This window comes from Lolium perenne, chromosome 6, assembly GCF_019359855.2.
Source record: "Lolium perenne isolate Kyuss_39 chromosome 6, Kyuss_2.0, whole genome shotgun sequence".
NCBI classification, from domain to species: Eukaryota; Viridiplantae; Streptophyta; class Magnoliopsida; order Poales; family Poaceae; genus Lolium; species Lolium perenne.
In genome coordinates this window covers 229,860,737-229,932,825 of record NC_067249.2, presented here as the reverse complement: position 1 = coordinate 229,932,825, position 72,089 = coordinate 229,860,737, and the positions used below count along the sequence as shown (strand labels likewise).

The 72,089-nt window shown below is 44.0% G+C and overlaps 2 long non-coding RNA genes across 2 annotated transcripts; both read left to right on the top strand.

Annotated features, from left to right (window-relative positions):
• The first annotated feature begins 58,114 nt into the window (after positions 1–58,114).
• On the top strand, positions 58,115–61,641 carry LOC139832153 (uncharacterized). The gene is made up of 4 exons (XR_011746821.1): positions 58,115–58,250; positions 58,337–58,607; positions 60,221–60,281; positions 61,377–61,641. It is a non-coding gene; the product is annotated as an uncharacterized lncRNA (long non-coding RNA).
• Positions 61,642–63,952: 2,311 nt separating this feature from the next.
• On the top strand, positions 63,953–67,638 carry LOC127305939 (uncharacterized). The gene is made up of 4 exons (XR_007854241.2): positions 63,953–64,304; positions 64,391–64,661; positions 66,274–66,334; positions 67,430–67,638. It is a non-coding gene; the product is annotated as an uncharacterized lncRNA (long non-coding RNA).
• Positions 67,639–72,089: the final 4,451 nt, after the last annotated feature.

Here is a 72,089-nt window from a genome sequence, read left to right as displayed (position 1 = left end):
GAATAATGAATGCTATGTTATGTTGATTATCAATCTATCATCTATGTGTTGTTTATGATCTTGCATGCTCTCCGTTGCTAGTAGAGGCTCTGGCCAAGTTTTTACTTGTAACTCCATTAAATCTGGGACAGTGACAGAAAGTTCTAAGGTTGTGGATGTGCTGTTGCCACTAGGGATAAAACATCAATGCTATGGCTAAGGATGTATTTGTTGATTACATTACGCACCATACTTAATGCAATTGTCTGTTGTTTGCAACTTAATACTGGAAGGGGTGCGGATGCTAACCTGAAGGTGGACTTTTTAGGCATAGATGCATGCTGGATAGCGGTCTATGTACTTTGTCGTAATGCCCAATTGAATTTCACACTACTCATCATGATATGTATGTGCATTGTTATGCCCTCTTTATTTGTTAATTGCCCAACTGTAATTTTTTCACCCAACATGCTATTTCTTATTGGAGAGACACCACTAGTGAACTGTGGACCCCGGTCCATTCTTTTACATCTGAATACAATCTACTGCAAACATTGTTCTTTACTGTTCTTCGCATACAAATATAATTTTCCACACCATACATTTAATCCTTTGTTACAGCAAGCCGGTGAGATTGACAACCTCACTGTTAAGTTGGGGCAAAGTATTTGGATTGTGTTGTGCAGGTTCCACGTTGGCGCCGGAATCCCTGGTGTTACGCCGCACGACACTCCGTCACCAACAACCTTCACGTGCTCCTTGACTCCTACTGGTTCGATAAACCTTGGTTTCTTACTGAGGGAAACTTGCTGCTGTACGCATCACACCTTTCACTTGGGGTTCCCAACGGGCGTGTGCTTTACGCGTCAACAGCATGCTTCCGATTTTTTTAGGGTTTGTTTCCCCCCTTCCCGATGCTTTGTTATTTAATGTCGGAGGTGGCGAATAAGAACAATTTACGAATACTCCTTAAGAGTGAACATATCAACTTGGAATGATTCTAAGTTTTGTTTAAGTCCGAAATAATTTATGGACTTATTTAATCATTAAAAATATGGTCTTATTTTTTAATGATCTTTTATTAATTCCTTTTTCTTTGAATTAAATAATGATTCATATTTTATTGTCTCAAAAATTCTATCTCATATTTTATTATGATAGAGAATAAAATTTTAAGTGATTTGCATATTTTTCTTTATTGTTTAGAGCTATATTCAATTTTTAGTATTAATGCAAAGTTTCTGGTTTTTAAATATTTTGGAAATACCCAAAATACCCCTCGGGCCCCACCTGTCAGCAGCCCGAGCTGGTTAGGTTGGACCAGCCCGTTGGACTCGGTCCAACCGACCCAGACGCGCTCGTCTCCTTCCTCGCGACCTAACCCTAACCTATGCTCTCTCTCGCGTGATGTCGAGGTCGTCTCCGCCGTCGCCGATTAAATCCGGCCATCTCCGACCATCCCTGGCGACCAGATCGGTCGCATCTGACTCGTCTCTCGACGGCGAACACGATGGTTCGCGTCGATCTGGCAGATGCGTCCACGCCCGCTCATCCGCGACCCTCCCGTGTGCTTAGGTTTCAGCTTCCGCCCCTGTTGCACGTCGAAGATGCCGTGGACCCCCTCCTGGTGCTCATCTGGGCGCGAGGTGCTACGCTGGGGTGCCGTGGTGGTCGTCGTGGCTTGGTTTGGCCTAGCCTGGCGCCGCCGTGAACCTGGTGTGCGCCGCCATGGCCGCCATGGTCGTGTGGACCATCTGCCTCCCCGGTATGTGCTCCTCCCCTCTCTCTATTGTCTGTTCTACCTCCTCTCCTTCCCCGGGGTACCCTGGCATCCATAGCCCTATGCTGCTGTTGCCGCTTGTGTGATGGATGCTGCTGCTGCGTTCCCTAGCTTGACATGTTGTTGCTTCCATGTCCATGCATGTGCTGCTGCTCTGCTTGTGATGTTGTTCCTTTGCTCATGCTCATGCTATTACTTCTACTGTGACACTCATATACTTGCTCATGAGCATGCTGTGATGCTCATGGCTTGCCATGTTGCTCTAGCTGCTGTTACTGGATAATCATGTGTAGCCATGATTCTTGCCTCAGGCTTGATTACTGTGAGTAATCCTTGCTCTTAGCAAGGGCCAGTGCTATTTGTGTGGTGATTATTGGGTTCTGGCTCAGGGTAGGCTCTGCTTGGCTTAACTGTTGTCTATATGCATCAATTCCTTGATGATATGCTTTTGGATACAATTATAAAATTGTTTATACAATTTCTGTGATGCAATTGTTAATTATTTGTGGCTATTTCATTAAATGGTCCATGTTCTGCTGCTAGGCTAGACTCTAGCATGCCCTAGCATGCTCTAGCAAGCTCTGATGATCATGTGATCATCAGCTGCTTTTTGGTTGCTTGCCAACCTATTGTCTATGCTGGACTGTTGCTTATCTCTGTGCCTGTGTGGCTTATATCTGGTGCTGGTGCATGCTTTTGCTTGATAAAGCATCTACTGATGCTTGCAGTGATCCTCTGGATCATTTGCAAGTGTCTATGTCACTGGTTTCTTGTGTAATTCATTTATCTGTACAGTTTGGCTTGATTGAATGGATAGATGAGATGAACTATTATACAATAATGATTCTTTTAATTGCTTTTCTTGAGCTAGAGGGATGCCAATCAATTGTTGGGGACCCTAGCTCACTTTGAATCCTTCTAGATAATGATATAATTGCTTGGCTAGATTGTCTTGTGGTTGAGGTGACTTGGACAGTAGCTATTTGCTATCCAAGGTAGCTCCCCTCTCTGTGGCTTACTGGTTGATCCTCTTTTCGATTTTCAGTAGCTTTTGGTGTTGAAAAATTAAATAGACAATTTACTGTCTATATTTCTGATGGTTTTAGTGAACCTCTAGCTGCTAGGTGAGTTGGCTAGGCTAGTGGTGTATCTAATCCTTGTTGGATCCTTTGGTTGGCTATAGTGTGATACACTTGGTTCTAACCAATTTTATCTGGGATTGAACTCTACTGGCTTTTCTCCTATTTTGCCAGAAATTGGTGGTTCATCACCAAATGATGATATAACCTGGGCAATTACAACCCCTGGATTGTGTGTGTGTGATGCACATGCTTATTTATGAGCAAAACAAATGCTTGCTCATGGATTTCTTGGTTATACCTCACTCCAGCTCCTAGAAATGGTGTTGGTGTAGGGGTTTTGCTTCTGGATGGTTGCTTATGCTTGCCCTGCTCCTCCTGGTTTGCTGGTGATGGTTTACTCCATAAATACTTGCTCAACAACCACTAGTTCTTGGTGGAACTATGACTGGGTGGTCTTCGTGGTTTTGTGTTCTATCTGTTCTTCCTGTTCTTGGTGGTCTTACCCTTGTGAAGATATTGTCGATGATAAACTAGGGTTTGGCTGCTGAAAAGGTTTTATATGATCCTTCCCCTTTCCTCCTTTGTCGACAGCAGGGCCTGGTGCATTTGGTGACTCTTCCATGTGCCTATGTGCTGGTGGGCATGCACTCTGCCTTGTGAGCCGTCTGTGTGTTCCATGTTGGAACTTGGTCCTGGTGGATCAGCTCGGCTGTTTGGTGATATCAACTCCAAATTCTGTTTTCTTGACTAACTTGCCAAGTGGCTTTGCCGCTTGGCCTAATGTTGATCAAAAATGGCTCATTCTCATTTGATCAAGAAGTTCTTGAAGATAAATTAGTGTAGTTTAGCTAGTCTCTATTATTTGTAATTTTTTCCTTTCCTTTTTCATTTATCCAATTTCTGAAATGTGTGTTGTACTCCCTTCGTACCAGAGCTTAAGGCGTAAAAAAATTGGCGCAAGAATTAAGATGGTCGTGCAGGCAGATTTGCTTCCATGTTTGCCCCTCATAAATCGCTACTACTAACTCCTCCTTTTAATTTCTCTCTCTTTCCTAATATACGCATGAGACTCCTCGTTATCTTCCACCACCCCACACACGAGGGCCGCCGCGGCGGGCGGCGACCGCGAGAGCGAGGCTGCGGCCAGGGACTTGAACGCGAGCCACGCATCGTCCGAGCGGTCCTCGACGACGACCGCGAATAGGCTTTCCTCAAGTGCGATGGTGATACGTCTCCGACGTATCGATAATTTCTTATGTTCCATGCTTGTTTTATGACAATACCTACATGTTTTGTTCACACTTTATATCGTTTTTATGCGTTTTTCGGAACTAACCTATTGACGAGATGCCGAAGTGCCAGTTCCTGTTTTCTGCTGTTTTTGGTTTCAGAAATCCTAGTAAGGAAATATTCTCGGAATTGGACGAAATCAACGCCCAGCATCTTAGAATTGCATGAAGCTTCCAGAACACCCGAGAGCCACCAGAGGAGGGCCCTGTGGTCCCCAGATGCCAGGGTGGTGTGGCCTAGGCCTTGGCCGCGCCCCCCTAGTGTGTCACCGCCTCGTCGACCCTCCGACTCCGCCTCTTCGCCTATTTAAAGGTCCCTGACCTAAAACTTCGATACGGAAAAGCCACGGTACGAGAAACCTTCCAGAGCCACCGCCATCGCGAAGCCAAGATCTGGGGGACAGGAGTCTCTATTCCCAAGCACGCAGCTAGCAGGGACGGGGAAGTGCCCCCGGAAGGCTTCTCCATCAACACCGCTGCCATCTCCACCGCCATCTTCATCACCGCTGTTGTCTCCCATGAGGAGGGAGTAGTTCTCCATCGAGGCTAAGGGCTGTACCTGTAGCTATGTGGTTAATCTCTCTCCCTATGTACTTCAATACAATAATCTCATGAGCTGCCTTACATGATTGAGATTCATATGATGATGCTTGTAATCTAGATGTCATTATGCTAGTCAAGTGGATTTTACTTATGTGATCTCCGGAGACTCCTTGTCCCACGTGTGTAAAGGTGACAGTGTGTGCACCGTGTGGGTCTCTTAGGCTATATTTCACAGAATACTTATTCACTGTTATGAATGGCATAGTGAAGTGCTTATTTATATCTCTTTATGATTGCAATGTGTTTTGTATCACAATTCATCTATGTGCTACTCTAGTGATGTTAATAAAGTACTCTATTCCTCCTGCACGGTGTAATGGTGACAGTGTGTGCATCGTGTAGTACTTGGCGTAGGTTATGATTGTAATCTCTTGTAGATTATGAAGTTAATTATTGCTATGATAGTATTGATGTGATCTATGCCTCCTTCATAGTGTGATGGTGACAGTGTGCATGCTATGTTAGTACTTGGTGTAATTGCAATGATCTATCATGCACTCTAAGGTTATTTAAACATGAATATCGAATATTGTGGAGCTTGTTAACTCCGGCATTGAGGGTTCGTGTAATCCTACACAACTAGTGGTGTTCATCATCCAACAAGAGAGAGTAGAGTATAGCATTTATTTATTCTGTTATGTGATCAATGTTGAGAGTGTCCACTAGTGAAAGTATAATCCCTAGGCCTTGTTTCCAAATACTGCTATCGCTGCTTGTTTACTGTTTTACTGCATCCGTACTGCCTGCAATATTACCACCATCAATCACACGCCAGTTGTAGCATCAAGCTGTTTTATGGTGCCGTTACTACTGCTCATATACATTCATACCACCTGTATTTCACTATCTCTTCGCCGAACTAGTGCACCTATACATCTGACAAGTGTATTAGGTGTGTTGGGGACACAAGAGACTTCTTTCTTTGTGGTTGCAGGGTTGCATGAGAGGGATATATTTGACCTCTTCCTCCCTGAGTTCGATAAACCTTGGGTGATCCACTTAAGGGAAACTTTTTGCTGTTCTACAAACCTCTGCTCTTGGAGGCCCAACACTGTCTACAAGAATAGAAGCACCCGTAGACATCAAGCACTTTTCTGGCGCCGTTGCCGGGGAGGAAAGGTAAAAGGTACTCACACTCCAGATCTCGGCTACTAAGCTATTTTCCGCCGTTGTAAGTGCTCGAAGCTATTTCCTTTAGATCCTGCAATTGCATCTTTTTGTTTCTTGTTTTACACTAGTAAGGCATAATGGAAGGCAACATGGAGCTTTTTATTCCTTTTCCTGAGTTAAGACATGGATGGTTTGATGCGAAAATTAAAAAACCCATGGAACATATTAGTATGAACACTTTGAACACCATTGTTGCTAATGATATGGAAAATTCTAAGCTTGGGGAAGCTGGTTTTGATGAGCATGATCTTTTTAGTCCCCCAAGCACTGAGGAGAAAATTTACTTTGATGATACTTTACCTCCTATTTATGATGATTATAATGATAGTAGCCTTTTGGTGCCACCTACTATGGAGAGTAAATTTGATTATGATTACAATATGCCTCCTATATTTGATGATGAGAATAATAATGATAGCTACTTTGTTGAATTTGCTCCCACTATTACTAATAAAATTGATTATGCTTATGTGGAGAGTAATAATTTTATGCATGAGATGTAATGTCCCAGGTTTAGAGGCGATCGAGGGGTAGATTTTAGAAAGGGATGTGCATTGCATTGTAAATTCCGGGGAAATTTCGCGCTTTTAAAAAAAAACTGCATCGAAGGGGGACAGGTTTCTCTCTCGACATCCTACAGGGTTAGGGTTTCGAGAGTGCGATGAACTTGTTCTTACTTAACTAGATTAGGGTTTTGAGAAGAAGGGAGAGATATTGCATCACAATGCTAAGTTACATGATTGAATTACAAGTTAAGTTGTATGATTGAATTCAAACCAAATTTGAATTTGAATTTCAAATTCAAACATCAAAGGGTTATCACATAATTCAAACTTGAGATAATTTAATAAACAATTATCATTAATCAAGATTATAAGTAATACAACAATTACATAAAGCTCATTAAGGAAAACTTGAGCTTTATTGATAATCACACACATAATACAATGTCATTACAACATCCAGAATAGATATATGAATTTACAACACATTACAAGAATTGAAGAAATAGAAAAAGAAAAAGGAAAATTACAAGTCAATTAAATGTCTTAAACTACATTATTGATCATCATGTAATTCTTGCTCAAGAAGATCTTGATCTTCATCTTGATCATTTTCTTGATCCCTGCACACACACAAAACAATCAGAGCATTATGCCAAGTGGCATTGCCACTTGGTAGGTTAGCAAATAAAATGTGATGGAGAGGATATGATCATGGATCTGCCGAGCTGATCCACTCTCAGCCAAGACACCAGCCAGATACCAAGTATGTGCACACACACACAGCTAGGCTGCTCACACAGCAGTGTGCATGCAGCACACCACACACACAGCTGGTGAGTCACCAACAGGCTGCCAGGCCTTGTTGTCGACCAGAGAAGGAGAAGGAGATCATATAAAGCCTCCACAGTAAACCCTAGCCATTCCATCGACAGAATTGCACTGGTAAGTCACTAGGAACCAAGAACAGTCAAGAACATGAAGAACAGCCAGAGCTGTTCAACCTGTCCAAAAATCACCACAGAATCAAACCAAGATCACAAGCTCACAAGGAGGAGCAGGGCAAGCACCAATTCATTACTGAAGCAATCCTCTACACCAACCCTATTTCTAGGAGCTGGAGTGAGGTATACACAAGAATCATGAGCAAGCATCTGTCTTACTCATACTTAAGCATTCACATGCATCACAGAAGCAAAAAGGGGAGTGAGTACCCTATTGTATCATCATCTGGCTACTAAGCCTTTTGGTGCAAGCAAATTAAAGAACAACAAGAGGGAAATTACCAAGGGAACATTGGCATGTCAACGAGATGACATACCAGAGAAATCCAACCTGGATTAATCCCTAACTAGCCACTCCAAATCATCTAGCACCTAAAGCCTAGCAAGCCATCAGACATTAGACAGATTATGTCTATTTTTGTCAACATCAAAGATCACTGGAAATCCAACAAGGGATTAACCAGTAATGCATTCACCAACCACAGCAAGCCACAGAGAAGGGGAGCTACCCTTGGACAGCATCAAAAGACTGTCAGGGCTACCTCAAACCCAAAAGACCACACACCAGGCCACTGCATCATTACCCAGATGGGTTCAGAGTGAGCTAGGGTACCCAACAATTTTTGGCATCCCTCTAGCTTCACTTAATCAATCTATATGATCATTACTGCTCAGCAGTTCACATCAATTATCCACTCAATCAACAAAGGCAACACAGATAAATGATATCAATAAGTAAATCATGAACCCGACACTTGCAAATGATCCAGTGGATCACTGCAAGCAACAACAGACACTTGATCAGGCAAAGCCTGCACCAGCACAAGGCATGGTGATACACAGACACCAGGATAAGCACCAGACAGGCACAGGCAGTAAGGAAAGCAAGCAATAAACAAGCAGCTGATGATCACTTGATCACGAGAGCTTGCTAAAGCATGCTAGAACCAACTCTAGCATCAATTCCATGACCATATTAATTAAACAGTCACATTTCTTAATGAATATCATCACAGATAAGTTAATAAGATGAATACAATTGTATCCAGAAGCACACCATCACTGGATGGTGTTGTTTAGCCAACAACAATGCCCAATGGGCAGTTCCAGGATTTATAGCACAGAGAACAGCACAACTGAAGCTCTGGCAATTGCAAATTTGCAAGGAATACACACAGTAATCCAGCCAGAGCAAATCAACTGAATACACTTGATGATTTAACAGCAGTAGCATCAAGGACATGGTCACAGGGATTGAATTAAGCAAGAAGTGCAAGCATAAGCAAGCACATAGTCTAGCAATTCTTGCACAGGATCAGTAATAGCATGGCAAGGCAGTACAGCACTAATAACCATGGCATTAGCAAGGCAGGGCTGCACCGCACTGGCATGGCCATGGAAGCAATGGCCAAGGCCAGTGGAGCACAGGAGCACAAACAGCAGCACAGCAGCAAGAGCAGAACAGCAGCAGCATCACGGCATGGCCGTACCTCCAAGAGGCACGGCAAGCCAGTGACCAAACTAGACGAAGAAGAGGAGGAGAAGAAGTAGAGCAAGTAGAAGAAGAGTAGGCGGCGCACATACCTGGAGCAGCAGCACCAAGGCGTGCCATGGCGGCACGGTGGCACAGGCCACCCACGGCAGCGCCAAGCCGCACCTGGCCTGGCGTCGCCGAGCGTGAGCGCCCCACGGCAGCACCCACGGCAGCACCCACGACGGCGCCACGGCACCAGGAGCACCGGCGGGCGACGAATCGCCGCGGAACTCCACGGCCTTGCGAGCAGACGAATTGGGGGCGAGAAGCGGTGGCGGCAAGGACCAGATCGACGCGGTAGATCTGGTGCGCCGTCACGAGGCAGTTCAGATGCGCCCCATCCCACCGCCGGCGATGGCCGGAGGCGGCCGGAACATTTCGGCGAAGACGGCGGCGACCACGACGTCGCCAGAGCTCGAAAGGGTTAGGGTTCGCGGGCGCGTGGGGGAAGAAAGGGGTCGGTGCGACCGTCCGAGCCCAAGTGGCTCGGGTTAGGGTTAACCCGTTGGGCCACCTGACAGGTGGGGCCCAAGGGGTATTTTAGACATTTCACAAATTCATAAAATGCTGAAACTTTGAAAATCAATAGTAAATGTTTAATAGCTCTAAAAAAATAATTAAAAATATGAAAACTAATCAGCATAAAATTCTCTATTTAAATAAAATATCAAATAGAATTTGTGAAGACAATTAAGAATAAGTCTTAATTTGATGATTTAAATAATAACTTAAATCACACATATTATTTTCAATAATGAAAATAAGTCCATTAATGCAATTGGACTTTAAAAACATCTTGACAATATTTCAAGATTGTATTTTACCCTAAATAAAGTATCTCCAAATCTATCTTAGTATTAACCTCTTGCATGAAATAATAACGTCATCGGAAGGGGGGAACAAACCCTAAAACTGGAATCATGCATAATTGCTTCTTTAACCATTGCCCTTATCGGACAATGATGCTATTTTTCAGAGACAGAGGACAAGGGTCAGTCCACACCATCCAACTGCAAAACTTTGCAGTGTTCAGGCAAGTTCATCACTTGCTCATGTCATTTGTGTATTTCTATCAAATTACTTGCAAAGTACTATGGTTATCACTATCGCATAAAAACCAAAACCACTATTTTCATAACTATGAATATGACTATGTGGTTGGCAATGGAACCATGGATTGTGTTGATATGGTGGAGGTTCCATTGCAAGGGTTATATCCATCTAGGATTAAACAACAAATGTCGCCAGTGATTCTTGTGCCGTAATACCCGTGTTAACCATAAGATCCGGAGTGGGACGGAGTAGTCAAAAGTGTTTCCACCTCTCGTTCATCAACGGACGCGCTTTACCGTAGTACACTTGTAATCCAAGGGGGCAAGCTGGTGAGGCTGGGGAGTCCTAAGTCCCCACGGCATTGTCCATAGTACACTTGTCGCCCGAAGGAGCAAGATGGTGAGGCTGGGGAGTCCTAAGTCCCCACGGAATTGCGGTCTATGATGGGTTACAGCTACCGGCGAAGGAGTTTGGTTCGATCCCAGACTGTCGTCGTGGTCGGGGTCCACCCTGAAATATATGGGAATAATGGGACCGGCGAGGACCCATGGTCGGGGCATGCAACAAAGGGTGGGTGTTCGAGGTAGCGGAGGAACATGATTGGCTAGACCTTATACCGGGCCTCACACCGAAGGAAGTGTGGACGGGAAAGCTGCCCGGTTGGCACCAAGGTTAAGATCTCTTATGGGTAAAGCAACACACCTCTGCAGAGTGTAAAGAACCGTGACCTGTCACTCCCTGTTCCGGGATATGGAACTGCGAACGCGGCCGGAAAGGAGCTCCATGAAGTTCTAGTAAACTGGTGAAGGCTGACGGACATAGCTCTTTGGAATAAAAGCAATCTCTTGAAGAAATGTTTATAAAAACCTGCATTGGTATTAGACTTTCTGGTCTAATATCGTAGCTAGTGCATTAAACACCTCTTATCTATAATGAACTTGTTGAGTACGCTCGTACTCATCCCACTCTTAAATCCCTTGCTTAGATTGTCTGAATCGTCTGGAGGAGGACTACGACAACCCTGAAGAAGCCGAGATCATCGGCTATGAAGAACTAGACCTCTCTGGAGGTATTGAAGGCGTAGACTACCTCATAGTCTACGGAACCGGGGAGGCTTCCGGAGGAGATCAAGCCTAGAAACATCAAGTAGTAGTAGTAGCCGAGCAGCCCGAACTCTTAGTATTTAGCTGCTCGAGAGAATAAATGTACAACTTAATGAGACATCAATATTGTAAGCTAAGTTGGGTTCGCCTTGAACCCAGGAGTATTCCTCTTAGGACCCAAGAGGAGCTCCGAGACGATATGTGTATGATGTTTGTAATATTAAATAAATGAGTTATGGACCTGCTATGTTCTGTAGTACTACTCTGAGGGATGTAATATTTGCGGAATGGTACTTCGTGAATGTTATATCAACGACTGGCATACTACAACATGCAGTGGTATGCAGGGTCAGCACAGTTGGTATCAGAACAAAAGCTTTGACCTTAGGTTGGAACCTAGTAAATGGGACCGAACGTTAGGAGTCAAATAGGACTAGTAAAGAATTCTCTAAAAATATGGTGAATATTCAATTGAGAATACATCAATCATATCTTTTAGTGCGATAATTCTTTATTATCTCTATTATGATGCATTATTACTAATCTTATATTCTTTCTATTTCTACAGCCAACAATGGCAAGTTCACGTCCGGGACGAAACGTGAAAGTGATGGATTCCACACTGAGTGAATATGAAGGAGGACTTGCAGATATTCTACGTGCCATGTTACTTAAATTTGGGTGTGATCCCCAGATCCAAGTAAAGAAATACATGTACTACGATGGTACTGTATTGGCAAAGTGTAGGGTAGGACTGCGACTTCCCGAATCTTTGGGAATGAGCGTAGTAATGCCAGCAGGTGAAGCCAGAACTATCAACACAGCCTACCATATAGCCGTTATGAGAGCCATCACCGATATTCGGGAGCATAAGACGAAAGAGCTTATGGGTTCCGAATTCACCCACATTCCTCATATGGAGGAGGAAGAGGATCCCATGCTTAACCACTTCAAATATGCAAAACGCAAACCAGTAGAAGCTGCAAAATACATGGACAATAGCCGCAACTTACTATCATTGCTCTTTCAGTTGAACCATCATTTGACAGGGGCAATTGATACAATGTTAGAGGAGTTTACTGAACCCAAGGAGGAGACTAGGGGGAAAGAACCCATGGAGAATGTGGTGCACACACCAGTTTACTCAGCTGGTGACTACATTAGTATTGATCCCCTTGAGCGAGAAACTACACCTGTTACACCTGGGAACTATTTTAATAGTTCCTATAGAGGCTATGAGGGTGGAGAGGAATCCGGAAACAATCAGCGTTCCGAGACTCCTATAGAAAACTCCACGGGTTGGCGTTGGGGGTCTGATACTGGAACTCATAGTACTTCAGTGTATTATGACGGGGAGATGAATGAAGACGCCACGACCCAGAACCAGAGTTATCCTAGTAATGGAGGAGTTGATGGAGGGTATCCGACACAGGTTGAGTCGGATACAGATGTTGGAAACACCTATGGTGGAGCTACAGGGGAGTACACCCGATGGGTGGACTATGATGCACTTAACGACCAGTTTGTGAACACTGATTTCTCCCTAGGATCATCATCTGATTCTGACTACCAGCCGACGGGGAGGCCTTATGTTCCAGGGTCTATCAGGAGGACGACACGTTCGACCGGATGGAAGCCTGGGATGTACCGGGAGTGAAGCACAACTAGAGACCATCAAGGGAGGTGAGGCTATAATACACAAGTACCACGTGTATTATAGTATGTAATATTTGTAGAAATTTGTACATATACTTCAATAAGTGAGTTTGCATACTCACAACGTCACTGAGTATTGTAATAAGACCACTTAAGTACGTATATACATGGTATATGTTTTGTATGATTTGGATTTGCTTCTTGATTTCCATTGTGTGACTAGTTCTGTGCACAAAGTTGAGCTCAGAAAACTTGCGCATGGAGTAATTATGAGTATCATCTTGTGTTGCAGAACTAGGGGGTTATGTCGGGAGCGATAGGAGAGGAGACGGAAGCACAGCGCATGGAGCGCGAGGCGAAACAGAAGGAAGAGGCTGAGGAAGCAGCCAGGAATCAGTTTCCACCACCACCACCACCCATGACGCAGCAGAATTTCGTCCAGTATATGCAAATGATGGAAGAGAGACAACGGGTAACTGTCGTCGTGGTGAACGAGCAGATGCCATAGGATGGCTTAGATTGGGGCCGAATGGACGCTAGAGGATTCGGGGGAGGGTTTGTGATCAGGTGGGATGAACTTCCGGATGGTTTCCTCAAGAACTTGGCCAAGGCCAGAGGTTGAAGAAGAAAGACACAAGGAAGAACTCGCTCTAGATCACCATGTTCATTGATTCTCACAAGTTACAGGTCTTTGATTCTCTCTCTGTTGCTCGCCCGTAAGGAGGGCTGCCCCCTCTCCTTATATAGGGGAGAGGGTGGCTTACAGTGCAAGAAACCCTAATGGCATCTTTGACTAGACAAACTACTTTACAAAGCTACTTTACAAAGCTACTTTAATCATAGATGACACCGGGGTCTTCTTTAATCAGGGAGGCTGACGTCCTCCGGCTTCTTTCTTCGTCATCTTCTTCTTTATCGTCAGCCCTTCGTTTAAAGCTACTTTGCTTAGCTCATCTTTGTCTTCTAGCTCTGGAGAGGATCTTGACCAGCCTTGCCGACAAGCTCTTCCTTCCGGTGGCCCGGTACCTTTTCTATCCGGTTCCGGTATCCCTCCTCTGAGGATACCGGCTTAGCCTGTTCAGCCAAACGCCTATCTTAGACTCCGGCATGAACATCTAACCGGTATCCTGATGGCTCAAACCATCCGGTTTGGCATGCCTTTGGCATACCGGGGGTCATCCCCCCAACATTAGTCCCCGAAGCTGGTATAGTCTGGCGGATTCTATCCAACAGACCATGCCAGGTTCTCATGTCTTTGGATACCGGTTTAATCCATCCGGCCTTGGGCTTGGATCCGGCATCTTTGCCCGGATTTTCATTATCTTTCTTTTCAAGTCATTCTCCGGTGTCTTTTCTTCCGGTATCTTAGTCATTTAATGCATCCTCGGCGAAGTCGAGAATATCTCGGGCCCCGCGCGTGACAGAGACATGCGCACTGTGACTGACGCGCCAGTGTCAGTTGTCACTTCGCTTCGACTCCCGCGCGCCCATTTAATGCACCACTGCGGATCCCACTAGCCGTTTTGGATCCCGTGTGTGCCTCCGTGTGGCCTCCTATTTTCTCGCGTGTACCTCTCCGCCACGTGGCGGCCCATGGTGCGAACCGCCGCGGCCCGCGAGGCGAACCGCCGCGGCCCAGCGGTTTTCAGCCCACCTCCTTTCTTCTTTATAAGCGCAACCGCCGCTCCTTCTTCCTCTTCTCGCATTCTCCACTTCCTCGCGCATAGTGCTCATCGCCTCTGCGCCTTCGCCGTTCTCCGTCCGCCGTTGCCTGCTTGAGCTCCATCGTCCGGCGAACTCACGCCGCACTTCCGCCGGACTTCGTCGCGCGGGAACCTTCTCCAGCGCCCTCACCGCATCCGCTGCATTCGCGCTTCCTCAAGTTCTTCCTCACCTCGCCGTCGGCGGACTTCCTCGCCGGCCGCAGGCTCACCGTATCTCCGGCGAACCTCTTCTTTTGAGACTCCGCCGCCTCAGGTTAGGCCCGATGCACCTCTATCTCTTCTCTTCTTGCATTTTAGATCTTGGGGCGGTAGAGTATTTATCCCTTCTTTATTTTGCTTTTCCTCTTACTCGTAGATCTTCGTGCGAGGGTCTCTTTGGGGAAAACTGTTTTTGGTAGATCCCGGCGTCGCCTAGATCCATATGTCTAGCGAAGGGTATCTCCCTGCCACCACCTCTAGTAATCAAGGCAGTAGCACTTCTGACGGGTTAACCGAAGATCTCGCCCGGATGGATCTGGCATCTAGCCGAGACCAAGAGGCCAGCACATCTAGCCGGGCCTCCGGAAAGGATAAGACACGCGGAGCCTGGAGGGGTTCCGACGTGACTCAGTTTGAGATCGACTGGCTCTACCGGTCTAGGAGGATTCCGGAAGGAGTCATCTGCCGGCTTCCAGGTGACGAGATTGAACCGGTGCTCGAACCCGGTGAGGTCGTTGTTTTCCTTGCTCATTTTGAGCGTGGCTTCGGCCTTCCTGCCTCCGATTTCTTTCGCCAACTCCTTGACTTCTATCGACTCCAACCTCACCACCTTCCCGGCAATGCCGTTTTTTATCTTTCTTGTTTTGTGGCCTTCATGGAGGGCTACATTGGCATCCGTCCCGCTCGCGAGACGTTTGCCCGCTTTCTCTCTCGGATCAACTCGGTCCAGGGCAAGGACATTCCCAAGCCCAAACCCCCCGTTCAATGCGGGTCTTGTATCATCGGCTCCCGCCAAGGGAGCCCCTTTTTTAAGTTTAACGGCCTCGAGTCTTGCCGCTTGTGGCAGACTACGTTCTTCTATGTGAAGAACAAGAGCGCCACCGACCTCATCAACTTGCCGGCGTTCAACCCGGTGCCGCCCGCCAAGACCAACTGGCAGTACAACCCTGGTACGGATCACAGCGAGACGAACCGGGTGGTACGCTTCATGTTGAAGTTGATGAAGGACACCAAAATCTGCTCCGACGATATCATCCGTGCCTTCATCTGCCGCCGGGTGCTTCCCCTTCAGCAGCGCGCTCACAAGATTAGTGAGATGTACGGCCCCGGTGATCCCACCAAGATCACCGGCCTGCCCTTGAGCAAGGAAGATGTAGTCCTAAAGGCTAGCAAAATCTGCCAAACGGACATGCCGGATGACTGGGAGTGGGGCCTTTGCCCTCTCAGCTCCAGAAATCCTCCATCCCAAGAAGTAAGAAATTGTGCGGCTCGGGTCGTGATACCGGTAACTTTTATTCTCGCAACTAATCCTCGTTTTTTCCTTTGTTTTCAGGCTAAGGCCCGCTTCCCCCGGATTGACTCAGACCGGCGAGGCCCTTGCCGGAAGAGGCCTCTGGACAAGTACGATCCGGATCCTGTCATTCATTGGCTGGATCTGAGGATGGGCCGGACTCCAGCTTCGCGCCTCGGCAAGTCTCCGCCGGAGCCAGCTGGTTCGTCTGATGACTTGACCTTGCTTGAGGTAGCTTTTCTATTCGTTTTCTTATATTCTTTTTGTTACTGCCATTCTGTAGACATTCCCTCAGCCAGCGTCAACCCACAGGTCCATGAGCATGTGCCCCCCCTGCAGGCCGAGGTTGGGGATGAGTTTCTGGACAAACTCATGGCCGAAGGCCAGAAGAGTGATCCTCCAGCTGCTGGCGCCGGCCCTAGCCATGCTCCCCCTGCCAAACGCCCTCGGACAGAAGTCATTGGAGGGAAGCAGGTTAGCACCAAGCGCTACAAGCAGATTCGGATGCCGGTTTCTTCCGGGTAAGTTCTTCTTTTCTTTTTTGTGTTTTCCCCATCTTCACCAAGTCCCTTTCCGGTTGCTTTTTTCCAATCCGCTCTCTTTTTCTCTCTTTCAGTCCTGCGCTTGAGCTTGGCTCCAAGCCGGAGGGCTCTGCCGGCTCCGCAAGGACCTCAACTCCTCCTCCTCACTCAAGTCCGGTACCATCTGGTGCCGGCAACAGCTCTGCCTCCCCTTCGGGAGGCACTACAAGTTCGGGGTGCGCGGCCCCAACACCTCCTGATCACCGCGCGGAGGAGGACTTCACCTCCCCTCCAGAAACCCAAGACACCGGCGCCAGCAACATCGGCGCCGGCCAGACAGATGCCGGGCAGGCGGAACCTCTGGTTCCTCCTCCCCCGAAGAAAAAGAAGAAGCAGTCAAGCTCTTCCCCCACCGCGCCGGATACTTCCGCGCCGGTATCTTCTCCTCCTCCTGGGGCCACGCCGACACCGCCGCCAAGCCAAGGACCTTCCGTGGCCAAGCGAATGGCGCCGGCAGAGACCCCCAAGATCACCAAGTTCCTCAAGCCCGGGGCTTCCCGTGGCAAGGCTGTGGAGGGCGACGCCTCAGGCGGCTCGCGGGACGTGGTGCTGCACGTCGGGCCTGCTGCTGCTGTCCAGGACAAGCCTACCGGCCTCCTAGGCCGGATCGTTGAGCTGAAACGCGCGGGCAAAGATCTGGGGCACCTTCTCCCCTACGCCCAGAAGTGGAATGAGGCGGATATCTCCGCATCTACCCGCGGCCTGGGAAAGGACCGCCTTCCGGCACCAGGACCACTGCTGGGCCTCGGTCCACTGAAGAACACTTCACGCGGCTTAAACGCGCCGTGAAAGAGTTTGACAGTGCATGGTACGATGCTACCAACAACGTGGTGGTAAGTTTTGCTAAACCTCTTGTATTTTTGTTGATGCCGGTTTCTTTTCTTTCCGGATCTTGTCTATCCTCCCAGTCCCCGAGTTTCGTGTTGAGAGCGTAGCTCTTAGCGCGAAACTTCAACTAGAAACGCGCGAAACCGGCATAGCCAGTCCCCGAGTTTCGGGTTAAGATCTCTTGTTTCTTTCTTTCTCACAACCATCTTCCTTTGAACAGAGCACTGCTGACGCCCGGAAGCAACTCTTTGAGGAGCTTCTGTGGGAGCATCGGGACCTTGCCGAGGCCCACAGCCACTGCCAAGGTTTGTTTTGTTTCTTTTCCCTCCGGCATCTTTTCACCGGAATGTTTCCTTCTTTGATATTTACGCATCCTTTTGTTTAACAGTTGTTCCGGAAGCTACCATCGAGGCCCTGAAGGCCCAGGTTACCAAGCTTCAAGGTACCATCCTTTCTTTTTCGGCTAACCCGTTCCTTTTTTCATTTCATCTATTGTCGCTTGCTAAAACCTTTCTTTCCGGTACTTAGGCGAGAAAGAGCAGCTTCTCAAGGAGCACAACGAGGCACTGGACGCCCAGAAGACCGCCTTGAGGGAGCTGAAGGAACAGGCTATGCAAGCCGCGCTCCAGCACGATCAAGCTCTGAAGGACGCCCGGGTTGCAGCCGAGGCCAGGTTGGCGGAGGTCGTGGAGGATTCCACGAACTCCAACACCGTACTGACGGCAGAGCTGGAGGAGGAGAGGAAATCGCGGAAAGCAGCGGAGCGCCTCATTGATACCATGACCACTGATCACTGGGAATACGATCAGTTGGTTATGAAGATTGACGCGCTGGCTCTCCGTAAGTCCCTGCCTTGCCCCTTCTTTCGCTTATAAGCTTTCTCCTTCTGAAAATGTACCTTCGTTCCTTGTTCTTCCGACATGCTTTTTTCCGGTGTCTTGTGTTTATGCTTTTTCCTTCTTCCTGTAGAGCATTTCCCGGAATCCCAGGTCTACGCCGTGAAGAAGGTGAGGGAGGATCGGGTGGCGCGGGAATTTCCCAATATGGACGCGCACTGGGATGGGTACGACTATCTTGTCGCCCTCTCCGCGCGAGTTCAACACATGCGCTCCGTCGACCGGCTCCTTGCCGACCTACCAGACGCCGCCATCCAAATCTTCAAGGTGCTGTGGCCTGAGGAGGAGCTGCCGGAGAACATCACGCTTACTGCCAACCGGCTCAAGGATGCCGGGCACCGGATTCGCGAGTGGCAATGCTCCGCGGCTCGTCCCGGAGCTGACACGGCGCTGCGCTCCGCATGCTCCTGGTACCCTGATCTGAATCTGGATGCCCTTCAAGGCGTACGCGAAGATGCTCCCACGGACACGGATCCGGCGCTCACCGCGAAGCGGCAGGACCGGGCGTACCGGCTTGCTGAGTATGCCGAGGTCCGCACCTTCATCCCTCCCCCTCCTGGTGTCAAGGACTACCTCAGCGATGAGGAAGAAGAAGACGAGGGAGATGAAGATGAGGCTGCTGAGGACGTGCCGCCAGAAGCTCCCGAGGCCGGCGCTGCTCCCCCTGAAGACGCTGAGGCCGGTGCCGCTCCACCTGATGCCCCCGTGGCCTGAACAAGTTATCTGCTCCTGTTTGCTTTACAACAGACTTTGTTAAATTTGACCCCGGTATGCCGGGGTGTATGATGTAAAACCTTAAGTCCGCTTTTGCTTATCCTACAACATTTTATGCCGGTGAGTTATACCGGTAGCTAATTATCTTAAGTTTGCTTTAGCATATTTGCTTTTGGTTCTGCTTTTATCCTGCACTGCAAAGATTTCCCAATTGTTTCCGCATCCAATCCGATGCACACTGGGTTCTTTTGCCTTGGCTCTGCCTGCCTTCTCTGGGCGTTCTTTGGCGTATGAGCACAAGGTTCTTTCACCAAACAAGCATTTTCTTGAATTTAGAAATAACTTCGAAATTTTGCAAAAAACCGGTTAAACCGGGGTTAGTTAAATTTTCCGGATTGTTCTTTCCTGCTCTCCCTCTTCGCAGTTCATGTGCTTATCTCCTACCGGTTTATCTTGCTTGCCATGAAGCCGGTTTGCGGACAGCAGCAGAGTCGAAGACTCCGGTAGGATTTGGCACACTACTAAACCGGAAAGAAAAAACATTCAATAAGCAACCGGTAAACTGAAAAAATAAACAAGTTACATGCAATCTTATTGGGGTAGTCCCCGAGATTCATTCAAGGTTCCGGCATCTTTTATTCATAGCATGTAAGGTACAAAAAAGGAACTTCTTACACCACAACTTCAAGAGTAGAAAGGACGCAACAGAGCTACGTTCCATGGACGCTTGCTCTCTTCTCCGGACCTGTCCGCCTTTCCTTTTTTCCACTCCTGTGCATCGATCAGGTAATATGCATCATTGTGAAGCACTTTGCTTACAATGAAGGGACCTTCCCATGGTGGCAAAAGCTTATGCCGGCCTTCAGTGCGCTGCACTAGGCGTAGTACGAGATCTCCTTCCCGGAAAACTCTCGGGTTAACCTTCCGGTTATGATAGCGTCTTAGGTTTTGCTGGTAAATGGCTGTTCTTGCCAAAGCCAGCTCTCTTGCTTCTTCTAGCAAATCCACGTCATCTTCTCTGGCCTCTTTGACCTCTTGCTCAGTATAGAGCTGTACCCTTGGTGAATCATGAATGATGTCAGTCGGTATGACCGCTTCTGCTCCATAAACCATGAAGAAAGGAGTGTATCCGGTAGACCGGTTTGGAGTTGTTCTTATACTCCACAGTACTGATGGTAGCTCATCGAGCCAACATCCTGGTGACTTTTCCACTGCATCAATGAGTCTAGGTTTGATACCGGAAAGTACCAAAGCATTCATTCTTTCCACTTGGCCATTGCCTTGTGGGTGTGCCACTGAGCACAAATCCAACCGGATGTTGTTGTCCTCACAGAACCTTTTGAACTCACCTTGAGCAAAGTTGGTTCCATTGTCAGTGATGATGCTGTGGGGGTATCCATACCGCAAAATGACATCTTTTAAGAATTTCACCGCTGTGTGCCCATCACATTTTGCGATAGGTTTCACTTCTAGCCACTTGGTGAATTTATCCACCATAACCAAGATGTGAGTCATGCTGCTTCTTGCAGTTTTGAATGGGCCAACCATATCAAGGCACCAAACGGCAAATGGCCATGTTAATGGTATTGTCTTTAAACCGAATGCTGGGGTATGATTTTGCTTGGCGTACCTCTGGCACCCGTTGCATTTTCTTACCAAATCCTCAGCGTTCTCCAAAGCAGTGGGCCAATAAAACCCATGCCGGAATACTTTTGCCACTAGCGCCCTTGATGAGGCATGATGCCCACATTCTCCTTGGTGAATTTTCTCAAGCATTTCTTTCCCTTCCTCCGGTTCCACACATCTTTGAAGGACACCGGTAACGCTTCTCTTGTACACCTCACCATTGATGAATGTGTAAGCTTTGGACCTTCTTTGTATCCTCCTTGACTCATTTTCGTCAGCCGGCAAGGTGCCGTTGATCAGGAATTCCTTAATAGGTTTAACCCATGATGGTATCTCTCGAACCAAAAACACCGGTGCATCTATCTCCATGCTATCTACCAGCATCATTTCTTCCGGTATGGGTGCAGCAGTCCCCGAGCTTGCCGGAGCAGTCCCCGGGTTTACCGGTGCAGTCCCCGAGTTTCCTTCATCAATATCCATGGGTACTACGTGCGACTCCGGTACGAAAATTGATTCCGATTCTGGGCTTGGTTTGATTGATGGTGCTCTTAAGTGAGCTAGAGCTATTCCGGGAGGAATTTCTTGCCTGGACGAGCCCAGCTTGGACAAAGCATCCGCGGCTTCATTTTCTGCGCGCGGCACATGGTGAAACTCACACCCTTCGAAGAATCCGGCAATCTTTTGCACATGAAACCGGTACGAGGCCATGTTGGCATCTTTTGCATCCCAATCCCCGGAACACTGTTGTACCACAAGATCTGAATCTCCATAGCAAATGATCCGGTGTGCACCGATTTCTTTTGCGACCTTAAGCCCATGGATCAAAGCTTCATATTCAGCAACATTATTCGATGCCCTGAAATGTACTTGCAGAACATACCGGAGGTGATCTCCTTTTGGTGAGGTGAGTACCACACCGGCACCTAGACCCTCTTTGAGCTTGGATCCATCAAAGTGCATTTTCCAGTATTCTATCCTTTGATCTGGTGGTTTGTATTGCATCTCTGCCCAATCAACTAGGAAGTCAGCCAAAGCCTGTGACTTTATGGCATCTCTTCTTTCATATACCGGCACGTATGGTGATATCTGGATTGCCCATTTTGCAATCCGGCCGCTGGTGTCTTTGTTGCACATGATGTCGGAGATTGGTGCTTCACTCACCACCTTCATGGGGTGCTCCTCAAAGTAATGCTTGAGTTTTGTGGCGGCCATGTACACGCCATAAGTCATTTTTTGGAAGTGAGGGTAGTTTTGTTTTGAGAGGGAGAGCACCTCGCTCAGGTAGTATACCGGCCTCTGGACGGTTTTTTCTTCCTCTTCTCTTTCAACCACAACCACTACACTCACAACCCGGTTTGTTGCTGCTATGTATAATAGCATAGGCTCTCTTTCTAAGGGTGAAGCCAGTATGGGTGCTGTGGCCAGCATTGCTTTTAGCTCTTTAAACGCTGCGTCTGCCTGAGGGGTCCGTATTTAACGTGTCAGATTTTTTCATGAGAGCATATAGTGGCAGAGCTTTTTCTCCCAACCTGCTTACGAACCGGCTTAGCGATGCCAAGCTTCCGGTAAACTTTTGCACATCCTTTAGCTCTCGAGGGACAGCCATTCTTTCTATTGCCCGGATTTTTACCGGATTGACTTCTATGCCCCGGCTTGATACCAGGAAACCGAGCAGCTTGCCGGCAGGGACACCGAAGGTGCATTTTGCCGGATTAAGTTTCATCCGGAACCATCTTAGGTTATCGAATGTTTGCCGGATGTCATCGATTAAGGTGTTCTTTACCTTAGTTTTTATCACAATGTCGTCTACATAGACTTGCACATTCTTTCCAATCTGATCAAACAAGCATTTTTGCATACAGCGCTGGTACGTTGCACCAGCGTTGCGCAAACCAAAGGGCATAGTGACATAGCAATAAGCCCCGTGCGGGGTAATGAACGTAGTTTTTATTTGATCTTCCTTTTTCAAGGGAATTTGGTGGAAACCGGAATACGCATCCAGGAAAGACAACAACTCACACCCAGCCGTTGAATCAATCACTTGATCGATCCGTGGTAAAGGAAACGGGTCTCTTGGGCAAGCCTTGTTTAGGTTGGTGTAGTCGATGCACATGCGCCACACCTTTGGAGCTTTTGCTTCCAGGTTCTCATCTTTTTTCTTTTCAACCATTACCGGATTGGCCAGCCACTCTGTGTGCGTGACCTCCACAATGAATCCGGCAACAAGCAGTTTGGTTACCTCTTCCCCTATGATTTTCCTTCTATCTTCAGCGAACCGGCGCAAGGGTTGTCGCACCGGCTTGGCACCCTTCCGGACGTTTAAAGAGTGCTCAGCCAGCTCCCTCGGAACACCTACCAAATCATCAGTTGACCAGGCAAAGATATTCCGATTCTCACGGAGGAAGCTGACGAGTGCGCTTTCCTATGCTTGATCGAGCCCGGTACCAATGCGAACGGTGCGCTCTGGGTAAGCCGGATCTAGCACAATGTCCTTTGTTTCATTTGTCGGCTTGAATGCCGGTGAGCCCAAGTTTCCACTCATTGCCGCTAAGCTCGACTGTGAGGACTGAGCCAGCGCAACCGCTGTTTGCATCCTTTTCTTTTCCTCCGCGATCAGCAGCGATTCCGCTAGGTTTGATCCGGCAGATGCAGTTTCCAGTGAGACTTTATAGTTCCCCACTACAGTTAAGGGTCCACGAGGTGCCGGCATCTTCATCTTGAGGTAAGCCGTATGAGTGGTAGCCATGAAAGCTGCCAATGCTGGTCTTCCCAACAACGCATGGTAAGGACTATCTAGGTCCACCACCTCAAACTCGACATTTTCAACCCGACAATTGTCACATCCTCCAAATGCCACGTCCACCCGAACTTTTCCTATCGGGGCACAGGACAAGCCCGGAACAATCCCGTGGAACGTTGTGCGCGTTGGCTGAAGCATGTTTTCTGTTATGCCCAACGTACGCATGGTGTGCTTGTACATGATGTTTATGCTGCTGCCGTTATCTATCAGCACCTTGCTGAACTTTACCCGAGTTTGTGGCCCTTTCATGATTGGGTCCACAACAAGAGCATATCCACCCGGATTCGGCATGATCTTAGGGTGATCCTTAAATGACCAGGTAATTTCCTGATCTGACCACAACATGTACTTGGGGACTGCCGGCATCACGGCATTGACCTCCATGGAGCGGCGGTGTACACTTTGCCTGTCTGTTGGCTCAGTGACAAAGACCACACAGCACATATCCGGACCCTCGTAAACATTCCGGCCTAAAGGTGCCGGTGGAGGTGGTTGATCATTATTTTGTTCCACCCGGTTAACCTGCTGATACTGCTGCCGGTTTGGCTGCACCGGTAAGGCGTTTGCCCCGGTAAGCCGCGGTGGTGGCGGTAGCTGTTGCTGCCGCGGCATGTCTTGTGGTGGTTGTGCATCTTTTACTGTTCCCTTTTGCATTAAGTACTTGGTCCAGGTACAATCCTTCGTCAGATGGTTTGACGGGTGTGCCGGATTCGGTGTGTGCCACCGGCAAGGTTGGTCCATGGCAGCTTCCATGGTGTACTTTGCGGGTTCTTGCCAGTTTCTTTTCTGGACCCAGGGTTTCTTTTCCACCCATTGTTTCTTAGGACCCGCCCATGGCTGCGATCCGGTTCTTTGCCTCTGACTGCCGCTGGCCTCAGAGTTTTCCTGCACAGCAGCAACTTGCTGCGGACCGTACCTTCGATCCGGAAAATCTTCCCTTCTTTTGTTATTCCGGTTATCCCGGTGTTGCTCGTGGCGCAGCTGCTCCGGCTCAGGTTGCACTGCCGGCTGCGTTGGGTCTCCCAACGCATAGCTATCCGCCACACGTATCATCTCTGCCAACGTTGTCGGCATGTTTCGCTGCAGCTTTTGCCACAACGGTGAACCTCTTCTGCACCCACTGCTAAACCAAGCAATGGCCTGTGCCTCGATTACCCCTTCACAGGAGTTCCTTGTAGTGTTCCACCGGGCCAGATAATCCCGGTCTGTTTCGTTCGGGCGCTGTACGCACAGAGCGAGTTGTTGCGGCCTGTTTGGCCTCTGATAAGTACTGCTGAAATTGCTCACAAAGGCCTCCTCAAAATCCAGCCAGCCATTTATGCTTCCTGCCGGCAAGTTGTTTAGCCAGATTCTTGCCGGTCCAACCAAAAATGATGGTATGATCCTCACGGCCCAACGCCGATTTCCTCCTCCTGCTACGGTTCCTCCACCGCCTGCGACGTATACCGCGGTCACGTAATCCGCGAGCCAGTCTTCCGGCTTCGTGGTGCCATCGTATGTTTTTGTGTCACGGGGCAACATAAAGTTGCGAACTGGTGGTTTTTCTTTCATGATCCTTGGACCAAAGCATTTTGGGCCTGGAGGACCTTCCTCCTCGATCATTTCTGACAAATACACTCTATCCAGACGGTGCCTCGCATCCCGTTCCGGTAAATATATCTCTCCCAGGCGTTCTCCCAATGCGTTCCGGAAAGCTACCGGTCTTGCAGAATCAGCTTCATCATAACATTCCGGTACCGCGGCCCTTGCCTGCCGGTACCTCGGGGGATCCATTTCCTCCTCCTCATACACTGCCCTTGCAGGTCGATAATTTTGCCCGGTCTCGTATCTACCGGCATGATTGTTTCCGGCATAGCCGCCTCTGGCGTAGCCTCGTTCTGCCCCTTGGCTTTTTCTACCGGCATCATGTTGCCCGGCTTGTTGTTTTCCGGTAAGAACCGGATCGTACACAGTCATCTGCTGTGCGTTCACGTCTTTTTCTCTTCTCCTGTCCGGATGAGGGGACGATGCCTGCCCATGGGACTTGCTACCGGCATTCCTTGTCGAACGCGCGGATTTTGAAGCCACAACCTTGTTTAGCTTATCAAGCTGCTCAGCATTTTGCTGCTCGATAGTTTCAAGAAGTTCCCGGACACGCTCTTGCTGCTTTGCCAGAGCGTCCCCGGAAAGCGAGTCACATAGCGCTACAGCAGCTTTAGCAGCTTTAATTGTTTTATCCGGGCTACTGTACTTAGGTTTCTCTACAATGCTCACAGATGCAGATGTGCTCTTGCCGGCAGCAATTTCTTTGCGCAGATCCTGATCTAGATTGCGAGCCTTAAGCCGGTTTTCCGGCATCCTAGCAGCATGCGCGCTAACAGAAGCAAAGCCATGGGCAGCGTTATACTCACGTACAGTTAGGTTCAGCTCGCGCTGCGCCCTGACGATGTCCTTGCCGCTCTCGAGCATCTTCTGGCGCTGCGCCTCCAGCTCCGCCTGAGCTGCTGCCGGGTCGATGTTCTGCGCGATGGGGGTGGCGAGGACGTTCATCGCCGCTTGGAGCGGTGTCTCCGGTGGTGCGGACGATGCTCCCGCTGCGCCTGCGCCTCGCTCCAGTGGTGGCTTGGCCGCACGGGTCAAAACCGCACGCCCAGCGCCTTCACCCACAGCTTCTTTGCCGGCGTCGACCGCGCCAGCCATCATCACCTCCACGCTCCCTGGAGCGCGGCCTGCATGTAGCCATCTTGGCGGATCCGGCGCCACCAGCACCGGCGAGAGGCACTGGCGCACAGGAACGGTGCCGAAGTAGATGCGGTGGCTGCCGAACTCGATGATGCGGCCGTTCTTGGGGAAGATGCCGCCGTTGGCGAAGCAGCCCGCGTTGTCGTTGATGAAGTCCATGGCGTAGATGCGCTGCACCAACGCGGAGACCGTACGCTGACCGGCGACGTCGAGGATGCCCGCCCGAATGTGAACTCCTTCAAGCGCCACTTCATGCCCCACGGTGGGCGCCAACTGTCGTCGTGGTGAACGAGCAGATGCCATAGGATGGCTTAGATTGGGGCCGAATGGACGCTAGAGGATTCGGGGGAGGGTTTGTGATCAGGTGGGATGAACTTCCGGATGGTTTCCTCAAGAACTTGGCCAAGGCCAGAGGTTGAAGAAGAAAGACACAAGGAAGAACTCGCTCTAGATCACCATGTTCATTGATTCTCACAAGTTACAGGTCTTTGATTCTCTCTCTGTTGCTCGCCCGTAAGGAGGGCTGCCCCCTCTCCTTATATAGGGGAGAGGGTGGCTTACAGTGCAAGAAACCCTAATGGCATCTTTGACTAGACAAACTACTTTACAAAGCTACTTTACAAAGCTACTTTACAAAGCTACTTTAATCATAGATGACACCGGGGTCTTCTTTAATCAGGGAGGCTGACGTCCTTCGGCTTCTTTCTTCGTCATCTTCTTCTTTATCGTCAGCCCTTCGTTTAAAGCTACTTTGCTTAGCTCATCTTTGTCTTCTAGCTCTGGAGAGGATCTTTGACCAGCCTTGCCGACAAGCTCTTCCTTCCGGTGGCCAGGTACCTTTTCTATCCGGTTTCGGTATCCCTCCTCTGAGGATACCGGCTTAGCCTGTTCAGCCAAACGCCTATCTTAGACTCCGGCATGAACATCTAACCGGTATCCTGATGGCTCAAACCATCCGGTTTGGCATGCCTTTGGCATACCGGGGGTCATCCCCCCAACAGTAACGTTGGAGCAGCACAATAAATTCTTCCAGGAGCTGCTGCAACAGAACCGAGTAGAGAGACCCGAGAATCAGGGAGTCACCTTAGCAGACTTCCAGAACACCAAGCCTATATCTTTTGCATACGCGCCCGAACCAATGGACGCGGAGGATTGGCTTATGGACACCGAGCGAAAGCTCAATACTGTTGGTTGCAACGACCAGGAGAAGGTCCGTTATGCTACACACTTGTTGTGTGGACCTTCCGCATCATGGTGGGACAACATCGTAGCCGTTTATCCGGCTGGAAAAGTATTCACCTGGGAGGAGTTCGCGAGGAAGTTCAGGGAATCCAATGTCCCTGAAAGTATTGTGGAACTAAAGCGTCGAGAATTTGAAAGTCTCGAGCAGAAGGACAAGGCCATCCTGACTTATGTCAGGGAATTCTCAAAACTGTCCCGGTATGCTGTTGATGAAGTCAACACCGAGGATAGGAAAAAGAAGAGGTTTTTAAGGGGATTAAGTCCCCAGTTCAAGGTACAGCTCCGAATGATGAGAGCGATGGAATTCCAAGAGTTGGTGGATGCAGCCATCACTCTAGAAGATGATTTCAAGCAGCTGCAGGAGGAAAAGAGGAAAAAGGCCAAGTTTGAGCCTAAGAGGTTTTCCAGTAACAAGCCCAATACCAGCTTGAATTTCAAGCCAAAGTACAACAACAACAACAACAACAACAACAACAACAACAACAACAACAACAACAACAGCAACTACTACAGTAGCAGGAGGAACCAAGCGTTTCAGACTGCAAATCAAATAGTTTGCCATATTTGTGGAATTAAAGGACATGCTTCGAAGGATTGTCGTAAACCCAGAATCATTTGCTTCGGGTGTCGCCAGGAGGGGCACATGATGAAGGATTGCCCCAATAAGAAGAATGGAGGAGGTCAGTCTGGAGGAGGAGGAAGCCGAGGAGGAAACACCGGAGGGAACTGGAAGAACAAGAAACCCTTCGGCAAGTTGAACTGCACCAGCTTGGAGGAGGTGGTTAACTCCGATCAGGCGGTGATAGGTACGCTCCAGATACTCACTCATCCTGGCAAAGTACTTTTTGATACTGGTGCAACTACATCATTCATTTCTCAGCAATTCATCATCAAACATGGGATTAGTTGCACTAAGTTAGATACACCCATAACCATACTTTCTACGGGGGGAACGATAGTAGTAACCCATACCAAACAAAAACAAGTCATCATGATCAATAAGTGCGCGTTTGACACAGACCTATTCATTTTACCGATGAAGGACTTTGATGTCATTCTTGGTATGAACTGGTTAGAAGCTAACGGAGCATTGATCGGCTGTGTGAACAAGACAGTGTCTTTGAAAAGCCCCGATGGAAGTAGAATGATCTACCAAGGAGACAAGCATACACAGATCAAGGTCGAGCTGCAGCTGAACAACATGAAGGAGGTGAAGTTGGAAGATATACCGGTAGTAAATGAATTCCAGGATGTGTTTCCTAAGGAACTACCAGGAATGCCACCTGATAGGGAGATAGAATTCACTATCGACCTAATTCCAGGAACAGCTCCGATTGCTAAAGCACCATATAAAATGGGGCCTAAGGAGTTGAAAGAACTTAAGGAGCAATTGGATGACTTGGAACAAAAAGGATTCATACAAGAAAGTGTTTCACCATGGGGATCACCTGTGATCTTCGTGGATAAAAGAGATGGTGGTAGAAGGATGTGCGGAGACTACAGGAATTTGAACAATGTCACAATCAAGAACAAGTATCCACTTCCAAGAATACAAGATCTATTCGATCAAGTTAGAGGCGCGGGAGTCTTTTCCAAAATTGATCTAAGATCCGGTTATCACCAGATAAAGATCAAGAAGGAAGACGTTCTGAAAACTGCCTTTGTTTCAAGGTATGGACATCATGAATACCTTGTAGTGCCTTTTGGATTAACCAATGCCCCAGCAATTTTCATGAATCTCATGAATAAGATTTTCATGCCATATCTAGACAAGTTTGTCATCGTATTCATTGATGATATCTTGATATATTCCAAAGACAAGGCCGAACATGCTGAACATCTGAGGTTAGTGTTGCAAACACTAAGAGAACATCAACTCTATGCCAAATTCAGCAAGTGTGAATTTTGGCTAGATCAAGTGGAATTTCTTGGTCATGTCATTAGCAAAGATGGAATCGCTGTTAACCCGAGCAAGGTAGCAGCAGTTCTAGAATGGGAAGCACCCAAGACTGTCAAGGAAATCCGAGGATTCCTAGGAATAGTAGGATACTATCGGAGATTCATTGAAGGATTCTCCAAGATAGCAGGACCAATGATGAAACTATTAAGAAAGAACACACCATTCGTGTGGTCAGAGGAGTGTGAGAAGAGTTTTCAAACTCTGAAGGAGAAACTCACCACGGCACCGGTGTTAGCGGTTCCGGAAGTTGGCAAGGATTACACCGTGTACTGTGACGCATCCAAGCATGGATTGGGTTGCGTACTCATGCAAGATCGGAAGGTAATATCTTATGGATTGAGGCAACTCAGACCTCATGAAGTGAACTATCCAACACATGACTTAGAATTAGCAGCAGTTGTATTTGCACTTAAAACATGGAGACATTTTCTCTATGGAGCCAAGTGTGAGCTCTATACAGATCATAAGAGTCTCAAATACTTCTTCACTCAGAAGGAACTCAACATGAGGCAGAAAAGATGGCTTGAACTGATCAAGGATTATGATTTGACCATCAATTATACTCCAGGGAAGGCCAATGTTTTAGCAGATGCCTTGAGTAGGAAGAGCACCGGAGGAGTGGAACAAGAGATATCACCAGAATTGAGGAAGGAAATAAGCCAAGCCCAAATACAACTTTGGGAGAAGGAAGCTCATGAAGGACTATCGGCTTTACAAGTAGCTGATGAGCTAAATGTTAACCTAAAGAATGAAATAATTATGGGTCAGTTGGACGATCCATTCATCGTAGAGGAGATGAGAAGGATAGATGAAGGTAGACCATCAGAATTTCATCGCGGAGAATCGGGATCATTATGGTTTCAGAAGAGGATTTGTGTTCCGGATATTGCTGAAATCAAAGAAGTAATACTCCGGGAAGCCCATCAAACACCATACTCCATTCATCCGGGAAGTACAAAGATGTACATGGATCTAAATGAGCTATTCTGGTGGAACAACATGAAGAGAGAGATAGCACAATATGTGGCGGAATGCCACACCTGCCAAAGAGTGAAGGCTGAACATCAGAGTCCGGCAGGGAAGTTACAACCTTTACCCATTCCAGAATGGAAATGGGAGGAGATAGGAATGGATTTCATCACCGGACTACCCATGACCAATAAAAAGAAGGACATGATATGGGTAATCATGGACCGGTTGACGAAGAGTGCACACTTCTTAGCGGTGAACCAACAGGATAAAGGAGAGAAACTCATCGATCTTTACATCAAAGAGATCGTGAGTAAACACGGAGTGCCCAAGAAGATCGTGTCGGATCGAGGATCCGTGTTCACGTCAGCATTTTGGAAGCAACTACACGAAGCTTTAGGATCCAAGCTGGATTATAGTACCGCCTATCATCCCCAGACAGGTGGACAAACCGAGAGAACTAACCAGATCTTAGAGGATATGCTTAGGGCTTGTGCCCTAGACTTCGGAGGATCATGGGAGGAGCATTTGCCACTAGCAGAGTTTTCATACAACAACAGCTATCAAAGCAGCATCAAGATGGCACCGTTCGAAGCTCTGTATGGAAGGAAGTGTAGATCGCCGATATGTTGGTATGAAGCTGGAGCAAGCAAGGAGTTTAATCCTGATTATGTCAAGGAAAAGCAACAAATTATTGAAATTATAAGAGATAGGCTCAAGATCGCCCAAAGCCGACAAAAGAGTTACGCAGATCAGAAAAGAAGAACATGGGAGCCACAAGTTGGAGACATGGTATATCTTAAGGTGAGCCCGATGAAAGGACTTCAGAGATTTGGAGTAAAGGGAAAGTTAAGTCCTAGATACATCAGACCTTTCAAGATTCTGAGTCAAAACCGTGGGTTAGCCTTTGAATTGGAACTACCGGGAAGGTTATCTCAGGTTCACAACGTATTCCATGTGTCGCAACTCAGAAAGTGTTTAAAGACCCCAGATGAACCAGTATCACATGAAGAGCTTGAGTTACAACCAGATTTGACCTACATCGAGAAGCCAGCAAAGATTCTCGAGGAGAACTGGAAATAACTCAGGAATCGAGCCATAAAATACTGTAAGATACAATGGAAGCATCATCCCGAGAGGGAAGCCACCTGGGAAAAGGAGGAAGACCTGAGGAAAACATACCCCGAACTCTTCAGGTATTACAACCACAACTTCGGGACGAAGTTTTCTTTAAGGGGGAAAGGCTGTAATGTCCCAGGTTTAGAGGCGATCGAGGGGTAGATTTTAGAAAGGGATGTGCATTGCATTGTAAATTCCGGGGAAATTTCGCGCTTTTAAAACAAAACTGCATCGAAGGGGGACAGGTTTCTCTCTCGACATCCTACAGGGTTAGGGTTTCGAGAGTGCGATGAACTTGTTCTTACTTAACAAGATTAGGGTTTTGAGAAGAAGGGAGAGATATTGCATCACAATGCTAAGTTACATGACTGAATTACAAGTTAAGTTGTATGATTGAATTCAAACCAAATTTGAATTTGAATTTCAAATTCAAACATCAAATGGTTATCACATAATTCAAACTTGAGATAATTTAATAAACAATTATCATTAATCAAGATTATAAGTAATACAACAATTACATAAAGCTCATTAAGGAAAACTTGAGCTTTATTGATAATCACACACATAATACAATGTCATTACAATATCCAGAATAGATATATGAATTTACAACACATTAGAAGAATTGAAGAAATAGAAAAAGAAAAAGGAAAATTACAAGTCAATTAAATGTCTTAAACTACATTATTGATCATCATGTAATTCTTGCTCAAGAAGATCTTGATCTTCATCTTGATCATTTTCTTGATCCCTGCACACACACAAAACAATCAGAGCATTATGCCAAGTGGCATTGCCACTTGGTAGGTTAGCAAATAAAATGTGATGGAGAGGATATGATCATGGATCTGCCGAGCTGATCCACTCTCAGCCAAGACACCAGCCAGATACCAAGTATGTGCACACACACACAGCTAGGCTGCTCACACAGCAGTGTGCATGCAGCACACCACACACACACAGCTGGTGAGTCACCAACAGGCTGCCAGGCCTTGTTGTCGACCAGAGAAGGAGAAGGAGATCATATAAAGCCTCCACAGTAAACCCTAGCCATTCCATCGACAGAATTGCACTGGTAAGTCACTAGGAACCAAGAACAGTCAAGAACAGGAAGAACAGCCAGAGCTGTTCAACCTGTCCAAAAATCACCACAGAATCAAACCAAGATCACAAGCTCACAAGGAGGAGCAGGGCAAGCACCAATTCATTACTGAAGCAATCCTCTACACCAACCCTATTTCTAGGAGCTGGAGTGAGGTATACACAAGAATCATGAGCAAGCATCTGTCTTGCTCATACTTAAGCATTCACATGCATCACAGAAGCAAAAAGGGGAGTGAGTACCCTATTGTATCATCATCTGGCTACTAAGCCTTTTGGTGCAAGCAAATTAAAGAACAGCAAGAGGGAAATTACCAAGGGAACATTGGCATGTCAACCAGATGACATACCAGAGAAATCCAACCTGGATTAATCCCTAACTAGCCACTCCAAATCATCTAGCACCTAAAGCCTAGCAAGCCATCAGACATTAGACAGATTATGTCTATTTTTGTCAACATCAAAGATCACTGGAAATCCAACAAGGGATTAACCAGTAATGCATTCACCAACCACAGCAAGCAACAGAGAAGGGGACCTACCCTTGGACAGCATCAAAAGACTGTCAAGGCTACCTCAAACCCAAAAGACCACACACCAGGCCACTGCATCATTACCCAGATGGGTTCAGAGTGAGCTAGGGTACCCAACAATTTTTGGCATCCCTCTAGCTTCACTTAATCAATCTATATGATCATTACTGCTCAGCAGTTCACATCAATTATCCACTCAATCAACAAAGGCAACACAGATAAATGATATCAATAAGTAAATCATGAACCAGACACTTGCAAATGATCCAGTGGATCACTGCAAGCAACAGCAGACACTTGATCAGGCAAAGCCTGCACCAGCACAAGGCATGGTGATACACAGACACCAGGATAAGCACCAGACAGGCACAGACAGTGAGGAAAGCAAGCAATAAACAAGCAGCTGATGATCACTTGATCACCAGAGCTTGCTAAAGCATGCTAGAACCAACTCTAGCATCAATTCCATGACCATATTAATTAAACAGTCACATTTCTTAATGAATAGCATCACAGATAAGTTAATAAGATGAATACAATTGTATCCAGAAGCACACCATCACTGGATGGTGCTGTTTAGCCAACAACAATGCCCAATGGGCAGTTCCAGGATTTATAGCACAGAGAACGGCACAACTGAAGCTCTGGCAATTGCAAAGTTGCAAGGAATACACACAGTAATCCAGCCAGAGCAAATCAACTGAATACACTTGATGATTTAACAGCGGTAGCATCAAGGACATGGTCACAGGGATTGAATTAAGCAAGAAGTGCAAGCATAAGCAAGCACATAGTCTAGGAATTCTTGCACAGGATCAGTAATAGCATGGCAAGGCAGTACATCACTAATAACCATGGCATTAGCAAGGCAGGGCTGCACCGCACTGGCATGGCCATGGAAGCAATGGCCAAGGCCAGTGGAGCACAGGAGCATAAACAGCAGCAGCATCACGGCATGGCCGTACCTCCAAGAGGCACGGCAAGCCAGTGACCAAACTAGACGAAGAAGAGGAGGAGAAGAAGTAGAGCAAGTAGAAGAAGAGTAGGCGGCGCACATACCTGGAGCAGCAGCACCAAGGCGTGCCATGGCGGCACGGCGGCACGGGCCACCCACGGTAGCGCCAAGCCGCGCCTGGCCTGGCATCGTCGAGCGCGAGCGCCCCACGGCAGCACCCACGACGGCGCCACGGCACCAGGAGCACCGGCGGGCGACGAATCGCCGCGGAACTCCACGGCCTTGCGAGCAGACGAATTGGGGGCGAGAAGCGGTGGCGGCAAGGACCAGATCGACACGGTAGATCTGGTGCGCCATCACGAGGCGGTTCAGATGCGCCCCATCCCACCGCCGGCGATGGCCGGAGGCGGCCGGAACATTTCGGCGAAGACGGCGGCGACCACGGCGTCGCCAGAGCTCGAAAGGGTTAGGGTTCGCGGGCGCGTGGGGGAAGAAAGGGGTCGGTGCGACCGACCGAGCCCAAGTGGCTCGGGTTAGGGTTAACTCGTTGGGCCACCTGACAGGTGGGGCCCAAGGGGCATTTTAGACATTTCACAAATTCATAAAATGCTGAAACTTTGAAAATCAATAGTAAATGTTTAATAGCTCTAAAAAATAATTAAAAATATGAAAACTAATCAGCATAAAATTCTCTATTTAAATAAAATATCAAAGAGAATTTTTGAAGAAAATTAAGAATAAGTCTTAATTTGATGATTTAAATAATAACTTAAATCACACATATTATTTTCAATAATGAAAATAAGTCCATTAATGCAATTGGACTTTAAAAACATCTTGACAATATTTCAAGATTGTATTTTACCCTAAATAAAGTATCTCCAAATCTATCTTAGTATTAACCTCTTGCATGAAATAATAACGTCATCGGAAAGGGGGAACAAACCCTAAAACTGGAATCATGCATAATTGCTTCTTTAACCATTGCCCTTATCGGACAATGATGCTATTTTTCAGAGACAGAGGACAAGGGTCAGTCCACACCATCCAACTGCAAAACTTTGCAGTGTTCAGGCAAGTTCATCACTTGCTCATGTCATTTGTGTATTTCTATCAAATTACTTGCAAAGTACTATGGTTATCACTATCGCATAAAAACCAAAACCACTATTTTCATAACTATGAATATGACTATGTGGTTGGCAATGGAACCATGGATTGTGTTGATATGGTGGAGGTTCCATTGCAAGGGTTATATCCATCTAGGATTAAACAACAAATGTCGCCAGTGATTCTTGTGCCGTAATACCCGTGTTAACCATAAGATCCGGAGTGGGATGGAGTAGTCAAAAGTGTTTCCACCTCTCGTTCATCAACGGACGCGCTTTACCGTAGTACACTTGTAATCCAAGGGGGCAAGCTGGTGAGGCTGGGGAGTCCTAAGTCCCCACGGCATTGTCCGTAGTACACTTGTCGCCCGAAGGAGCAAGATGGTGAGGCTGGGGAGTCCTAAGTCCCCACGGAATTGCGGTCTATGATGGGTTGCAGCTACCGGCGAAGGAGTTTGGTTCGATCCCAGACTGTCGTCGTGGTCGGGGTCCACCCTGAAATATATGGGAATAATGGGACCGGCGAGGACCCAGGGTCGGGGCATGCAACAAAGGGTGGGTGTTCGAGGTAGCGGAGGAACATGATTGGCTAGACCTTATACCGGGCCTCACACCGAAGGAAGTGTGGACGGGAAAGCTGCCCGGTTGGCACCAAGGTTAAGATCTCTTATGGGTAAAGCAACACACCTCTGCAGAGTGTAAAGAACCGTGACCTGTCACTCCCTGTTCCGGGATATGGAACTGCGAACGCGGCCGGAAAGGAGCTCCATGAAGTTCTAGTAAACCGGTGAAGGCTGACGGACATAGCTCTTTGGAATAAAAGCAATCTCTTGAAGAAATGTTTATAAAAACCTGCATTGGTATTATACTTTCTGGTCTAATATCGTAGCTAGTGCATTAAACACCTCTTATCTATAATGAACTTGTTGAGTACGCTCGTACTCATCCCACTCTTAAATCCCTTGCTTAGATTGTCTGAATCGTCTGGAAGAGGACTACGACAACCCTGAAGGAGCCGAGATCATCGGCTATGAAGAACCAGACCTCTCTGGAGGTATTGAAGGCGTAGACTACCTCATAGTCTACGGAACCGGGGAGGCTTCCGGAGGAGATCAAGCCTAGAAACATCAAGTAGTAGTAGTAGCCGAGCAGCCCGAACTCTTAGTATTTAGCTGCTCGAGAGAATAAATGTACAACTTAATGAGACATCTATATTGTAAGCTAAGTTGGGGTCGCCTCGAACCCAAGAGTATTCCTCTTAGGACCCAAGAGGAGCTCCGAGACGATATGTGTATGATGTTTGTAATATTAAATAAATGAGTTATGGACCTGCTATGTTCTGTTGTACTACTCTGAGGGATGTAATATTTGCGGAATGGTACTTCGTGAATGTTATATCAACGACTGGCATACTACAACATGCAGGGGTATGCAGGGTCAGCACAAAGTCTAAGCTTGGGGATGCCCCGGTGGTTCATCCCTGCATATTTCAAGAAGACTCAAGCATCTAAGCTTGGGGATGCCCAAGGCATCCCCTTCTTCATCGATAAAATTATCAGGTCACTTCTCTTGAAACTATATTTTTATTCGGTCACATCTTATGTACTTTACTTGGAGCGTCTGTTTGTTTTTGTTTTTGTTTTTGTTTGAATAAATGCATGCTTGTGTGGGAGAGTGACACGCGTACAGCACGCGACCGTTGGGAACCCCAAGTGGAAGGTGTGATGCGTACAGCAGTAAGTTTCCCTCAGTTAGAAACCAAGGTTTATCGAACCAGTAGGAGTCAAGAAGCACGTTGAAGGTTGATGGCGGCGAGATGTAGTGCGGCGCAACACCAGGGATTTCGGCACCAACGTGGAACCTGCACAACACAAACCAAGTACTTTGCCCCAACGAAACAGTGAGGTTGTCAATCTCACCGGCTTGCTGTAACAAAGGATTAGATGTATAGTGTGGATGATGATTGTTTGCAGAGAACAGTAGAACAAGTATTGCAGTAGATTGTATTTCAGATGTAAAGAATTGGACCGGGGTCCACAGTTCACTAGTGGTGTCTCTCCCATAAGATAAATAGCATGTTGGGTGAACAAATTACAGTTGGGCAATTGACAAATAGAGAGGGCATGACCATGCACATACATGATATGATGAGTATAGTGAGATTTAATTGGGCATTACGACAAAGTACATAGACCGCTATCCAGCATGCATCTATGCCTAAAAAGTCCACCTTCAGGTTATCATCCGAACCCCCTCCAGTATTAAGTTGCTAACAACAGACAATTGCATTAAGTATTGCGCTTAATGTAATCAATAACTACATCCTCGGACATAGCATCAATGTTTTATCCCTAGTGGCAATAGCACATCCATAACCTTAGGGGTTCTTGTCACTCCCCCAGATTCACGGAGACATGAACCCACTATCGAGCATAAATACTCCCTCTTGGAGTTACTAGCATCAACTTGGCCAGAGCATCTACTAGTAACGGAGAGCATGCAAGATCATAAACAACACATAGGTATAAATTGATAATCAACATAACATGGTATTCTCTATTCATCGGATCCCAACAAACACAATCATATAGCATTACAGATAGATGATCTTGATCATGTTCGGCAGCTCACAAGATCCGACAATTAAGCACAATGAGGAGAAGACAACCATCTAGCTACTGCTATGGACCCATAGTCCAGGGGTGAACTACTCACTCATCACTCCGGAGGCGACCATGGCGGTGTAGAGTCCTCCGGGAGATGAATCCCCTCTCCGGCAGGGTGCCGGAGGCGATCTCCTGAATCCCCCGAGATGGGATTGGCGGCGGCGGCGTCTCTGGAAGGTTTTCCGTATCGTGGCTCTCGGTACTGGGGGTTTCGCGACGAAGGCTATTTGTAGGCGGAAGGGCAGGTCAGGGGGGCACACGAGGGGCCCAGGAGACAGGTCGGCGTGGCCAAGGCCTGGGCCGCGCCGCCCTATCATCTGGCCGCCTCGTGGCCCCACTTCATTGACTCTTCGGTCTTCTGGAAGCTTCGTGTGAAAATAGGCCCCTGGGCGTTGATTTCGTCCAATTCCGAGAATATTTCCTTACTAGGATTTCTGAAACCAAAAACAGCAGAAAAACAAAGAACTGGCTCTTCGGCATCTCGTTAATAGGTTAGTTCCAGAAAATGCATAAATATGATGTAAAGTATGCATAAAACATGTAGATATCATCAATAATGTGGCATGGAACATAAGAAATTATCGATATGTCGGAGACGTATCAGCATCCCCCAAGCTTAGTTTCTGCTCGTCCCGAGCAGGTAAACGATAAGAAAGATAATTTCTGGAGTGACATGCCATCATAACCTTGATCATACTATTGTAAGCATATGTAATGAATGCAGCGATCAAAACAATGTAAATGACATGAGTAAACAAATGAATCATATAGCAAAGACTTTTCATGAATAGTACTTCAAGACAAGCATCAATAAGTCTTGCATAAGAGTTAACTCATAAAGCAATAATTCAAAGTAGAGGTATTGAAGCAACACAAAGGAAGATGAAGTTTCAGCGGTTGCTTTCAACTTATAACATGTATATCTCATGGATATTGTCAATGTAAAGTAATATAACAAGTGCAATATGCAAGTATGTAGGAATCAATGCACAGTTCACACAAGTGTTTGCTTCTTGAGGTGGAGAGAGATAGGTGAACTGACTCAACAATAAAAGTAAAAGAATGGTCCTTCAAAGAGGAAAGCATCGATTGCTATATTTGTGCTAGAGCTTTGATTTTGAAAACATATAGAGAGCAATAAAAGTAAAATTTTGAGAGGTGTTTGTTGTTGTCAATGAATGGTAGTGGGCACTCTAACCCCCTTGCCAGACAAACCTTCAAAGAGCGGCTCCCATTTTATTTTATTTTTGTGTGGCACTCCTTCCAACCTTTCTTTCACAAACCATGGCTAACCGAATCCTTCGGGTGCCTGATGTCTACGCCCCCCTCCTTTTCCTGTAGACAGTGTTGGGCCTCCAAGAGCAGAGGTTTGTAGAACAGCAGCAAGTTTTCCCTTAAGTGGATCACCCAAGGTTTATCGAACTCAGGGAGGAAGAGGTCAAAGATATCCCTCTCATGCAACCCTGCAACCACAAAGCAAGAAGTCTCTTGTGTCCCCAACACACCTAATAGGTGCACTAGTTCGGCGAAGAGATAGTGAAATACAGGTGGTATGAATAAGTAGCAACGGCACCAGAAAAGTGCTTTGCCCAGGACAGTAAACAAGCAGTAGTAACGCAGCAGTAGTAACACAGTAAAACAGTAAACAAGCAGCGATAGCAGTATTTAGGAACAAGGCCTAGGGATCAGACTTTCACTAGTGGACACTGATGACGCGTAAAGCACACGCTCGTTGGGAACCCCAAGTGGAAGGTGTGATGCGTACAGCAGCAAGTTTCCCTCAGTAAGAAACCAAGGTTTATCGAACCAGTAGGAGTCAAGAAGCACGTTGAAGGTTGATGGCGGCGGGATGTAGTGCGGCGCAACACCAGGGATTCCGGCGCCAACGTGGAACCTGCACAACACAACCAAAGTACTTTGCCCCAACGAAACAGTGAGGTTGTCAATCTCACCGGCTTGCTGTAACAAAGGATTAACCGTATTGTGTGGAAGATGATTGTTTGCAGAAAACAGTAGAACAAGTATTGCAGTAGATTGTATTACAGTAAAGAGAATTGGACCGGGGTCCACAGTTCACTAGAGGTGTCTCTCCCATAAGACGAACAGCATGTTGGGTGAACAAATTACAGCTGGGCAATTGACAAATAAAGAGAGCATGACCATGCACATACATATCATGATGAGTATAGTGAGATTTAATTGGGCATTACGACAAAGTACATAGACCGCCATCCAACTGCATCTATGCCTAAAAAGTCCACCTTCAGGTTATCATCCGAACCCCCTCCAGTATTAAGTTGCAAAGCAACAGACAATTGCATTAAGTATGGTGCGTAATGTAATCAACAACTACATCCTTAGACATAGCATCAATGTTTTATCCCTAGTGGCAACAGCACAACACAACCTTAGAACTTTCTGTCACTGTCCCAGGTGTCAATGCAGGCATGAACCCACTATCGAGCATAAGTACTCCCTCTTGGAGTTACAAGCATCTACTTGGCCAGAGCATCTACTAGTAACGGAAAGCATGCAAGATCATAAACAACACGTAGATATAACTTTGATAATCAACATAACAAGTATTCTCTATTCATCGGATCCCAACAAACGCAACATATAGAATTACAGATAGATGATCTTGATCATGTTAGGCAGCTCACAAGATCCGACAATGATAGCACAATGGGGAGAAGACAACCATCTAGCTACTGCTATGGACCCATAGTCCAGGGGTAGACTACTCACTCATCACACCGGAGGCGACCATGGCGGCGTAGAGTCCTCCGGGAGATGATTCCCCTCTCCGGCAGGGTGCCGAAGGCGATCTCCTGGATCCCCCGAGATGGGATCGGCGTTGGCGGCGTCTCTGGAAGGTTTTCCGTATCGTGGCTCTCGGTACTGGGGGTTTCGTCACGGAGGCTTTAAGTAGGCGGAAGGGCAAGTCAAGAGGCGGCACGGGGGGGGCCAGACCATAGGGCCGCGCGGCCAGGGCAGGGGCCGCGCCGCCCTATGCTCTGGCTGCCTCGTGGCCCCTCTTCGTTTCGTCTTCGGACTTCTGGAAGCTTCGTGGAAAAATAGGCCCCTGGGCTTTGATTTCGTCCAATTCCGAGAATATTTCATTAATAGGATTTCTGAAAACAAAAAAAGCAGAAAACAGAACAGGCACTTCGGCATCTTGTTAATAGGTTAGTTCCAGAAAATGCACGAATATGACATAAAGTGTGCATAAAACATGTAGATAACATCAATAATGTGGCATGGAACATAAGAAATTATCGATACGTCGGAGATGTATCAGCATCCCCAAGCTTAGTTCTGCTCGTCCCGAGCAGGTAAAACGATAACACAGATAATTTCTGGAGTGACATGCCATCATAATCTTGATCATACTATTTGTAAAGCATATGTAGTGAATGCAGCGATCAAAACAATGTATATGACATGAGTAAACAAGTGAATCATAAAGCAAAGACTTTTCATGAATAGCACTTCAAGACAAACATCAATTAAGTCTTGCATAAGAGTTAACTCATAAAGCAATAATTCAAAGTAAAGGCATTGAAGCAACACAAAAGAAGATTAAGTTTCAGCGGTTGCTTTCAACTTGTAACATGTATATCTCATGGATATTGTCAACATAGAGTAATATAATAAGTGCAATAAGCAAATATGTAGGAATCAATGCACAGTTCACACAAGTGTTTGCTTCTTGAGGTGGAGAGAAATAGGTGAACTGACTCAACATTGAAAGTAAAAGAATTGTCCTCCATAGAGGAAAAGCATCGATTGCTATATTTGTGCTAGAGCTTTGATTTTGAAAACATGAAACAATTTTGTCAACGGTAGTAATAAAGCATATGCATCATGTAAATTATATCTTATAAGTTGCAAGCCTCATGCATAGTGTACTAATAGTGCCCGCACCTTGTCCTAATTAGCTTGGACTACTGGATCATCACTATGCACATGTTTTTACCAAGTGTCACAAAGGGGTACCTCTATGCCGCCTGTACAAAGGTCTAAGGAGAAAGCTCGCATTGGATTTCTCGCTATTGATTATTCTTCAACTTAGACATCCATACCGGGACAACATAGACAACAGATAATGGACTCCTCTTTTATGCATAAGCATGTAACAACAATTAATAATTTTCTCATTTGAGATTGAGGATATATGTCCAAAACTGAAACTTCCACCATGGATCATGGCTTTAGTTAGCGGCCCAATGTTCTTCTCTAACATTATGCATGCTTAACCATAAGGTGGTAGATCTCTCTTACTTCAGACAAGACGGACATGCATAGCAACTCACATGAAATTCAACAATGAATAGTTGATGGCGTCCCCAGTGAACATGGTTATCGCACAACAAGCAACTTAATAAGAGATAAAGTGCATAATTACATATTCAATACCACAATAGTTTTTAAGCTATTTGTCCCATGAGCTATATATTGCAAAGGTGAATGATGGAATTTTAAAGGTAGCACTCAAGCAATTTACTTTGGAATGGCGGAAAATACCATGTAGTAGGTAGGTATGGTGGACACAAATGGCATAGTGGTTGGCTCAAGTATTTTGGATGCATGAGAAGTATTCCCTCTCGATACAAGGTTTAGGCTAGCAAGGCATATTTGAAACAAACACAAGGATGAACCGGTGCAGCAAAACTCACATAAAAGACATATTGAAAACATTATAAGACTCTACACCGTCTTCCTTGTTGTTCAAACTCAATACTAGAAATTATCTAGACCTTAGAGAAACCAAATATGCAAACCAAATTTTAGCATGCTCTATGTATTTCTTCATTAATGGGTGCAAAGCATATGATGCAAGAGCTTAATCATGAGCACAACAATTGCCAAGTATCACATTACCCAAGACATTTATAGCAATTACTACATGTATCATTTTCCAATTCCAACCATATAACAATTTAACGAAGGAGAAACTTCGCCATGAATACTATGAGTAGAAACCAAGGACATACTTGTCCATATGCTACAGCGGAGCGTGTCTCTCTCCCATAAAGTGAATGCTAGGATCCATTTTATTCAAACAAAACAAAAAACAAAAACAAACCGACGCTCCAAGAAAAAGCACATAAGATGTGATGGAATAAAAATATAGTTTCAGGGGAGGAACCTGATAATGTTGTCGATGAAGAAGGGGATGCCTTGGGCATCCCCAAGCTTAGACGCTTGAGTCTTCTTGATATATGCAGGGGTGAACCACCGGGGCATCCCCAAGCTTAGAGCTTTCACTCTCCTTGATCATGTTGCATCATACTCCTCTCTTGATCCTTGAAAACTTCCTCCACACCAAACTCGAAACAACTCATTAGAGGGTTAGTGCACAATAATAATTAACATATTCAGAGGTGACACAATCATTCTTAACACTTCTGGACATTGCATAATGCTACTGGACATTAGTGGATCAAAGAAATTCATCCAATCATAGCAAAAGAGGCAATGCGAAATAAAAGGCAGAATCTGTCAAAACAGAACAGTTCGTATTGACGAATTTTGAAATGGCACCAGACTTGCTCAAATGAAAATGCTCAAATTGAATGAAAGTTGCGTACATATCTGAGGATCATGCACGTAAATTGGCTTAATTTTCTGAGCTACCTACAGGGAGGTGGACCCAGATTCGTGACAGCAAAGAAATCTGGAACTGCGCAGTAATCCAAATCTAGTACTTACTTTTCTATCAACGGCTTAACTTGGCACAACAAAACACAAAACTAAGATAAGGAGAGGTTGCTACAGTAGTAAACAACTTCCAAGACACAAAATAAAAACAAAGTACTGTAGGTAAAAACATGGGTTGTCTCCCATAAGCGCTTTTCTTTAACGCCTTTCAGCTAGGCGCAGAAAGTGTGTATCAAGTATTATCGAAGGGTGGTGCATTCTCAGCGGGGTGCGGAGTGTTCTCAACTATGCATATTATCTTTTCAATGTGAGTTTTAGAGGCTCCCTTTTCATTAGTCTTGGGCTTGCTACTCTCATCAAACAAATCTTCAGGAACAATCCAATCAAAATTCTTTTCTAGTGCCTCACACATTCCCAAGAGCTTACAAGGTATTGATGTTTTAATGTCCCCCTCATAATTAACTTTATTAGTGTACTTTTGTCTATCCTTTTCCATCTTCTCAAGGGTACTGGCAAAATTGGTATAAGAACCTAGCATATTATATTTAGTGAAAACTTTTCTAGCTTCTCTCGCTATTCCCCCAAATTCTTTAAGAAGGGTTTCTAATACAAAATCTTTCTTTTCTCCTTCTTCCATATCACTGAGTGTAAGAAACATATGTTGAATCACAGGATTAAGATTAACAAATCTAGCTTCTAATGCGTGTACTAAAGAAGCAACAACAATTTCATAAGTGGGGGCAAGTTCTACCAAGTGTCTATCTTCAAAATCTTCGACCGTACTAATATGAATGAAAAAATCTTCTATATTGTCTTTCCCAAGGATAGACCCTCGACCTACTGGTACATTTTTAAGAACAAACTTAGGAGGAAACATGATGAAATAAGTAAAGTAAATGCAAGTAACTAATTTTTTTGTGTTTTTGATATATCAAACAAGATAGCAAGTAAAGTAAAACTAGCAACTAATTTTTTTTTGTATTTTGATTTAGTGCAGCAAACAAAGTAGTAAATAAAACTAAGCAAGACAAAAACAAAGTAAAGAGATTGAGAAGTGGAGACTCCCCTTGCAGCGTGTCTTGATCTACCCGACAACGGCACCAGAAATTTAGCTTGATGACGCGTAAAGCACACGCTCGTTGGGAACCCCAAGTGGAAGGTGTGATGCGTACAGCAGCAAGTTTCCCTCAGTAAGAAACCAAGGTTTATCGAACCAGTAGGAGTCAAGAAGCACGTTGAAGGTTGATGGCGGTGGGATGTAGTGCGGCGCAACACCAGGGATTCCGGCGCCAACGTGGAACCTGCACAACACAACCAAAGTACTTTGCCCCAACGAAACAGTGAGGTTGTCAATCTCACCGGCTTGCTGTAACAAAGGATTAACCGTATTGTGTGGAAGATGATTGTTTGCAGAAAACAGTAGAACAAGTATTGCAGTAGATTGTATTACAGTAAAGAGAATTGGACCGGGGTCCACAGTTCACTAGAGGTGTCTCTCCCATAAGACGAACAGCATGTTGGGTGAACAAATTACAGCTGGGCAATTGACAAATAAAGAGAGCATGACCATGCACATACATATCATGATGAGTATAGTGAGATTTAATTGGGCATTACGACAAAGTACATAGACCGCCATCCAACTGCATCTATGCCTAAAAAGTCCACCTTCAGGTTATCATCCGAACCCCCTCCAGTATTAAGTTGCAAAGCAACAGACAATTGCATTAAGTATGGTGCGTAATGTAATCAACAACTACATCCTTAGACATAGCATCAATGTTTTATCCCTAGTGGCAACAGCACAACACAACCTTAGAACTTTCTGTCACTGTCCCAGGTGTCAATGCAGGCATGAACCCACTATCGAGCATAAGTACTCCCTCTTGGAGTTACAAGCATCTACTTGGCCAGAGCATCTACTAGTAACGGAAAGCATGCAAGATCATAAACAACACGTAGATATAACTTTGATAATCAACATAACAAGTATTCTCTATTCATCGGATCCCAACAAACGCAACATATAGAATTACAGATAGATGATCTTGATCATGTTAGGCAGCTCACAAGATCCGACAATGATAGCACAATGGGGAGAAGACAACCATCTAGCTACTGCTATGGACCCATAGTCCAGGGGTAGACTACTCACTCATCACACCGGAGGCGACCATGGCGGCGTAGAGTCCTCCGGGAGATGATTCCCCTCTCCGGTAGGGTGCCGGAGGCGATCTCCTGGATCCCCCGAGATGGGATCGGCGTTGGCGGCGTCTCTGGAAGGTTTTCCGTATCGTGGCTCTCGGTACTGGGGGTTTCGTCACGGAGGCTTTAAGTAGGCGGAAGGGCAAGTCAAGAGGCGGCACGGGGGGCCCAGACCATAGGGCCGCGCGGCCAGGGCAGGGGCCGCGCCGCCCTATGCTCTGGCTGCCTCGTGGCCCCTCTTCGTTTCGTCTTCGGACTTCTGGAAGCTTCGTGGAAAAATAGGCCCCTGGGCTTTGATTTCGTCCAATTCCGAGAATATTTCCTTACTAGGATTTCTGAAACCAAAAACAGCAGACAGCAAGAATCGGCACTTCGGCATCTTGTTAATAGGTTAGTTCCAGAAAATGCACGAATATGACATAAAGTGTGCATAAAACATGTAGATAACATCAATAATGTGGCATGGAACATAAGAAATTATCGATACGTCGGAGACGTATCAGACACTCTCAACATTGATCACATAACAGAATAGATAAATGCATACTCTACACTCTCTCGTTGGATGATGAACACATTGCGTAGGATTACACGAACCCTCAATGCCGGAGTTAACAAGCTCCACAATTCAATGTTCATATTTAAATAACCTTAGAGTGTAAGATAGACACAACTAAACCAAGTACTAACGTAGCATGCACACTGTCACCTTCATGCTAAGAAAGGAGGCATAGATCACATCAATACTATCATAGCAATAGTTAACTTCATAATCTACAAGAGATCATAATCATAGCCTACGCCAAGTACTAACACGGATGCACACACTGTCACCATTACACCGTGCAGGAGGAATAAAACTACTTTAATAACATTACTAGAGTAGCACATAGATAAATTGTGATACAAAACACATTGCAATCATAAAGAGATATAAATAAGCACTTCACTATGCCATTCATAACAGTGAATAAGTATTCTGTGAAATATAGCCTAAGAGACCCACACGGTGCACACACTGTCACCTTTACACACGTGGGACAAGGAGTCTCCGGAGATCACATAAGTAAAATTCACTTGACTAGCATAACGACATCTAGATTACAAGCATCATCATATGAATCTCAATCATGTAAGGCAGCTCATGAGATTATTGTATTGAAGTACATAGGAGAGAGATGAACCACATAGCTACCGGTACAGCCCCGAGCCTCGATGGAGAACTACTCCCTCCTCATGGGAGACAGCAGCGGTGATGAAGATGGCGGTGGTGTCGATGGAGGAGCCTTCCGGGGGCACTTCCCCGTCCCGGCGGCGTGCCGGAACAGAGACTCCTGTCCCCCAGATCTTGGCTTCGCGATGGCGGCGGCTCTGGAAGGTTTCTCGTACCGTGGCTTTTCCGTCCCGAGGTTTTAGGTCCAGGGGCTTTATATAGGCGAAGAGGCGGCGTCAGAAGGTCGAAGGGGCGCCGACACTATAGGGGGGCGCGGGCCCCCCCTGGCCGCGCCGGCCTAGGGTTTGGTGGGCCTGTGCCCCCTCTCTGGCGGTTCTCGTGTGTTCTGGATGCTTCCGGGCAAAATAGGAACCTGGGCGTTGATTTCGTCCAATTCCGAGAATATTTCGTTACTAGGATTTCTGAAACCAAAAACAGCAGAAAACAGGAACTGGCACTTCGGCATCTTGTTAATAGGTTAGTTCCAGAAAATGCACGAATATGACATAAAGTGTGCATAAAACATGTAGATATCATCAATAATGTGGCATGGAACATAAGAAATTATCGATACGTCGGAGACGTATCAGCATCCCCAAGCTTAGTTCTGCTCGTCCCGAGCAGGTAAAACGATAACAAAGATAATTTCTGGAGTGACATGCCATCATAACCTTGATCATACTATTTGTAAACATATGTAATGAATGCAGCGATCAAAACAATGTATATGACATGAGTAAACAAGTGAATCATATAGCAAAGACTTTTCATGAATAGTACTTCAAGACAAGCATCAATAAGTCTTGCATAAGAGTTAACTCATAAAGCAAAAATTCATAGTAAAAGCATTGAAGCAACACAAAGGAAGATGAAGTTTCAGCGGTTGCTTTCAACTTGTAACATGTATATCTCATGGATAGTTGTCAATGCAAATCAATATAACAAATGCAATACGCAAATATGTAGGAATCAATGCACAGTTCACACAAGTGTTTGCTTCTTGAGATGGAGAGAAATAGGTGAACTGACTCAACAATAAAAGTAAAAGAATGGTCCTTCAAAGAGGAAAGCATCGATTGCTATATTTGTGCTAGAGCTTTGATTTTCAAAACAAGAAACAATTTTGTCAACGATAGTAATAAAGCATATGTATCATGTAAATTATATCTTACAAGTTGCAAGCCTCATGCATAGTATACTAATAGTGCCCGCACCTTGTCCTAATTAGCTTGGACTACCGGGATCATCGCAATGCACATGTTTTAACCAAGTGTCACAAAGGGGTACCTCTATGCCGCCTGTACAAAAGTCTAAGGAGAAAGCTCGCATCGGATTTCTCGCTATTGATTATTCTCAACTTAGACATCCATACCGGGACAACATAGACAATAGATAATGGACTCCTCTTTTATGCATAAGCATGTAGCAACAATTAATTTTCTCATATGAGATTGAGGATATATGTCCAAAACTGAAACTTCCACCATGGATCATGGCTTTAGTTAGCGGCCCAATGTTCTTCTCTAACAATATGCACGCTCTAACCATAAGGTGGTAGATCGCCCTTACTTCAGACAAGACGAACATGCATAGCAACTCACATGATATTCAACAAAGAGTAGTTGATGGCGTCCCCAGGAACATGGTTATCGCACAACAAGCAACTTAATAAGAGATAAAGTGCATAAGTACATATTCAATAGCACAATAGTTTTTAAGCTATTTGTCCCATGAGCTATATATTGCAAAGGTAGAGGATAGAAATTTAAAGGTAGCACTTCAAGCAATTTACTTTGGAATGGCGGAGAAATACCATGTAGTAGGTAGGTATGGTGGACACAAATGGCATAGTGGTTGGCTCAAGTATTTGGATGCATGAGAAGTATTCCCTCTCGATACAAGGTTTAGGCTAGCAAGGCTATTTGAAACAAACACAAGGATGAACTGGTGCAGCAAAACTCACATAAAAGACACATTTTAAACATTATAAGACTCTACACCGTCTTCCTTGTTGTTCAAACTCAATACTAGAAATTATCTAGACTTTAGAGAGACCAAATATGCAAACCAAATTTTAGCATGCTCTATGTATTTCTTAAATAATAGGTGCAAAGTATATGATGCAAGAGCTTAAACATGAGCACAACAATTGCCAAGTATCACATTATCCAAGACATTATAGCAATTACTACATGTATCATTTTCCGTTTCCAACCATATAGCAATTAACGAAGCAGTTTCAACCTTTGCCATGAAAATTAAAAGCTAAGAACACATGTGTTCATACGAACCAGTGGAGCGTGTCTCTCTCCCACACAAGCATTTATTCAAACAAAAACAAAAACAAAAGCACACAGACGCTCCAAGTAAAGCACATAAGATGTGACCGAATAAAAATATAGTTTCAAGAGAAGGAACCTGATAATTTGTTGATGAAGAAGGGGATGCCTTGGGCATCCCCAAGCTTAGATGCTTGAGTCTTCTTGAAATATGCAGGGATGAACCACCGGGGCATCCCCAAGCTTAGACTTTTCACTCTTCTTGATCATAGTATATCATCCTCCTCTCTTGACCCTTGAAAACTTCCTTCACACCAAACTTCTCATAAACTTCATTAGAGGGGTTAGTACATAATCAAAAACTCACATGTTCAGAGGTGACACAATCATTCTTAACACTTCTGGACATTGCTCAAAGCTACTGGAAGGTAATGGAACAAAGAAATCCACCCAACACAGCGAAGAAGCAATGCGAAATAAAAGGCAGAATCTGTCAAAACAGAACAGTCCGTAAATACGAATTTTTAATAAATACTTACGTTGCTCAGATCAGAAAACTCAAAACTAATGAAAGTTGCGTACATATCTGAGGAACACGCACGTAAATTGGCATATTTTTCTGAGTTGCCTACAGAGAAAACAGCCCAGATTCGTGACAGATAGAAATCTGTTTCTGCGCAGAAATCCAAATCTAGTATCAACCTTCGATTAGAGGCTTCACTTGGCACAACAAAACACAAGACTAAGGTAAGGAGAGGTTGCTACAGTAGTAAACAACTTCCAAGACACAAATATAAAACAAAGTAATGTAGCAAAATAACACATGGGTTATCTCCCAAGAAGTTCTTTCTTTATAGCCATTAAGATGGGCTCAGCAGTTTTAATGATGCACTCGCAAGAAATAGCATTTGAAGCAAAAGAGAGCATCAAGAGGCAAATTCAAAACACATTTAAGTCTAACATGCTTCCTATGAAAAGGAATCTTGTACACAAATAAATTCATGAAGAGCAAAGTGACAAGATCAGGAAGATAAAACAAGTGTAGTTTCAAAAATTTCAGCACATAGAGAGGTGTTTTAGTAACATGAAAATTTCTACAACCATATTTTCCTCTCTCATAATAATATCCAGTAGCATCATGAGCAAACTCAACAATATAACTATCAAATGAAACATTCTTATCATGAGTCTCATGCATAAAATTATTACTACTCTCCACATAAGCATAATCAATTTTATTAGTTGTAGTGGGAGCAAATTCAACAAAGTGGCTATCATTATAATCATCATAAATAGGAGGTAAAGTATCATCAAAGAAAATTTTCTCCTCAATGCCCGGGGGACTAAAAATATCATGCTCATCAAAACCAGCTTCCCCAAGCTTAGAATTTTTCATATCATTAGCAACAATGGTGTTCAATGTGTTCATGCTAATATGTTCCATGGGTTTTTTAATTTTCGGATCAAACCATCCATGTCTTAAATCAGGAAATAGAATAAGAAGCTCATTGTTGTCCATTATGCCTTACTAGTGTAAACAAGAAACAAAAAGATGCAATTGCAGGATCTAAAGGAAATAGCTTCGAGTACTTACGGCGCCGGAAAATAGCTTAGTAGCCGAGATCCGGAGTGTGAGTACCTTTTACCTTTCCTCCCCGGCAACGGCGCCAGAAAATAGCTTGATGTCTACGCCCCCCTCCTTTTCCTGTAGACAGTGTTGGGCCTCCAAGAGCAGAGGTTTGTAGAACAGCAGCAAGTTTTCCCTTAAGTGGATCACCCAAGGTTTATCGAACTCAGGGAGGAAGAGGTCAAAGATATCCCTCTCATGCAACCCTGCAACCACAAAGCAAGAAGTCTCTTGTGTCCCCAACACACCTAATAGGTGCACTAGTTCGGCGAAGAGATAGTGAAATACAGGTGGTATGAATAAGTAGCAACGGCACCAGAAAAGTGCTTTGCCCAGGACAGTAAACAAGCAGTAGTAACGCATCAGTAGTAACACAGTAAAACAGTAAACAAGCAGCGATAGCAGTATTTAGGAACAAGGCCTAGGGATCAGACTTTCACTAGTGGACACTCTCAACATTGATCACATAACAGAATAGATAAATGCATACTCTACACTCTCTCGTTGGATGATGAACACATTGCGTAGGATTACACGAACCCTCAATGCCGGAGTTAACAAGCTCCACAATTCAATGTTCATATTTAAATAACCTTAGAGTGTAAGATAGATCAACACAACTAAACCAAGTACTAACGTAGCATGCACACTGTCACCTTCATGCTAAGAAAGGAGGCATAGATCACATCAATACTATCATAGCAATAGTTAACTTCATAATCTACAAGAGATCATAATCATAGCCTACGCCAAGTACTAACACGGATGCACACACTGTCACCATTACACCGTGCAGGAGGAATAAAACTACTTTAATAACATTACTAGAGTAGCACATAGATAAATTGTGATACAAAACACATTGCAATCATAAAGACATATAAATAAGCACTTCACTATGCCATTCATAACAGTGAATAAGTATTCTGTGAAATATAGCCTAAGAGACCCACACGGTGCACACACTGTCACCTTTACACACGTGGGACAAGGAGTCTCCGGAGATCACATAAGTAAAATTCACTTGACTAGCATAACGACATCTAGATTACAAGCATCATCATATGAATCTCAATCATGTAAGGCAGCTCATGAGATTATTGTATTGAAGTACATAGGAGAGAGATGAACCACATAGCTACCGGTACAGCCCCGAGCCTCGATGGAGAACTACTCCCTCCTCATGGGAGACAGCAGCGGTGATGAAGATGGCGGTGGTGTCGATGGAGGAGCCTTCCGGGGGCACTTCCCCGTCCCGGCGGCGTGCCGGAACAGAGACTCCTGTCCCCCAGATCTTGGCTTCGCGATGGCGGCGGCTCTGGAAGGTTTCTCGTACCGTGGCTTTTCCGTCCCGAGGTTTTAGGTCCAGGGGCTTTATATAGGCGAAGAGGCGGCGTCAGAAGGTCGAAGGGGCGCCGACACTATAGGGGGGCGCGGGCCCCCCCCTGGCCGCGCCGGCCTAGGGTTTGGTGGGCCTGTGCCCCCTCTCAGGCGGTTCTCGTGTGTTCTGGATGCTTCCGGGCAAAATAGGAACCTGGGCGTTGATTTCGTCCAATTCCGAGAATATTTCGTTACTAGGATTTCTGAAACCAAAAACAGCAGAAAACAGGAACTGGCACTTCGGCATCTTGTTAATAGGTTAGTTCCAGAAAATACACGAATATGACATAAAGTGTGCATAAAACATGTAGATATCATCAATAATGTGGCATGGAACATAAGAAATTATCGATATGTCGGAGACGTATCAGTGCCTGCCAACAATATCATACCATGAAGGAGTGCCTTTTTATTTTAGTTTAATTATGATGACACTCCTCCCCACCTTTGCTTTCTCAAGCCATGGCTAACCGAATCCAACAATCACATACCATGGAGGAGTGTCTATTTTTGTTAATTAATTTGGGACTGGGAATCCCATTGCCAGCTCTTTTTGCAAAATTATTGGATAAGCGGATGAAGCCACTAGTCCATTGGTGAAAGTTGCCCAACAAGATTGAAAGATAAACACCACATACTTCCTCATGAGCTATAAAACATTGACACAAATCAGAGGTAATAAATTTTGAATTGTTTAAAGGTAGCACTCAAGCAATTTACTTTGGAATGGCGGAGAAATACCATGTAGTAGGTAGGTATGGTGGACACAAATGGCATAGTGGTTGGCTCAAGAATTTTGGATGCATGAGAAGTATTCCCTCTCGATACAAGGTTTAGGCTCGCAAGGCTATTTGAAACAAACACAAGGATGAAGCGGTGCAGCAAAACTCACATAAAATACATATTGTAAACATTATAAGACTCTACACCGTCTTCCTTGTTGTTCAAACTCAATACTAGAAATTATCTAGACCTTAGAGAGACCAATTATGCAAACCAAATTTTAGCAAGCTCTATATATTTCTTCATTAATAGGTGCAAAGTATATGATGCAAGAGCTTAAACATGAGCACAACAATTGCCAAGTATCACATTATCCAAGACATTATAGCAAATTACTACATGTAACATTTCCAATTCCAACCATACAACAATTTAACGAAGAAGAAACTTCGCCATGAATACTATGAGTAAAGCCTAAGGACATATTTGTCCATATGCAACAGCGGAGCGTGTCTCTCTCCCACACAAAGAATGCTAGGATCCATTTTATTCAAACAAAACAAAAACAAAAACAAACCGACGCTCCAAGCAAAGCACATAAGATGTGATCGAATAAAAATATAGTTTCAGGTGAGGAACCTGATAATGTTGTCGATGAAGAAGGGAATGCCTTGGGCATCCCCAAGCTTAGACGCTTGAGTCTTCTTGATATATGCAGGGGTGAACCACCGGGGCATCCCCAAGCTTAGAGCTTTCACTCTCCTTGATCATGTTGTATCATCTCCCTCTCTTGATCCTTGAAAACTTCCTCCACACCAAACTCAAAACAACTCATTAGAGGGTTAGTGCACAATCAAAATATACATGTTCAGAGGTGACATAATCATTCTTAACACTTCTGGACATTGCACAAAGCTACTGAAAGTCAATGGAATCGAAAAATCCATCGAACATATCAAAACAGGCAATGCGAAATAAAAGGCAGAATCTGTCAAAACAGATAAGTTTGTAAAGACGAATTTTATTGAGGCACCAGACTTGCTCAAATTAAAATGCTCAAATTGAATGAAAGTTGCGTACATATCTGAGGATCACTCACGTAAATTGGCATAATTGTCTGAGTTACCTACAGAGAATTTTTCCAAGATTCGTGACAGCAAAGAAATCTGTTTCTGCACATTAATCCAAATCTAGTATGAACCTTACTATCAACGACTTTACTTGGCACAACAAAGCACAAAACTAAGATAAGGAGAGGTTGCTACAGTAGTAAACAACTTCCAAGACTCAAATATAAAATAAAATACTGTAGTAAAAACATGGGTTGTCTCCCATAAGCGCTTTTCTTTAACGCCTTTCAGCTAGGCGCAGAAAGTGTGTATGAAGTATTATCAAGAAATGATGCGTTGACATTCTTACCAGGGGTGTTGCTCTTACCCTTCTTACTCTTATTCCTACTCTTTGGTCTAGGGAATACATGACCACATCCGGGTGTAGAGGTAAAATTTAGAGTGCCTTTCTCAACATCTATGACTGCTCCCATGAGTTTCAGCAGGGATCTTCCAAGCGTGATTTGTCCTGTCCCTACACATTCAATAACGAGATAATCAGTGGATACCGTCCTTCCAAGAAAGGTTGTGAAAACACCTTCAGCTATACCCTTAGGAATTATAACAGAGTTATCTGTAAGAGTTATTTCTTCTCCCCCTTCAGTAAGTTCCCAAAGTGTCAAAGATTCATAAATACTTTTAGGCATAAGGCAAAACTCAGACATAATATCACAACGAGCAGGAAAAGTTTCACCACCAATAGTAGCTTTAACGGTAGGCACCCACATTGAAGGTTCGAAGCTTAATGGAACATAATCATAGTATTCGCGAATTTGGTTATACACTTCTTTTAAGCAGGATATATTTGTTTCAATGGTGTTTAATCTATTATGCATGCTAGCATGAGATGGATCAAAATTATTATCGGAGCTAAATGATGTAATCAATTTCCTTATGGCATTAAAAGCTTGATCCCCATCACAATGAAGGAAATCTCCTCCCACTACAGCATCCAAGGCATATCTATAGCGAAGAATAAGCCCAAAATAAAAGTTACTAAGAAGCAAACTTAAGGTCATTTTAGGTTCAGTTTTACTATAAGACTCAAAAATTCTAGACCAAGCTTCTTTAAAATTCTCTTCACCTCCTTGTTTAAAAGTGAAGATTTATTCCTCAGGTGATAGAGTAACAACTACGGGACTAGTCATGATAATAAAAATAAAGTAAATGCGAGTAACTAATTTTTTTGTGTGTTTTTAATATGGAGTGCAAACAAGATCGCAAGTAAAGTAAAACTAGCAACTTTTTTTTTTGTGTTTTTGATATAGCGAACAAGATAGCAAATAAAGTAAAACTAGCAGCTAATTTTTTTGTATTTTGATTTAGTGCAGCAAACAAAATAGTAAATAAAATAAAGCAAGACAAAAACAAAGTAAAGAGATTGGGATGTGGAGACTCCCCTTGCAGCGTGTCTTGATCTCCCCGGCAACGGCGACAGAAATTTCTTTGATGGCGTGTAGTTGACGTGGGAGTCAGAGATCTTTGTGATGTAACTTTTCTTCAGATCCCCGGCAACGGCGCCAGAAATTTAGCTTGACACGCGTACAACACGCGACCGTTGGGAACCCCAAGTGGAAGGTGTGATGCGTACATCAGTAAGTTTCCCTCAGTTAGAAACCAAGGTTTATCGAACCAGTAGGAGTCAAGAAGCACGTTGAAGGTTGATGGCGGTGAGATGTAGTGCGGTGCAACACTAGGGATTCCGGCGCCAACGTGGAACCTGCACAACACAAACCAAGTACTTTGCCCCAATGAAACAGTGAGGTTGTCAATCTCACCGGCTTGTTGTAACAAAGAATTAGATGTATAGTGTGGATGATGATTGTTTGCAGAGAACAGTAGAACAAGTATTGCAGTAGATTGTATTTCAGATGTAAAGAATTGGACCGGGGTCCACAGTTCACTAGTGGTGTCTCTCCCATAAGATAAATAGCATGTTGGGTGAACAAATTACAGTTGGGCAATTGATAAATAGAGAGGGCATGACCATGCACATACATGATATGATGAGTATAGTGAGATTTAATTGGGCATTACGACAAAGTACATAGACCGCTATCCAGCATGCATCTATGCCTAAAAAGTCCACCTTCAGGTTATCATCCGAACCCCCTCCAGTATTAAGTTGCTAACAACAGACAATTGCATTAAGTATTGCGCGTAATGTAATCAATAACTACATCCTCGGACATAGCATCAATGTTTTATCCCTAGTGGCAACAGCACATCCATAACCTTAGGGGCTCTTGTCACTCCCCCAGATTCACGGAGACATGAACCCACTATCGAGCATAAATACTCCCTCTTTGAGTTACTAGCATCAACTTGGCCAGAGCATCTACCAGTAACGGAGAGCATGCAAGATCATAAACAACACATAGGTATAAATTGATAATCAACATAACATGGTATCCTCTATTCATCGGATCCCAACAAACACAATCATATAGCATTACAGATAGATGATCTTGATCATGTTTGGCAACTCACAAGATCCGACAATTAAGCACAATGAGGAGAAGACAACCATCTAGCTACTGCTATGGACCCATAGTCCAGGGGTGAACTACTCACTCATCACTCCGGAGTAGGGATGGCAATGGGTACCCATGACCCGCGTACCCGCCGGGTAAAAACCCAATAAGAATATGGGTATGGGACAAAATATTAACCATGGGTTTGTAAATGGGAAAATATCATACCCATCGGGTAGAGTGGGTACGGGTATGGGATTGTACAACCCATACCCGCGTACCTATTTACCCATATAAATTTGGCAAGTGAGCGGCTGTAATGTTCTGAACTACTTAATTTCCCCTAACCACGCCTTCACATTGTTTGGTTAAACCTCACGCATTCTCATCTGACAATCGCTGGTAGGTTAGTGAGGATTAGATCCCCTTTTAAGATCTCTTTACCTCATTTCATATTTTTTGGACAATTTGATATGTTGTAAGTGCGGGTATTTTTTAACCGCGGGTACCCATTTACCCAACCGGGTGACGGGCATGGGAAAAACTTGTACCCATTGACGGGTACGGGTACGGGTGATGGGTAAGATTGAAGGCGACGGGTATGGGTATGGGATGGCTCTACCCGTACCCATACCCTGCGGGTGCCATCCCTACTCCGGAGGCGACCATGGCGGTGTAGTGTAACATCCCAAAATTTTCCAAATTTTGGAATGTAAAAATAAATAAATTAGTTGATTGAATTGTTGTCTTAGGTTGAAATTTCACAAAGAATTAAAACTTTTTGAGTTTTATTTAAAAGCCTTTTTCCAAACTGGAGTTATATAAACATTTGTTTTCAAAGTATTTCCAAACCAAAACTATTTCTATTTTATGATTTTGAAATCATATAAGATCTTATTTTGAGACAAAAAGCCCAAACCTTATTTTGAAATAGCAATGCCCAAGTAGCCATATGAAACTTTATATTTATAATAACATTTTCATTGAAATTGGTTTTGACCAATATTATTTTTAGAAAAGTCAATTGAGTCATTTTTGACTACAATATCAAAATCCATGTTTGAAATAAAACCGCAAAAATGTTTCAATTTCTGCAAATATATTAATCGATTGATTTCAATAAATCCAAATGATGTTTCTTGTTTCTCAAAATGGCCTATATGGCAAGTGTGTAACAATGTACCTTTTTATATTTTAAACTGCAAGAGTAATCTTTAGTACCCAAAAATCATACTGAGCAGATTACAAATTTTACAAAGTTTATTTAAATTAATTTGGTGGCCTAAATCGAGTTATTCAAAAGATACCAGAGAAGAATGAAAGAAGGAAAAAAAAAACAGACCGGCCAGGCCAAGCTGGCCAAGCCGGCCAACACCAGCGCTGTGCACGTCCACGCAACAGACCAAAGCAGTCACGCAGCAACCAACCTCCCCCATCTTTTTCAATCCTTTTTTTTTCTCTGGCACGTGGGTCCTGCCTGACAGGTCGTCCCCTAGCTCCAACAGAGACCATGAACTGTACGAGTTCGTCTCCAGAACTAACCACCAAAATCTCCGGTTCTCGCTCGATCTTTACTCGTTTCGCACGAAATAAAATTCCTATAAATACCCCAACATCTCCTCCTTTCTTTCCCCTCTGAAACCCTAAAAAAATAAGGCCGCCATGCAGCCAGATTTCACCGTCGAAGATCTTTTTTCGATAAAGACCGTCGCCGCCATTAGATCCTTTTTTCGAAGATCTGCCGCCGTCGCTGCCATTAGAGCCCGGTTGAGCTCGAACTCGAGGTTGCAGCACACCCCGCCTCCCCTTTTTATCCCTATGTTTTTTTTCGGTCGACCACGTTATCCTGACCCTTTTTCCCCATCGGCAGAGCATAGATATACTTGCAGTTCTTTGCCAGAGTATCGCCGGAGTTTGTCGCCGCTGAAGTCTACATTCACTAGCAGCCGCCGTTCTGGAAAGAGAGAGTTGACACGAAGGTGGCAAACGGTCTCTCCACAAGGAGCCGCTCGTCGTCGTCCACAAGGAACCGCTCGTCGTCGTCCACTTCACCGGGTCCAAGAAACACCGGAGCGGCATCGCTGGGACGCTCGCAGCCAGGCGCCGTCCACATGCTCAACGTCCTCCAACACTGCGAACCGGTAACGCTATAGTCACATTGTATCGTTAAGTCTGAAGTTTCAGATTAGATAAAGGAAGATCCATCTTAAACCATCAGATCTAATCTGAGCATTCACGTCAGCCCAATTAAATGAACCGGCAATGGACCGATCGGTTTGAGTTGTACCAGCTCCTAGCTCATATCTAACTTCAAAATTCTATAACAAATTATCTATAGCTCGGTTTTAGGTGACGTTTCTTGCGTTGAGTTTGTAATTAAATTATCTACAACTTTCGTGTAGAAAGTTTTTCCATCCGATAAACTTTTCCGGACAACTTTTCGTACAACATTAAAATTTAACCGCGATATGTTTAATCTTGTAAAATTCATAACTAATGTTTGGAAACTCGGATTCTAACAAATAATATGTCGTTGAACTCACAAAAATGAGGAGAAGACATCGATGCAAAAAATATGACTTTTGAATTGTTTTCGAATATTCAAATTTAAATATGTAAGTTGGAGTATTTTATGCATGGTTCAAATTATATAAATTTAAATCAAACGATTCCTATTGCAAATGGAACTTATTGATGTCCCCTGTCCATTAACATCAGTGTCTAAAACTTATAAAACTATTTGCAAGTATTCAAGTCTAAATATGAGGACTTGAGTAGTTTCGACATAACTTAAATTCTATAAATTATTTTTAAATTGATTCCTTATGCAAATGAATCATATCAAAACTCTCTATCCAGTAGAATTTCTGTTTAGCTTAGTTGAATACATTCACTTTACATTGTTTCATCTCTAAAGTAATATCCTTCTATAAGCCATATCACAAAGTCCAAAGATCATGTTGTTCCATTCATATTCTAATGCCTCTATATTACTCGTCAATATCCATCGAAACCATTGTCATAATTCATTTTTTTGTAAACATTGAGGTTGAAGCTTAAACTCATAATTCAATTTTCCCAAAGTGAGTCATATGATAATAACCCATCTACCAAAATCATTTAAATATTTCATCATGTCCAAGATCATATCTATCCTAATTATATTTTCCTAGTTCACAGTATTCAAACTACACATGAGTTATTTGATTAAATTGTGACAAATCTTATTTATAGATTTTCCATGTGCAAATGTTGTGGAGACACTCTAAACATGTGTTGAAACGCTGACATCTTTTAGAATCTTTGTTCTACATCTTGAATACCATTAATGTCTATCCAATCTCATGCCATTCGATCATATTTATTAAGCTTGGGCTATTCAAATTACAAATGAGTTATTTGAGTAATTAAATATACCATTAGTCCATACCCAAGCCCTTGTGTAACTTAATAGCATCTAACTTTTCACCATGTGGAATCTATGTGATTCTTATCACATGGACCATTCTAGTTTTGTATGTACCTTTGTAACCAATCTGTCTTTTTCTATTGGTCATTGATGGTACTTCTCTTTCTAAGTAATTGAGCTCATCATTCAAATTCTCAAATCATATCCTGCAAGCCATACCTTCAATTTCTCATTTATTCATAAATTAAATGGAAACTAAAATACAATGCATAACAACTCTTTGTTTGTCTTGCTTGATTTTGTTGTTTGAATGTGTGTTTATGTTGTGTTACTTGTATGTTATAGTTGTACGGAGAGCTACGAGTTTTGATTGAGAGAAGAGCAGAATTCTTCAGATACCAAAAAGGCAAGTGTCACACACTATTCCGTCCTATTATTTTTGTATGCACATTGTAGTTATTTTCAGTAGCTATGTATGTGTAGGAGTTGTTTCAAATTATATATTGCTATGCCAATAAACCTATTTAGGATAGCCATATGATTCCATGCCTTGTTCTTTGTCGCCACCGTACTGTAGTATGCTTAGCATTGCTATTGTAGATGCGTGGTTGGGATTTCATGATGTGATATGTGGTATTGTGAAAGTATGGTTTTATGTAATAAAACAACCTAAAATAATGAACCCCTGGGTGGTAAGTGGCAATGCTTGGTTTATGTTGAGTGGTTGCACCGGGGTCATTTCTATGGCAGCACCGTGTGCATCACACTTGAGGTTGGCCACCCAGGAACAAAGAGATTAGCTCGGTGTTCCTGTTTTAGTAGCTTCCAGTACAACCACATGCTATATGGGCTCTGGCTAGATTGAGTAGGTTGCGAGAACTCGACCCAATGTACAGAGGGTGGTAGGTGTTGGTAGGACGGAGCGCGTCCATTGTGGTTGAGGTATTGCTTCTGAAAGGTCTTGTCCTAGTCGACATCTATCCATTTGAGCAAAATGCGCATCATGGAAGAAGAACAGACTAGGTCATGTGGGGAATGTGTACAGCCTCTCGAGAGTGTCAAACTAAGTACTTAGCCGTGTCCCCGGTTATGGACATTATGAGCAACTAGAGTCTGGAACTGTTTGGAGGATCTCATCATTCCAATTTCATAATAAAACTTGATGGGACAAACAATGGGTTTAGGATCATGCAAAGCTAGGTTGTCTTGTGTTTACATGGGCCTATGCTAGCATGTCCGTAGATGTTTAGGAGCATATGAAGCTAACCGTCTTGCGACGGCATGGGTTATGCTAATATGTTCCTAGATGATGTTTCTGGAAAAATAAAAATTGTTTATAAAAGATAGGGAAACTATTGCTTTTCGCAAAAGATGCTAAACTCCACCTACCAAATGAGCACGTAGTTGTTAGGCGCCATTTATATATCCACCAAATAGTGACATTTGCCAATACAATTCCAAATGTATTGACCCTGCGTGGCTGCAACGTTTTATGTTGCAGATATTCTGATGAACGAGTGAGGTTCGATGGTTAGGGTTACGAGTCTATACTCGACATGCTCGCCTGTGGCACATGAAGATGAAGGACTCCATGATGACATGTTTCATTGTAAACTCTGATATTGAACTAGCCTTGTGCTATGCAACTTGTAATTATTATGTAATATCTGGATCATGAGATGTAATAAAGACCTTTGTTTCTTGGTATTACATCTTAAACTGTGTGTGCTAGTGATTGATCCAGGGACTAGCACAAATAAGCACAGAGATTCAATTCCTACCGGGTTGAATCGCTACAGATGGTATCAGAGCATTGTGTTGACTGTAGGTTCGTGACCCTAGGTTTGAAATAGTAATAGGAAGACCTTAGGATGAAAAATTTATCTAGTCCAATTTTTATTAAAAAGATTTTGCATTTTGAACTTCTTGTATTCTCATCTACTTCACCTTCAAAAGTATTTCCTCTTACCTTAGATGGCCCAAGTCTTGAAATCTATCAAGGAAGGACTGATGATGACAAGTCCCTTAAGTGTGAAGATCGATGCTTCATATGTTTTTACTCGACTCAGCATGATGCAACTTCATGGAAGGCCAATGAAGAACTTGGAGAAGACTTTGATGCATACTTGACAATTCGAAAGATACACCATAACAGTAGAAGAAGTTGAAGCATTGAATGCAGAAATAGAATAGACCACCACTTATTAGACCAACGATATTACAATAAGTTGTGATCATACTAACTTGTGGTATGACCATAATAGATTTTGTTTTTGTTTGAACTAGTTTGCTTGATGTGATGAATGCTTGGTAGATTTTGTTTGTAAGATAAATTGCCTTGATCTGTTTTTTTGAGGGTAGGGATTCTCTTTAGATCTTTTCCATCTATTCTCATCTATACCCAACCCCGAAATTATTATCTTGGCAAATCGCCATGAAGATAACACTAGTGAAACCAACCTTGATGTTCCCTATCTAGATGAAGAAGCATAGAGTGTGAGATATGTAAAACCCTAGTTAAGTATCGATAGAAATGTTTTCAAAACAATTCACTAATGTGAATTGAAACATTGATTCAATTTTCCATTGAAATTTTGTCAAACTGGCGAGGGTGACCAAGAGTTAGAATGCGAGATGAACCAAACTAAATACAAGATAATGATTGGGTGCGACATGGATTGGCCCCCATGACGACTACTCAAATTGTTCACTCTTGTTATGAGGAATGGTAAGTCTAGAGAGACATACCTACCATAGAGATGACGTTGAGCCTGAACCTTAGGATGCAAGAATAATATACCCTTATATTAGGCAAGTGTTGTCACACGTAGGACTACAATGAGTTTGAAGTACCAACCACTAGTGAAGAATAGTGGAAGACTTCCAATGATACCGACAAGTAAGAACATGAAGGATGCCTTAAGGCACTCTCAAATCGGTCTTCTGTTTGACCTCAAGAGTGACCCCTTAGGTCAAAACTAGTTCAACCACCATCCCATAAGGATTAGAAGCCTAACCAAGAGGAAAAAATATACTCAAGTCACTTTGAAGAGATATGATGTTCACTACATGTGAATAAACAACCACCTATTGGATATTAACTCGGAAACCATAGAGGTTTTCAAAAGATGACCTGGTGTCAAGTCATATCTTAGGATGTGCCAAGTTATACCCAAGATAATCTTAACCTAAACTCAAGACCTAAGACTACCTACAAAAATTCTTTTAAGGGTGGTAGCCCACCCCAACATATCCCAAACCCATCTTTCTTTCTAGCCTTTCTCGAATCTCGGGGACGAGATTCCTTTTAAGGGTGGTAGTCTGTAACATCCCAAAATTTTCCAAATTTTGGAATGTAAAAATAAATAAATTAGTTGATTGAATTGTTGTCTTAGGTTGAAATTTCACAAAGAATTAAAACTTTTTGAGTTTTATTTAAAAGCCTGTTTCCAAACTGGAGTTATATAAACATTTGTTTTCAAAGTATTTCCAAACCAAAACTATTTCTATTTTATGATTTTGAAATCATATAAGATCTTATTTTGAGACAAAAAGCCCAAACCTTATTTTGAAATAGCAATGCCCAAGTAGCCATATGAAACTTTATATTTATAATAACATTTTCATTGAAATTGGTTTTGACCAATATTATTTTTAGAAAAGTCAATTGAGTCGTGTTCGACTACAATATCAAAATCCATGTTTGAAATAAAACCGCAAAAATGTTTCAATTTCTGCAAATATATTAATCGATTGATTTCAATAAATCCAAATGATGTTTCTTGTTTCTCAAAATGGCCTATATGGCAAGTGTGTAACAATGTACCTTTTTATATTTTAAACTGCAAGAGTAATCTTTAGTACCCAAAAATCATACTGAGCAGATTACAAATTTTACAAAGTTTATTTAAATTAATTTGGTGGCCTAAATCGAGTTATTCAAAAGATACCAGAGAAGAATGAAAGAAGGAAAAAAAAAAAACAGACCGGCCAGGCCAAGCTGGCCAAGCCGGCCAACACCAGCGCTGTGCACGTCCACGCAACAGACCAAAGCAGTCACGCAGCAACCAACCTCCCCCATCTTTTTCAATCCTTTTTTTTTCTCTGGCACGTGGGTCCTGCCTGACAGGTCGTCCCCTAGCTCCAACAGAGACCATGAACTGTACGAGTTCGTCTCCAGAACTAACCACCAAAATCTCCGGTTCTCGCTCGATCTTTACTCGTTTCGCACGAAATAAAATTCCTATAAATACCCCAACATCTCCTCCTTTCTTTCCCCTTTGAAACCCTAAAAAAATAAGGCCGCCATGCCGCCAGATTTCACCGTCGAAGATCTTTTTTCGATAAAGACCGTCGCTGCCATTAGATCCTTTTTTCGAAGATCTGCCGCCGTCGCTGCCATTAGAGCCCGGTTGAGCTCGAACTCGAGGTTGCAGCACACCCCGCCTCCCCTTTTTACCCCTATGTTTTTTTTCGGTCGACCACGTTATCCTGACCCTTTTTCCCCATCGGCAGAGCATAGATATACTTGCAGTTCTTTGCCAGAGTATCGCCGGAGTTTGTCGCCGCCGAAGTCTACATTCACTAGCAGCCGCCGTTCTGGAAAGAGAGAGTTGACACGAAGGTGGCAAACGGTCTCTCCACAAGAAGCCGCTCGTCGTCGTCCACAAGGAACCGCTCGTCGTCGTCCACTTCACCGGGTCCAAGAAACACCGGAGCGGCATCGCTGGGACGCTCGCAGCCAGGCGCCGTCCACATGCTCAACGTCCTCCAACACTGCGAACCGGTAACGCTATAGTCACATTGTATCGTTAAGTCTGAAGTTTCAGATTAGATAAAGGAAGATCCATCTTAAACCATCAGATCTAATCTGAGCATTCACGTCAGCCCAATTAAATGAACCGGCAATGGACCGATCGGTTTGAGTTGTACCAGCTCCTAGCTCATATCTAACTTCAAAATTCTATAACAAATTATCTATAGCTCGGTTTTAGGTGACGTTTCTTGCGTTGAGTTTGTAATTAAATTATCTACAACTTTCGTGTAGAAAGTTTTTCCATCCGATAAACTTTTCCGGACAACTTTTCGTACAACATTAAAATTTAACCGCGACATGTTTAATCTTGTAAAATTCATAACTAATGTTTGGAAACTCGGATTCTAACAAATAATATGTCGTTGAACTCACAAAAATGAGGAGAAGACATCGATGCAAAAAATATGACTTTTGAATTGTTTTCGAATATTCAAATTTAAATATGTAAGTTGGAGTATTTTATGCATGGTTCAAATTATATAAATTTAAATCAAATGATTCCTATTGCAAATGGAACTTATTGATGTCCCCTGTCCATTAACATCAGTGTCTAAAACTTATAAAACTATTTGCAAGTATTCAAGTCTAAATATGAGGACTTGAGTAGTTTCGACATAACTTAAATTCTATAAATTATTTTAAATTGATTCCTTATGCAAATGAATCATATCAAAACTCTCTATCCAGTAGAATTTCTGTTTAGTTTAGTTGAATACATTCACTTTGCATTGTTTCATCTCTAAAGTAATATCCTTCTATAAGCCATATCACAAAGTCCAAAGATCATGTTGTTCCATTCATATTCTAATGCCTCTATATTACTCGTCAATATCCATCGAAACCATTGTCATAATTCATTTTTTTGTAAACATTGAGGTTGAAGCTTAAACTCATAATTCAATTTTCCCAAAGTGAGTCATATGATAATAACCCATCTACCAAAATCATTTAAATATTTCATCATGTCCAAGATCATATCTATCCTAATTATATTTTCCTAGTTCACAGTATTCAAACTACACATGAGTTATTTGATTAAATTGTGACAAATCTTATTTATAGATTTTCCATGTGCAAATGTTGTGGAGACACTCTACACATGTGTTGAAACGCTGACATCTTTTAGAATCTTTGTTCTACATCTTGAATACCATTAATGTCTATCCAATCTCATGCCATTCGATCATATTTATTAAGCTTGGGCTATTCAAATTACAAATGAGTCATTTGAGTAATTAAATATACCATTAGTCCATACCCAAGCCCTTGTGTAACTTAATAGCATCTAACTTTTCACCATGTGGAATCTATGTGATTCTTATCACATGGACCATTCTAGTTTTGTATGTACCTTTGTAACCAATCTGTCTTTTTCTATTGGTCATTGATGGTACTTCTCTTTCTAAGTAATTGAGCTCATCATTCAAATTCTCAAATCATATCCTGCAAGCCATACCTTCAATTTCTCATTTATTCATAAATTAAATGGAAACTAAAATACAATGCATAACAACTCTTTGTTTGTCTTGCTTGATTTTGTTGTTTGAATGTGTGTTTATGTTGTGTTACTTGTATGTTATAGTTGTACGGAGAGCTACGAGTTTTGATTGAGAGAAGAGCAGAATTCTTCAGATACCAAAAAGGCAAGTGTCACACACTATTCCGTCCTATTATTTTTGTATGCACATTGTAGTTATTTTCAGTAGCTATGTATGTGTAGGAGTTGTTTCAAATTATATATTGCTATGCCAATAAACCTATTTAGGATAGCCATATGATTCCATGCCTTGTTCTTTGTCGCCACCGTACTGTAGTATGCTTAGCATTGCTATTGTAGATGCGTGGTTGGGATTTCATGATGTGATATGTGGTATTGTGAAAGTATGGTTTTATGTAATAAAACAACCTAAAATAATGAACCCCTGGGTGGTAAGTGGCAATGCTTGGTTTATGTTGAGTGGTTGCACCGGGGTCATTTCTATGGCAGCACCGTGTGCATCACACTTGAGGTTGGCCACCCAGGAACAAAGAGATTAGCCCGGTGTTCCTGTTTTAGTAGCTTCCAGTACAACCACATGCTATATGGGCTCTGGCTAGATTGAGTAGGTTGCGAGAACTCGACCCAATGTACAGAGGGTGGTAGGTGTTGGTAGGACGGAGCGCGTCCATTGTGGTTGAGGTATTGCTTCTGAAAGGTCTTGTCCTAGTCGACATCTGTCCATTTGAGCAAAATGCGCATCATGGAAGAAGAACAGACTAGGTCATGTGGGGAATGTGTACAGCCTCTCGAGAGTGTCAAACTAAGTACTTAGCCGTGTCCCCGGTTATGGACATTATGAGCAACTAGAGTCTGGAACTGTTTGGAGGATCTCATCATTCCAATTTCATAATAAAACTTGATGGGACAAACAATGGGTTTAGGAGCATGCAAAGCTAGGTTGTCTTGTGTTTACATGGGCCTATGCTAGCATGTCCGTAGATGTTTAGGAGCATATGAAGCTAACCGTCTTGCGACGGCATGGGTTATGCTAATATGTTCCTAGATGATGTTTCTGGAAAAATAAAAATTGTTTATAAAAGATAGGGAAACTATTGCTTTTCGCAAAAGATGCTAAACTCCACCTACCAAATGAGCACGTAGTTGTTAGGCGCCATTTATATATCCACCAAATAGTGACATTTGCCAATACAATTCCAAATGTATTGACCCTGCGTGGCTGCAACGTTTTATGTTGCAGATATTCTGATGAACGAGTGAGGTTCGATGGTTAGGGTTATGAGTCTATACTCGACATGCTCGCCTGTGGCACATGAAGATGAAGGACTCCATGCTGACATGTTTCGTTGTAAACTCTGATATTGAGCTAGCCTTTTGCTATGCAACTTGTAATTATTATGTAATATCTGGATCATGCGATGTAATAAAGACCTTTGTTTCTTGGTATTACATCTTAAACTGTGTGTGCTAGCGATTGATCCAGGGACTAGCACAAATAAGCACAGAGATTCAATTCCTACCGGGTTGAATCGCTACATGTAGAGTCCTCCGGGAGATGAATCCCCTCTCCGGCAGGGTGCCAGAGGCGATCTCCTGAATCCCCCGAGATGGGATTGGCGGCGGCGGCGTCTCTGGAAGGTTTTCCGTATCGTGGCTCTCGGTACTGGGGGTTTCGCGCGGAAGGCTATTTGTAGGCGGAAGGGCAGGTCAGGGGGCCACACGAGGGGCCCAGGAGACAGGTCGGCGCGGCCAAGACCTGGGCCGCGCCGCCCTATCATCTGGCCGCCTCGTGGCCCCACTTCGTTGACTCTTCGGTCTTCTGGAAGCTTCGTGTGAAAATAGGCCCCTGGGCGTTGATTTCGTCCAATTCCGAGAATATTTCCTTACTAGGATTTCTGAAACCAAAAACAGCAGAAAACATCAACTGGCTCTTCGGCATCTCGTTAATAGGTTAGTTCCAGAAAATGCATAAATATGATGTAAAGTATGCATAAAACATGTAGATATCATCAATAATGTGGCATGGAACATAAGAAATTATCGATACGTCGAAGACATATCAGAGAGAGACACGCTCCGCTGGTTCATATGAACACATGCGTTCTTAGCTTTTAATGTTCATGGCGAAGGTTGAAACTGCTTCGTTCATTGTTATTTGGTCGGTTCAGGAAATGCTACATGTGGTAGTGGTATAATGAAACACTTGCATAATATTGTAGATCATTGAGCTTTGATAACTTGATTCTTTGCAAATGTTTTGAGGTATTTAGATGGTAAAGCTTGCTGGATGAATAAGTTAAAATTAGTAGTGGATTGTTGTCTTTAAAGCTTATGCCGTACTACAAACTCTATTTAAATAGTTGAATGTGTAGTTGGACTTGATAGCTTTCCATGTCTGAGAGTTCATCGTAATAACTAAGTTGTGCTGAAGGTCGAGGGAGCTAGCGGGGTACTTGTGCCACCGTGAATGGCCCTCCTTGGAGTAAAATTTTAATCATGTTCTTAATGATGAACCTGCTAGTTGTTTGCAACAAGCTTGTGAGTTCTTTTTGACTAATGTTAAGCTACAGTTTTTGGCACTTCCACCATCCAAATTTGCTAGCCTCTTCGGTACTGTGCATTGCCTTTTGCTCACATTGAGAATTGCGCATACTTCGCCAGTACATCCAAACACGTGGGAGGACTTTCTCTTGTTCTCCTACACATAAGCCCATACATCTCCTCAAAACAGCCACCATACCTACCTACCACAGCATTTCCATAGCTGTTCCGAGATATATTGCCATGCAACATCCATTTTACATTACATGTCATGTTGTCATTTATTATTTATATATTGCTTTGCATGATCATATACAGCTGATGTGTGGTTTACCCATGTTACGCTAGATCATTGCACATCCTGCTACACTGGCAGAGGCATACAGTTTCATACATCATGTTTTATTCATTATGAGTTATTTGTACCAAAAAAGTGTGTTGTCATATTAGGATGTTGCCCCTAAAAGTGAAAAGAGCCATGGAGGCCATCAAAAAGAGAAAAAGAAAAGAAAGAAAAAATAGAAAAGAAAAATAAAAGAAAAAAAAGAGAATAAAGAAAAAGGGGGCAACATTACTATCTTTTATCCACACTTGTGCTCATGTTTTAGCACCTGCATTATTCATAGTCATCATTTGTGCTCATGTTTAGCACCTATATTCCATATGAGAGAGTTTTCATGTTTTACTACTATAACTATGTGGGGAATTTACACTATAGAACTTGGGTTGTATATTCCAATGATGCCTCCTCAAAAGTGCTCTAGGTCTTCGTGAGCAACCAAGTTGGATGCACCCCCACTAGTTCCATTGGAGAGCTTTCATACACATATAGCTCTATGTGCATCCGTTGCATGGCAATCACTACTCCTTGCATAGCTTCGATCATAAGGCTTCCTCTTGTCTAATGGTCACTTATAGCTTTACAAGCCTTTCTTCCTTTTGGCCTTCCAAACCCCCATTAACGTTCTTTATGCCATAACATCCTGGTGCTAATACCAAATGCTTGCGCTCACCAGTTGAGTAGACTTCGAAACAGTTGATTCATGACGTTCATGTTTATGTTTACTTGACTGAATCCTTCTTATGTTGTGAAAATTTACTTGATGCTTGGAATGAAGGATAGAACTTCTTCGCTGAATACTTAACACATCTTTAATGAACTTTGTACGGTTTCATGTCTTTAAAGCAATAGTTCATGAAAACTTCTAGCTTGTTTAACTCTTGCATTATTGATACGTCTCCGACGTATCGATAATTTCTTATGTTCCATGCCACATTATTGATGTTATCTACATGTTTTATGCACACTTTATGTCATATTCGTGCATTTTCTGGAACTAACCTATTAACAAGATGCCGAAGTGCCGATTCTTTGTTTTCTGCTGTTTTTGGTTTCAGAAATCCTAGTAAGGAAATATTCTCGGAATTGGACGAAACCAAAGCCCAGGGGCCTATTTTTCCACGAAGCTTCCAGAAGTCCGAAGACGAAACGAAGAGGGGCCACGAGGCAGCCAGAGCATAGGGCGGCGCGGCCCCTGCCCTGGCCGCGCGGCCCTATGGTCTGGGCCCCTCGCGCCGCCTCTTGACCTACCCTTCCGCCTACTTAAAGCCTCCGTGACGAAACCCCCGCACGAGAGCCACGATACGGAAAACCTTCCAAAGACGCCGCCAACGCCGATCCCATCTCGGGGGATCCAGGAGATCGCCTCCGGCACCCTGCCGGAGAGGGGAATCATCTCCCGGAGGACTCTACGCTGCCATGGTCGCCTCCGGTGTGATGAGTGAGTAGTCTACCCCTGGACTATGGGTCCATAGCAGTAGCTAGATGGTTGTCTTCTCCCCATTGTGCTATCATTGTCGGATCTTGTGAGCTGCCTAACATGATCAAGATCATCTATCTGTAATTCTATATGTTGCGTTTGTTGGGATCCGATGAATAGAGAATACTTGTTATGTTGATTATCAAAGTTATATCTACGTGTTGTTTATGATCTTGCATGCTTTCCGTTACTAGTAGATGCTCTGGCCAAGTAGATGCTTGTAACTCCAAGAGGGAGTACTTATGCTCGATAGTGGGTTCATGCCTGCATTGACACAGGACAGGTGATAGAAAGTTCTAAGGTTGTGTTGTGCTGTTGCCACTAGGAATAAAACATTGATGCTATGTCTAAGGATGTAGTTGTTGATTACATTACGCACCATACTTAATGCAATTGTCTGTTGCTTTGCAACTTAATACTGGAGGGGGTTCGGATGATAACCTGAAGGTGGACTTTTTAGGCATAGATGCAGTTGGATGGCGGTCTATGTACTTTGTCGTAATGCCCAATTAAATCTCACTATACTCATCATGATATGTATGTGCATGGTCATGCTCTCTTTATTTGTCAATTGCCCAACTGTAATTTGTTCACCCAACATGTTGTTCGTCTTATGGGAGAGACACCTCTAGTGAACTGTGGACCCCGGTCCAATTCTCTTTCTTGTAATACAATCTCTTGCAATACTTGTTCTCTTGTTTTCGCAAACAATCATCTTCCACACAATACGGTTAATCCTTTGTTACAGCAAGCCGGTGAGATTGACAACCTCACTGTTTCGTTGGGGCAAAGTACTTTGGTTGTGTTGTGCAGGTTCCACGTTGGCGCCGGAATCCCTGGTGTTGCGCCGCACTACATTCCGCCGCCATCAACCTTCAACGTGCTTCTTGACTCCTACTGGTTCGATAAACCTTGGTTTCTTACTGAGGGAAACTTGCTGCTGTACGCATCACACCTTCCACTTGGGGTTCCCAACGAGCGTGTGCTTTACGCGTCATCAAGCTAAATTTCTGGCGCCGTTGCCGGGGAGATCAAGACACGCTGCAAGGGGAGTCTCCACTTCTCAATCTCTTTACTTTGTTTTTGTCTTGCTTAGTTTTATTTACTACTTTGTTTGCTGCACTAAATCAAAATACAAAAAAATTAGTTGCTAGTTTTACTTTACTTGCTATCTTGTTTGCTATATCAAAAACACAAAAAAATTAGTTTACTTGCATTTACTTTATCTAGTTTGCTTTATTGTCTTGCACTCTATATTAAAAATACAAAAAAAAATATTTATTTCTGTTACCATGTCTAGCTCTGAACCTGTTACTTCTTCGCCTGAAGAATTAGTCTTCACTTTTAAACAAGGGGATGAGGAGAGTTTTAAGGATGCTTGGTCTAGAATTTTTACTTCTTATCGTAAAACTGAACCTCAAATGACTCTAAGTTTGCTCCTTAGTAATTTTTATTTTGGTCTTATGGTTCGCTATAGATATGCTTTGGATACTTTAGTGGGAGGAGATTTCCTTCATTGCAATGGGGATCAAGATTTTA